Here is a 71114-nt window from a genome sequence, read left to right on the forward strand (position 1 = left end):
TATATGGTTTGGAGATTTAAATTACCTTGTGAGTAACCAGCATTCAGTTGAAAGGGGGAGATTAGTATTTTGTAATCTGTAAAGATTATGGTGCCACTGTAATTCTGTACCTGAAAAAGGTAGTAATCCAAACTTTATTATCTATCAATAATTCCATAAATTCAGCTAGATTAAGAAAACACAAAGGTGCATGATGAATTGGTTATGAACAGAACAGTGAATATTAAAATGCATTATTTCTAAACACAATTTAATAATTATTACAATTGAACACAATCTAATGTACAAAATACAACCCATACATGAAAGTTAGTTTACAACGGTTTCATAAATTTATATTGTCTTACTGAAGTGTCTACAATGACTTAATATCATTTTATCCACCTTGTTAATTGCACTTATTTTACTGAATTAAATGTAAAGAAGGTATTAGACATGGTCCCCAAAGAATAAAATATTTTAAGGTATTCTGAAGGTAAGGTTTTCCATCAATAGTTTACAACCATATCTACAAACATAGCCCAAGAAAGCCACCGCCGTTTTTATGCAAGGATTAAAAAAAATCATTGTGGCTCTCCACTGCCAAGCTTAGTGTTTGATGAACTAACAAATCAGAAATTAAAACACAGATTGAATCGCTCACTCATACTAACCTCTATCATACTATACATTATCTACTCAGGAAATTCCACTGCTGGGTTGCTACATGGAAAAAAAAATCTATTTCCTGTAACATAAACGTTGATAATGTAAAGGTGGATATATGAGGGTGTGAAAATAGTGGTCTACAGAAAATGTTGTTAAAACAAAACATGTAACAATAATCAGGATGTAAAGTAGGCCAGGTGTATCAGAGGTGGAAGGAAGACTTCCAGGTTATGTACAGGTGATCCTACTCCAGCAAGGCACATGTGTGTGAGACCACAGTTTGATGCACTGAGTGCAGACCCTGAGAATGTAGTTTCTCTTTGTGAAAAAGTGGTGTACGGGGGCTGGCTGCTTTCCCCAGTTCTGAGCAGTGTCATGTCATGCTAAAGTCTTGAGTGAGAAGCTGTTGGAGGAGTGATTCGACCAGCTGTAGGAGGAGGAAAAAATGAAAATATTTGTTTATTAAAATGTATACAGTCAATCTAATATCAAATGTAGCAGTCTGGGCTCTTTGGTCCTTTGCTGTTTATTCACACTAACAGTTATTTTCAAATCTGGCATTATTGAGCACTGCCATACCTTGCACTGCCTTCAAGTTTGGTAGTATCCTGTATATCACCAATATTAGTAGTCATTAGTAACCATAATGCCATTTAGTGAGTTGATGTTTCAACGGTGATTACATTTGGCTACAGGCACAATGAAGCTAAAAACAACTGGTTCAAAGACAAAATGTGAGATAAAATTTGACAGACAAGTTTTGAGCAGACATAAATATTTTACCTAGTGTATCACCTATCCTGTTTATGACTGCCTTGTTGACTCTGAATTCCATTTTCTCAGCTCTAAAATCAAAGAAAAATACAAATGTATACAAAAATGCACATAACATACATATGTACACCATATACAGTACATGTGTTAGAGATCCAACTCAACCTTTTCACTTTTCAGTGTTTCTTACCTTCTTGATTTTGTAACAGCGTCTAACCTCAACAATGCGGTCAATACATTTTTCTGTGTGTCTGATGAGAGAACGTCATATGACTCCAGCGCTCCTGTGCGGACAAAGAAAACAAGAGAAATTGTACTTCACATTAAGGTGAAATTGGAAAATATTATTACTTATATTATTTATTTTCTGTTGACTGCTTGTTGCTGATGCCACACTACAGGATCTTTATCAACAGATAAACCTAGGTAATTAGCGCTGTAAATATGTGACCAAGACCTGAGAGCATGAGCTTGAGGGCGTGGCTGCGGACCGCAGGGACAAACTCCTTCTCTGTGAAGACCGGTGAACTCTCATCACACAGGTATCTGAAAACAACCTGGTCAAAGAGGAGAAGAATGTCAGTATGTGACACCTACACCATTGATTAAAAAGGCAAGAGCTGCCTGGCACTAACGGGAAACAGGTGAACTACGTAAACAATTGAAATTGAGCTCTCCAGACCCCAGGCTGGGATTTCCTAGACAATTCCCAGTCATCCAGAATGATTACATATGCTGTCTGCAGTCTCACCTGGTATGCTTCAACATAAGGCTCCAATATTGCTCTGAGGAAGGCCATAGTGGAGTGTCCTCCCTCCATCACTGTGATGTCTTGGTCCATGATTTGGACGGCTCCACACTTCTTCAGCAAGGAGCAAGCCTCCTCAAAGTCCTGGGAAGGGAGTTTGAATAATTACAGATGCCTTCAGTGAAAACTGTATTTTGTTTTATACACAGTTCTGACCTGTTACAACCATTCCTCCTGAACCCACCTCTCCTCCCCTGCCTGGGATGAAGATGAATTCATTAGAAAATACTTCCTGAAGGAATCTGAAGCAAGTGAAGATGTCCTCTGGATGGGAAAAAATGTGTAAAAAATATGTGAGGGTGGATATGTAAAAAACTTGTGTGAAAATCCAGGGCACTGCTGAACAGATGCCAATGTCTGCCTCCTCACCTCTCCTGGACGAGGCTGCCGTGCGCATGGCCACTGCCAGCACAGCGGGCCGCACAAACACGTGCAGGGCCTGGTTCCTGTAGGAGGCGCACATGAGCACCGTCACGGCCTTCCGGAACACTCCCTCCTCTGGACTGCCTGTGCCCTGAGGCTCCTCCTCCACCAGCAAAACACGCCCCGCCTCGCAGCGTGCCACAGAGCGGTGGAGAGACAGGCTAGATGACATCACCTCACTGCACGGCATATGGCCTGAGAGAGAAGGGATGAGACTGACTCGTGCCCCCATTCAGAAATATTACAACATAGCATATCTATCTACCAAGTTTGTATAACGTAGCAGGACGCGTTATTAACTTAATACTGCTTCCACTGGTTGTGTTTTTCTTCACTGTGTCACACCTTTAAAGCACACTACAATAATACTTTTATTTTTGTTCACAATGCGGTACATGCAAATCACATGCTTTGTCAGTTTAGTCATTTCCTTTAATCCCTACAGCAGTAATCCTAACACAAATCCGATTGCAGCGACCAAAACTCCGCACTCTGTCTCTCAGCTGTGCCTTTCCACTTCTGAACAGACACTTACAATACAATTCAGTATAAAAATTGCTTAATTTGCCCTAGCATGTATGAAATCAAGGCTGACTTGAAATACACTAGCAAGGGGTCTGATTGGTCCAAGACAGTTAATTGGTTTTTCATAAGCACAACATACACTGCTAGGAGAGAGCACCTCCTGCTGTTTACTATTGTGTTAGCAAAGCGTACCAGGCCAGTCTAGGTGGGCCCCGAAGCCCAGTGCCAGCTCCTTCAACCACTGGGTCTGCCGGGCAAGGGAGTCCCAGTCCATGCCCTCCAGGTTCTGCATCAGGATGGTGGCCATTAGGCTCCATGGACTCAAAACCATATTCTCCTCCTGCAAGTGCACTATCGTGTGAGCCGTGGTGTTCACAAATGCCTGGCAGTCCTCACTGGGCCTCACGGGAAGGTCCCTGTGAATGAGTCACAATAGGATGTGTTAAATCAACAGTGTTTCGTTTCTAGCCTTGATTAAAAATAAGTAACGGGGAAGTTTTTTTTCAAGTAAATATGACAGGCTGTCAAGAGCTGTTATGACCAAATGGTGGGAATGATGGAACAACTCATTATCTGCCTACATTCAGCCTGGCTGTAAAGCAGTAACTTCGGATACTAGTGAGTATGAAACAAAATCTATTAGCTTCACTTCCAAACATGGGCTTTGGGCATCTAGCAATTATCACAGAATACAGAAATACACCAAAACCACCAAGACCACACATATTCGATGCAATTACCTGGGGACCAAATTGTACTGTCTGCGATCAATCTTCCCCTTGGCCAGTTCTCGCACTGAGACAGGATGGCCGAAGCAAACATGCATGGTGCCATAATCCTCATTGAGAACTTTTCTGGCTTTCAAAAGCCCCTGGGAGAAAAAGACACTACACAGCTGTTGAATTGTATACTCATTAATTATTAAAGATTAGTAAAACTGTTAAGAAAGATGATTTGAAATATAGCATTAAAGCTGTAAGTATACACTGCAGTCAGCTTCATGTCTTCCACATGTCTAGTATTGATAAAATATCAGAACCTGGATTTCTGTAAAGCGTTTGCTTATCAGCCGGCAGGAGATGTACCATGGTCGACTCTTTAGGCTTGGGAACACCCAGAAGCTCATGGGCCAGCAGGGACTCTTCCAGCACGCGGTCATAGCTAATGCTGATGGGCACCAGGCTGATGTCATACACCTCGCCCTTGAAGAAAGGCTCTATTACCATGTGCATCATCCCTGCAAACACAAGCAAAACTGTGAGTGTCTTCTCTGCATAAAACCAGCTTTTCTATGGACAACTGTTATCTGGTCCAGATTTTTAGCTGATGAGGTGTATAGTTATCAGAAATGTACAATGGTTTGGTGAAGTTTGATTGTAGGGGCATGAGGGGACATAGTAAAAAAATTCTGAAAAGCCATGCAGAGATATACCTAACTAGACGGGAAATGCAAACTGAGGTCTGTGCTGCCAAAGTTAATGGACTGCTATCCAATTTACTAGGGGTGAAATAATTCATAATTCTGCAGCATTTTTAGTACAATCCATGACAACAAGGTCTTGCTTGTATAGTGTAAAATAAGCTGTATCAAATTTTTACTGAAATCAAAATGCAGCACATTCCTATAACCAAATATTACCATCCCTTATTGTCTCACAGGCCTGGGTTCACACCAAATGCAGCATTTTCAAGACATTTCCAAAACATTTACAGTTCTCATATAACAACATTAAAGCATTATTGCCAACCAGAGACTCACCTAACTTGGGAGTCAAAGACTTCAGGCTTCGGCTTCGTAACCCCTCTACGTAGAACTCAATCGGAGCGTATCCCGTCTGCAGGTCAAAACAGACATGACCGCTAGGTCAAGATCTCTCAAAACACAGACTGCCTTTAGAGGATGTGTGCTTGTTCTCGGTTGTACGTCGAGGACATGTACCCGTACGATTGTTCGGACGTACTCTGAGAGCACTGCCCAGTACAGCTTGTCTGCCCCGATAGCGCGGCGTATGAAGAAAGCCCCTGACCTGCGAAAGATCTCCCCAACCAGTTTCATCCCCATCAGAGCTGGAGGACAGACCGAGACACAGGCAGACACATGTAAAGGCTGCCCCATTGTTCCAGCACTTACAGTATGAATATGTAAGTGACCCAGGGAGATCACTCTGAAAACTAAAACATTTTCAACAGAAAGTGTACTGAGTTTCTTGGAATCAAGCAGATATGTTGAGAAATGAACACACAGACGTTTGCAGTGGTAGCAGTAGTCAGTGTTAAGGTCTACAACCCAAATATCACATACTTTACATTTAAATGACAAAGCTATACTTTCTGTTGGACTGTCACTCCATAGAACCACCAGGGCAGGGAATGTTGTAATAGATACTTGCGGATTCCAGCAGCAATGACAGGAATAGAGATGTCATAGGTGAAGAGGATGTAGGAGAGCACCAGGAAGTCCACATAGCTCCTGTGATTGGGCATCAACACCACCGGATACTCCTGAATGGCTTGCTGAAGCTGGGTGATGAGGAGACATCCATTGAGAATGTATGTATTTTAAAAAACAGTTCAGTTCATTTGTTAATATACCTGATTCATCACTATGCCAATTGTTGGTTCATATAGTTAAACATAGTTTTCAGGGAAGAAATACCCACTGACAATATATAGCACCACACTTATTAGGTTTTTAAATGCACAATATTATTCTTAAATTATGACTCTATGTTATAATAAAAATAAGAACAGCATTATATTGTAGGTAATACAAAGGGTTATCCGTTGTGTTTTTCCATCCCTTTTGAACTTCCAGAGAGGAAATCAATCAAATTCTACTAAGGTCCTTTTAAACAGAGATATTATTGATTACCACACAGTGCCATTATGTTGAATTACTAACTACTCACATCAATGAAGACGCAAGCATGCTAAGAGATCTTTTTATGCAGATGTATAGACTATGGTCACATTCATATGCTGTTGCACTTTACACAGATAAAGGTGAATACATTTATTACATTTTGCAATAATTTCAGGAGAACTACATTGTGTAACCAAACTCAAATGGTACCCTGATTTGTTGTGGCTGATCACTACATGGCCTCCAGTCAAACCAGTTCAATAATTTTGAAATTTGGTAATCAACTGACTGCATGAACCCGCGGCTGTCATGTTGTTTGTTATGTCACCGTCTAAATATCACATTCTAATTTACAGAACATAACCGGCAACCAGATGCTTGAGAGCTTTTTAAAACGAACAGGATGTGTCTGACAACAGAAGCTGAAAAAGAAAATAACATCCAGATTATCAGCCTTAAAGCAAGGTAGTTGCAGATGTAATGTTAACACGCTTGGTTGAGCGGTGTAAAGCAGACAGGATCAATTAGCCGATGGATCTCTGACCCTCACCCTCTGCAGGCCCTCGTCATTAACGTGGATCCTGCGAAACAGCCTCTTGAAGACTTTGCTCAAGGTGAAGCCCAGGAATCGGATGAAGCCCAGCTGCAGGTTCTGAGACATTTCCTCCAGTATCCCAGCAGCCTCCTCTCTGATCACCTCTGAAGGCTCACCGTTCTCCGCAGACATCTGCACACACACAGAAACACAAGACCTATGGGTTTTATTGATACAGGCCTTTATATGTACCTGTTCAAACATACTAACACATGGAGTAAGTTAGGACGCACACACAAGCAAACAGATACATGGATATACATATATACTGTAAATGTTAAATGTTTGTTTTGTGTTGATAAGGATCCCTGTTTTCCATTTGTAGCTTTATCCATAACTGTGCTCACTGATTCGTCTCCATAGCAACTGGTTAATTATTATCATTATAGTCATTTAGCATACGCACTTACCCAGAATTGATTACAATTTCTACGTTATCCATTTTTTTTACAGCTGGATGTCGACTGAGGCGATTCTGGGTCGAGCACCTTGGCCAAGGGTACAGCAGCAGTGATTGAATCAGCAGCCTTTCAGCTACAATCCCTGCTCCTTAGCACTATGCTACACTACCGCCCCCTGGATAATTGTCATTGTTTGCTGATTAATTCTGCATGTGAATCCAGCCATGGGTTAACAAGCTGCAACTATGCAAATTAGCAATTATCTGTGGTTAAATACGGGCATGTGGCTGGAGAACGGGAGCTGAAACTGAGTAGTGTATGTTGTGGCTGTGCCTCTGAATGTGTTGGTTCTGTGTCTGTGTCTATATAAATGCCAAAGTGTAAAGGTCAGAGAGTACACAGTTATGTTACGTTCCTCACCTGTTGAATGACATAGCGCAGGTATTGTGACTCCAGTACAGTCCTGTTTAGGGCACTGGAAGAGCGGGGCTGCATGCCCTTGTACGGCTGTGGGTTAAAGCTCCTCAGGGCATGGCTCAGGTCACTGGACCGCCTCCTCTCCTCTAGGATATCTCGAAAGTGCTCCCACCCGTTCAATTCCATAAACTGAACCTGGAGCAAGTGACACCACATGTCAATCACTTACATCACTTTCCTCCTTTATGCTGCACAACAACAGCCACTTGCAACCACATTTATAAACAGACCAAGGCAAATTTCTATATGGAGGAACTTCAGATTTCCTACTGGCACAAAAATTATAATTTTCTTAAAGAACAGTCTTCAGTAATTACTGTATATGCCAAACCTGTATGCAAGCCAGGTAAGCAGATAGTCATGTTTTCCTGATGAGTTACTACAGACCAGTTTGACTGCTAATTGTGAATGTTGTGCTGTATCTTTAGCAAAATAGTTTCAGCTAGCTAGCTAATAGCTTTCTTTAATGTGACAGACGACAGATCCAGGCAAAAAGTTTTAAAAGTTTCATGCAATTAACATACTAACCACCGGGGATTAGAATGATCGGATCTTGAACACTGCCATGTGGACTTAAACTGGACAGAATTTGCACAGTATTTGCAGCAATAAATTCCAACGCAAACAACCGAACAGACAATTCGAATTCAATTACTCCATCCCCCTACACCATAGACTACATAATCCACCTTCTGTGAATCTAATATCAAGACCACATCAATAAACATGCAGGACCACAACAACAAAGCGGGGCTATGTTGGCCTGTGTGTAAACAGCATACTATCTAACTGGTTTCGTAAATCCGACCAATTTCAACAAGAAATTGTCAAGTAAAGCTTCCTGTTAAGATTCAATGCCCCAACCCTAATTCACAGACCAAGTTGTACACGTGCATTCTGTGCACATGCATACAGTCGTGTATACAACCGGCCTTTTAGTTACTGACATGCGTTCACTGCAAACTAAACAACTATTAATTACTTTCCTGCAACAGTAATACACTACTGTAACCGTGTAAAAATGACCTTAACACCATGCCTGTGAGTTGACTGCTTAGGTTCTAGTTTAGGATCTGAAAAAGTCTCAATACGCAAATTATTAAGTAATGTAAAATCATGAAAGCAACCAAATTCAAAGACACAAGTTTTAAGAACCTAGCACACTACTCTGTAAAGCATTAATTTTCATCATCCTTTGACCGTTGTGGTTGTTCCACATTTGTGTAGCTATGAGGCTACAGGCGATACATATCGTGAGATTTATTATTACTTGTGATGGTGAGTGCGCAAGCATTGGTAAAACTTTAACGAACACAAACTGTTTTTTTTAGCACGTTTTACGTGAGTATCCAGTTTGCAGACAATTTCTGCAGCGCCGGAGACCGAAGAGCTGTCTATGACCTACAGTATCAGCCGACAGTGATAGATGGGCCTTGGATCACGAACCCTGATCGCTGCGTGGCACAAAGTAATGTTGATAACGTAGAGGAGTCTGCAGAACTAAAAAAAACACGGCCGTAGTGTTTACGAACAACGATTAAATTGTCACTCAGTTTCCAATGTGTAGGCTAAACTCTTTTCAGAAGCGGAGCGGCATTGGAACGGAGCTATAATCACACTGCAATTTATTAATGCAAACACAATTGATACGAAAACTGAAATCGAGAAAATCCCTTGATTAGTGAAACTAACAAAGTGAAAGAGGAAGCACGACAACGCTAGTTCACTCTGCTACATGGACCCAAGCGATATGCGTTATATATACCAACTAGGACATACTAGAGGATTTAAAAAGTGCATAGCTACCGAGTTCTCCATCGCTCTGGGGCAGCACGGTATCTGCGGCAAGTGCCTCTCCGTTCACATACTTTTCGCAGACAAGTACAGCTCTCTTTCCAGGATGAAAATCGGCAGTGCAGCGTCGCAAGCCAATCAAAGGACGAGATTTCGGGAACTCCTCCCGAATATGTCACGCTAGAGTGCTCGATTACATTGAGCTGGTGCTCTGTGACCCTAATAGATTAAAACTTTTTTTTCCCTTCCGTAGGCATTTTCATCATTGTTGCATGAGAGCGTGTTTTCGCCGTCATTTTCGATGGGCTCCACGGGGCAATTAAGACATCATCAACATCGTACACAAGGCCCTATTGTACTGTACTGTTCCTGTAACTACCTACACATAATCTCATGGTATTGCAAAGAAACATATCATGATGTTGTATTATCACCATACTTTGCAACGCATATCTAAATGGTCTTGTCTCAAGTTTGTGTCGTTACTGAATACTAGCCCCCATCTCGTGACCAGGTGCCCCTATCAACAAGTTGCCGGTCTGTATTTTCCGTTTCAGCACCTAGACAGCGATGTCCTCAAGTGCCTGTGGCTATGCTTGCTGGGGAAAGTATGAGGGAGGAAGATTAAAAAAACAACAACAACTGTGTTGCATCAAGTACAGGTGCATCTGTTATATATGATTACCTATGACATATGTAATGTAGGGGACCTGCCGTACGTGACCTTGGTTATCAGTCTCCTTGATTCGACAAATAGAAATTTGTGGGGAAAAAACTTGTACTCACCATTTTCAACTCCAGCCTTTATTCAAACATGTTGATATTGTTCAATCAATTTCAGGATATATGGTTCACCTGACTGAATTAAAAACTCATTTTAGCTTATCCACTATGGCCAGCATATTGGCATATCAGGTCTGAAAGATTTCATGAAGAATAATACAAGACTATAACAGAATATAATGATGGGAGAATTCTCCTGAAGCCACTGATTTTTCATAGCCGTTTATTGAAATGATTGTTAATATACAGATAAAAATGACATTGACCTCATAACATTAAACTGTAGTCTATTCTGAGAAACAAAATTAAATAAATCCAGACAATACCAGCCATGAATAAGGCCATGTAAAGAGCACTGAAATACAGATCTTTCACAGAAAGAATATTAAAGTTGTACAGGGCTGCCTCAATAAAGAAACAACTAGTGGAGGCATATGAGTTTGAAATAATGACCATTCCTATGGTTTCTGTGCAATAGGGAAGCATTGTCCTACAGGGTGCAGACATGTGAGAAACACATTGATTCTATAATATGTTCTTGAGACTCTTGGTTTTCAGGATAAAACAGTGCACTTACAAACACCCCATCAATCCCTTAGCCAAGGCATATTCTTATCCCAGAGAGCTGCCAATTTTTATGGCTTCTTTTTTGTTCCTATCATTAAATATTTAGCTGGTTCAATTAATTGGTCAAAATGGCCATGCAATGAAGGTATTCAGTTACTGAGCATTTGGTAGACCTCAGGGTGGAAATCAATCTAAACACAAAGCAGTTTGCTATCCTGTTCAGTTGCACTGTATTCCACCCTGTGACTGCAAATGATTGTTCCAAGCAAGTGTTCCTCATTGGTTCCTTTCAAAACTATCATCATTAAAACAATAATAAAAAGGTGGAACAAAAAAGTAACACTTGCTTACAAACGGTTAGCGGTAGATGTTTTTGAGATAAAGTGATGAATTTTTCAGTATAATACGCTATATAAATGCTATACAGTAAGTTACTGTATATGTGCATTCACTGTGAGAAAACTGTCAATTGTAGGTCAGTAAATTCAATCTCCCTTGCATGGTTTACACTCAGTTTTCTAGGTGTCGATCAATTTATGATTGGAAGGTAACCACAGAAATCAGCAGACAGGGCCCTCCAGTTATAGGAGTGAATAGCAGTGATTTTAGGGATGAAACATAATTTGTCTTCTTAGCTACGCAGTTCTGTATACATTACAGCAACACTGTAATACTGCAATACAGTACTGTTCATGTAGGTTACACTATAGCACAAAGAAAATACAAATGTGCTCCCACTAAACTGTTGTAATGTCTCCTGCCAGTTTCGAGAGTATATCATGAATGTTAGCACCTAAATAGGGGATGGGGTGAGGGGACTGACCTCTGCATTTCTCCAGGAACATGGTAAAGCAGTAACGATTGATCCTGTAATGATACCATTACAGGTACACATAAAATACTAAACACATTTAGAGTGATTTCCATATTAATTCAGATATTTCCCTTCATAAAACAAAATTTCAACAATATTTGAATAAATGTGCTGTACATATTCACCCCACACAAAATACTCTCTTGCCCACATTATACAACATAAATACAGATAAAATAATACACAACTTTCTGGGGTGACAGTGTACCCTGTTACAGGGGCAAGTAACTTTTTCTATGCATGCCATTTGATCAATGTGTTAAATCTTACAAAAGTAAAAAGAGGAAAACATTTTGACCATTAAAACTAACATTGGTAGTTTTGTTTACAATAATGTAATGCATTGATCATTTCTTTGAAGATTAACTTATGAATAGAATGTGTCTCTACACAACAGTCATCGTGACACCATGTTTTGTGATTATGGTCAGTGCAAAACTGTTGCTAGCTGTGAAGACGTGAACCAGCTTGTCTTATGCATACATACCACTGCAGTGCCACAGCATTTGGTTTCCCTCTTTTTTTTAGAACGAACTTCAAAAAAATAAAAATTAAAAATGTCATGTCTTCTGTTTACCCTGTACCAAAAGCAGGTATGTTCTCTATACATAAAAGCTATAAACATTTTTAAACACATATAGCATCAATTTGCCTAAATTAGAACACGCAATCGACTTACACCACATACAAAACATTTAACAGTATGCACTTACGGATCAGGGGAGAGGAAACACCCATGTTACACACGTGACCTCTTTTAAATAAAAAAATAACACTCACAAATTGGTATGCATTCCAGCTACTCACACAGGGAAAGCTAAAAGATGTTGGCTGCTAACAGTTTTGCTGATTGCTGTGACCACATGACACATGAACACTGCCCTAAGCAGTGCGGGTTAGCAGACCTGCAGATGAGGAAGACTATGTTATCTGCGAATCTATTCAGTGCCAACAGCCAACCATCACGTTTCAGCCGGGTAAGTCACTAAGGGTGAGTGAAAGACATGGAGCTAAACACAAGCATCTGCTGTTAGCATGGACGGTCAAGACATTCCGACCCATTCCAAATCAACAGCTATTACGCTGTCACCCGTCGCCAGGCTGTCCTCCGTGGGCGGACCATAGCACCCTTTTTTATGATTGGATAGCGGTTAACTTGGATCCATACGCTGGACTGCATTTATAGTCAACACTGCAGCTAACGAACAACCCTCAACACTTTTTAGCAAGCTGACGTGTCCTTCTCAAACATAAGCTGATCCACGTATGTATGAAAGCGAGTAATTTTTGAAATCACACCTCCTGCAGATGCAGACTTATTCATGACAACTTCTAAACCACGTACGGAATCTGTATTACAACTGCGTTTTTGCTGTTTAGCGATCTATTCAGCCTGAAATTAGTGTTGTGGGATTTACCTATTTCTGTCTACTGTTGACATGAGCAGGGTAGGCCTTTATGCTGAACAGTGAGAAGTGCAAGGTTACAATTAAAGTGCAACTCAGCCTCTATCTCTCTCAGTACAGAGTGTTTGGCACAAACTCATTGAAATGCATTTCTCTCACCAGCAGCTTCTCAGTGCGATCAACTCACCAACATTGCATTACAAAAGGCAATTGATCTGACAAATCTTAGGATGTAGAGATTGCACGGATTTCTGCTGTTTTTCTCAGCAACATGAGCAAAACATAAAAGACCAGGATGTTAGATTGTTTCTTTCTCAAGAGTAAAAAATACTACTCAGATAATCTGACTATGAGCCCGTGCAAAGTTCTTACAGGTTAACTGGGATTTATTTTATTTTTACAAAAAGTGCTCATTTGCTTTTGTGCGTAGAGGTATGGGTATGCGCGATGCAGTGCAAAGCTGCTCTCTGCCTGTCTGCACGTCTGCGCAGCTGCGTCCGTTGCCGTGGCGCTCATCCGGACTCCAGAGGCTCGTCCTGCTGCTCCACCTCTGGCAGCTGCTCCCTCCAGTAGGTGAACTGGCTGTAGGTGTCGGAGCAGGGGAAGTCGGACGAGTCCCCGCGCAGCAGCAGCGGGAAGACGTGGTCGACCACCTCCCCGAGCCGAGTGTACCTGCAAGGGTTGGGGGGGGGGGGGGGGGGGGGGGAAGAGCAACGTCAGTCTTTGGAAAGACCAGCAGCCCAGATTCAGCGCATGATCTCTTTAACATTCTGTAATTAATAATAAAGTAAAATAAAATTCTGTGTGCTTTTGTTCATCATGTTTTCTGACTGACTGACTGCTGAAGTCCCAGCCCTTGTCCCAGAAACAAAAAGGTCAAACTCGCCTGAATGCTCTGATAAAAGCTAAGGGTAAAGTGCATTGCATCTAGACCTCATATAGGGCAAAGAGATAAGGGAGAGCGTCAGGGTCATGCTAACAAAACACAACACAGCCGGATCACTGGAGAGCCACTGCCTCATGCGTTCTTCAGCGCAGCGTCAGAGACACAGCAGCAGGGCCTTTGCACTTACGATGATATGTTGGTCTTGGCGTGTTCTTGAACCAGTTCTCCTTTCGGGTTGACTGTAAAGATTCTGTTTAAAGGGACACCGACTTCCTTATATGAATATACATCCTAAGAGAAGAAGAAAACGTCTGAAAATTAACACATATTCAGATCATTTTGTGGGGCATAGCCTCAAAGTATACATATATTCTAGCATAGCCATGCTGTTCACTCAGGTGCAGTACTCACTGTTGGCCTGTTCCCAAAGGCAGCGTAGAAAGGCTCAGTGTTCGGGTAGAAGAGGTTTTTGATGTCTGTCAGACATTCCACTTTGAACTTCTCTGGCTTTTTCTCAATAACTTCCCTAAAATGAACACAAGAAACAGGTCAGAAACAACAGAGCTTGCTCAGTATTGGGGAAATAAGATTGTTCTCTGTCCTGTCAAGGCAAAATATTATGGTTTGAAACACTAATAATTAAACATGCCATGCCGCTGTGTTCCCCAAAACAATAAAAATATGGCAAGAATTCAATAGCCATGAAATCTGTTATGCTCAGCCATGCTAAGGTTATAATGCTATTGCTATAGCATAGATAGCATTATAGCATGCTATCTATTGCTACAATTAGTTCAAATGAATATGTCTTGGTGTAACATGACTACAACTCTCCAAAAACATCAGTGCAATCATATATTTTCATACTTGCAGAAATGTACGAACCATGTGCCACTTCCTAAGGAAAACTGTGTGCATAGAGAAGACCCAGAAGTGTGGCAGGCACCTAGACGTCTCACCTGTGCAGGGCAGAGAAGAGGCTACTGGGGCTGAGCAGAACCGGGCCCTGGGGCAGCATGGTGCCTCTCTCATTGACCCAGTGCAGGTACCCGCGGGTCATGTCCGCCATCCCGATGGCCCGGGCCGAGCAGTACAGGAACTTGTACCCATTTCTATCAGAAAGTTCACAGTAAACAGACCATGCTAAACACATAGCCTCAAGCTCACACAAAGACAGTGAGAGTGCTATGTGCTATCTACATACATCAAAGCTTCTACTGTGTCTGTGAGATCCTACACAGAAATACATCAAGTGCAAATACTAAGCCAATGGGTCTTAATAGCAGACCAGGAGCTGTATTCAGTTATGAGATCATAAAACACAAAATAAAACACGTGATGCAAAGCACTGCTGAGTTTCATAATGCCTTATCTAATGGTTGTGTAACCGGTTCTCGAAGGTTGCGCTTACTGGCTGACTTTGTGATAGAGGCGGGCGATGCCCTGATGGGTCCAGTCTTTGCCCAGCGTTGGCAGAATGTGGCCCAGAGTGTCAGATCTGTAGGATTGACAGCATTGAGACGGCATTCAGAAAACAGGCTGATTTGAATAACAAATATAAAATATCTACAATATTTTCATGAGGGCTGTGCTATATCACTGTCAAATACTTCAGACTGATCTGCGTAAACGTTAAATTGCATGAAAGTGTACATGATGCCATTGTGTCTGTGGTAAGTCAGCAAAAAGAACAGATCATGACACAGTGCAAAGTAGCTACCTCAAAGTCATCATGCTGGGAGCAGGTTATAATGAAGGATAAAGTTGTGGTTTGTTAAGTTTTTATTGTTTTGAATTCTGCTATGAGATACTTGGAAATGTTTCTTTGCATTAGGATATTATGAATAATAGTGAACATGTTATAGCCATGAAATATGATCATTTTTGCACCTGATAACTTTTGTTTTACATGTATGCTTTACTTTATTCCCACCCACTGTAGAGTATCCATTAATTACAGTATATGCTGGTTTAGGGTATTACAGGGAGTAGAACTTCAATTTAAGGTAAATTACATTAATGTACTCTAATTGCTGAAATATAATATTTATTTAACCATTTTGTATGTTTGTACTTTGTTCTAAATATTACTTGTACTTTTGCTGCAATGATCAGCCTGAGGGTTGATTTCAATAATGTGGCAGTTTCTGCAGTGTGTAGTGGGAGGGCAAGGTTCAGTTCCCAGCTCAGGAAATCAAGCTCCTTGTCTCCCCAGACACACACCATACTAGTAACATTGTACTTAACCACAGACAGGCGTCTAAGCAGACTAGGCAAGTAGACAAACGAGTATGTATTACTACTCTTACTGTTAATACTACTACCAATGCTACTGTGAGTACTAAATATTGCATCAGTGTTTTGTGAATACGGGCTCTGGTGTGTATGAATCAAGGTTGATGACCTGGTGCCCCTTTCCCCCCACCTGGTGCCCCTTTCCCCCCACCCCTGGCCAGCGCCACCCTCCAGACCTAGTGATGGTGCCGTCGATGTCGGAGATGACGATCTTGTCGTCCCAGCTCCACAGGTAGATGGTGCCCTCGCAGCGGCAGGTGCCCTGGTACTGAGTGGTGACGCTGAAGACCACGTCGTTGGGGCCGTCCTTCAACTGCAGGCTCGCCTGGGGCACAGAGAGGGCGCGTCATTCGCCCTAAATTCTGACACCCTGACATTTTAAGATTCACCGCTCAAAGCTCCAAGGGGACTACTTAGAATGGGACTAAATAAAGAATCATATCTTATTACAGAAACAGGAAATTTCCCCACTGGGCCACAATATGGAACCAAGGATATCAATACAGAACAACTCTGTAACCAAATAAAGGCCAGCTCTTATAATACAAACAATAGCCCTCTGACAAGTAAGAGCATAATATTACGCTGACAAATGGTGGTGGGTTGTGATGGTTTGTTGGAACAGCTCTACACTCAGTCCCATAGTCTCTCACCCCCCAAACAACACTTGATCGGTTCACACCTCTGGGCCTCTGCTTAATTAAGAGACTATAGCCCTTACCAGCTGCTCAGAACTGAGTCGGAGTGTCTTCTTGTAGGACACGCCCCCAGAGGTGAGCAGGGGATCTGGTTGGGTGGGGCCAGGGCTCAGTTTGGCTGTCCTGTGGTCCTCGTCGCTGGAAGATGATTCGTCCTTCCGTCTGAGATGAGAGGCAAGAGTGAGACATGCCTGACATCACTCCCCATCACAATCAGACTCAGCATCTGATATGCTGACATGCGTAAGCACAATCTCAGACCCACAGAAAACATGACACACTGAAATGTACAATGTGTACACTGCTCTTTCAGATACTTTCGTTTTACATACACCCTTCTCACAAATGTGAGGTATCCTTAAAAAATCCATGCAAATGCCTTGCTCTGCTGTGTAGTTTAACGAGGTGAGTTTCTGGTCCCTGATGCTTGGTGATACCTGTTGACAGAGGCCATCTTCCCGGTCTGATCTCCCTCACCACTGACTCCCTGCTCTGAGGCCGACTCCTGTCAACACAGAACCGGCTTTAACCATCCGTGCAACCAACGCACAACAGCATGCACCAGGCTCACTTAGTGCTGAAAGCGTGACCAATTGTCTTTAATTAAGAGGTAACGGGGTCAATGTCATTTTAAAGCAGCACATTCCAGCAGATTCCAACAGGACCATGAAGTCGACTCAAAATTGCATCTAGTGGCTATTTGTCAAAGCAGTTCTGACGTCTGATGTGTTTTTTTAATGAATTTCCAACTACTTTATTGCACTGTTTCGTAAGTGCCTGTGCATTTTGAGCACCTGTTATTTTTCCCGCTACCATGTATATTCTGAGACGTGTTCTCTGATACTGCACAGCAGGCCTCTGCCCTGTGCCTTTGGTCATGTTGCTAGGGGAACGTACCGACTTGGTGCTGCTGTTCCTCCCGCGCCAGGAGAACCACCAGCGGCCTCCTTTCTTGGGCATCTTCTCCTTCATGATGTTCTCCACCGTGGCCTGGAGCAAACGCACAAGCTCAAAACACTCAACAACTCAAAAACCCAAATGAAAAGGCAGGACCAAACCATAGCCCGAGGGCCAAAGGCAAGGACGAGGACAAGGCATGCTGGGAAGGGACAGAAAACAGGAAGTGGCTGAAATTAAGGATGGCGACGTACGGGCCTGTACCCAAAGACACTGCACATACAACAGAGGAAGAACTCCAGCGCAGAGTGGACATAACTGAGGCAGGAATACTTGGGAGATGGGAAAAGAACCAAGATGGAAATGGAGGAGGGTGAAACAAAATCAGGGGAGAAAGCAGAAGGGGAAGAAATAGGTTTACTAGACTTTTATGGAGCTTCTCATATCGCAAGAGAAATACTGTGGGATTGAACAGAGCTAAAAAGGGGTTTTGATCTCAGTAAGACATGAACACACATACAAGACAATTACGAGGCCTGATTCCACACCAAAGAGATGTGTATTCTAGATAACTCCATAGAAGTCACATAAATTAAACATTTACATTTACATAGTCCATTAACTAGGCTAAATTTGAAGAACAGTTTATCGAAGGCTTTGTTTTCCCCATAGCTATAACAAAAAAGATTTTTGGTTTTAGGTCATCTCTTCATACATTATTTCTATGGTTCCTTTCCCATCAGTTAACCATGGTTTGTCCCTGACTACAATAACCTCTTGACAGTCTTACAAACGTCATTTATTCAACAACAGTGTATGAAGCAACAGACAATGTAAAAAACATCAAACAGACACAGACACAGTCAAATATGGACACATACTGAGGACAAACACATACCAGACCATTTAAAAATGACGTCAACACTAAAATCACCACAGTCACCACAGTAAGAGATACACTGATAGAGATAAAAATTAAACCCAGGGGAAGTGTCTGAGTGGTGGGCCAAGTACACTCCAAACAGATGCTCTTCACAAAGTCACACTTTGCACTTGATGTGTTCTGCAAAAAGCTTAGAGGGGCCTTTGGGTGCAGTGACATTTTGAGCCAGCAGGTGGTATAATATCACATTACATTATGCAGGGTGAATTGAATAGGGCTGCATTTTTACAATATCCATCTAATAAAGCTGGATACTGACTGAAGAAACATCAAACAGGTGGTGTTCTCAGCTACACAGTAACATTGTCTCTCCAGGGATTCACACCTGTGGCGGTTACAGGTCAGGTTCCCTAAATGCCGTGCTACGCTGCAACCCTAATCCCACACCACACCAATCATGTGCCTCGTCCTGACTGCTCAGACTCACTAATCTTGGGTAGTTAGATTAGAACAGTGGCTTGACCCTGACAGGAAGGCTTGCTGCCCCCTGACCTCAATGCAACCTCTTAGTTTGTGTGCCTCTGTACCTTTGGGAGGGGCTTCTGGAAGGCCTGCATGGCTAACATTAGCGGGGCAGCGGTGCTCCAGTTGTAGTACCTGCAGGATTGGGAGAAAACATCACCTGAGTTCAAACAGGGATGATAAACTCAGTTCAGTGGGCACTGTAGCGTGATACACACACTGGTAAGCAAAACACACTTTCCACACTGCTAACACACAAGACTGTTTCTATATTTTGTCACTTAGAAGATGTGGAGACAAAACAGTAGCAATATAATACATTTCAATAAACATAACACATTTCCGATAAACACATGCAATGACACCCTTTTTAAAAAACTAAATAATTATATGTTTAAAAACATAATTATGAATAAAAATACAAAAATACATATTTCTGGGCCAGACTAATTGGCAGAGTATTGAGACCACGTTTGTTGCCTACATACAGACAGAGCAGTATAACTGTAACATCAAAGACCTTTGACTGAGGCTATTGCTTTTACTTACTTGTTTCCAATCTTCACCACCAGGTTTGGGTCATCGATGATGGATGGGTTTTCAGAAAACTGCTGATAGGAAATTGCTTTCTCTTGAAATTGCTCTAAAAGGAGCAAAAATCCAAAAAGGAAGCCATAAGCATCCATTTTCTTCCACAAGTAAACTGATGAAAAACCCAGGCTGTGGCAATGATGGCTGACCTTTTGTGATCTCCCTGTTGTCAGTGAGTCCTCCACACAGAGAGATGGCGATAGAGGGCAGGTCACCAATCTGGTCTGAATAGCTGTCAACCCCACTGTCGACACCGGAGCTGCTGACTGACTGGGGGGACAGGCTGGCGCTCCGTGCCCCGTTCTCTGCACCAGCCCTGACCGCACCACCCCCATCGCTGCGAGAAAGAACCATGGAATCTCAATAAATCTCTCTTTGTGTCTAAGTGCAAACCAAGTCTAAGTGCTAAGTCTCAAAGCTCAGGGGAGCCATGCATGTGTCTACTGGACTCCATGCATTTGTCCATGTTGGACACACTGTGTTGGTGCCCTAAGCTTGGATTTGCTGTTGAGCTGGTGGTTTACCTTTTGGGAAAGTACAGTGCTGCCACTTCAGGTTCCATCTCCGTGATGTCATCCAGGTAAACGCCGTCTGCTCCAAGATGGCGGCTCCTCTTGTCTAAGGAAGAACAGAAAGAAGTAATTCACTGGTCAACAAGTAGGAAATTCAATTCTATATACCTCTAATACCTTATTTTCTTAATGGATTCAGTAACATGTGCATGCTGTCCTGATTAACTTTGAATGCAGCTGATAAAGCATGTCTTTTCCCTGTGGCAGACAGTCTCCATGAGTTACCTTTCTTCTTGGAGGGTGAATCTGTCTTGCTGAGTTGGCGGGACACAGGGCCAGGCCCCGCCTCATCCAGCTCTGACATCATACGCGCCGCTGCCACCCCCATCCCCTCTGACTCCGCCCTCTGTGTGGCAGAAGCAGCAGCCTCACCCTCCACAGGCTCGGGTATGAACAGGCTGAGGGCCGGGGGGTGCTCCTCCTGCCGCTCTGGGGCGCAGTCCCCTGGAATCACCCGGAAGTGTGTGCTGTCTGACACCGGGATGGACACAGGGGCCACCAGCGGAGTCTCTGACTTTGAGGTCAGGAACGACGGCTGCCATGAAGCAGGCAAAGAATGAGGGGAAACAGTCTTTAATTAGCAAATACATTGCCTGTGCATGCAATTCCCACGCAGCCACCCCTTTTAACTAATCAGCCACTGATGCACGCTTGACGAGCAACTATGAAACATCTACAATATCTTACACATTGTATTTACATTTTCTCACTTAGCGCTCTAAACCAGAGCGACTCCCAAAGTCAAGCACAGAGGGCATCCAACAAAAGCACGAAACATTACACAAACAAGGACACCACCATCCACACAGAAACAAGAGCCAGTGTCAACACAATATACCCGACAGGAGTCTACCTTTCCAACGGAATACCAACATAGACCCTGCAACTTCCAAGGTTACACTCATGTGGGTTGCACATTTCCTCTGTGTTTTGAGAAACAGGTATGAATTGTTCACCAGTAGAACACAGGCCTGCATCCTGATGTAGCAGGCTGCTGATTGCCCCCAGTACCTTGGCAGCCTGCGGCAGCTCTCCCCATGCCCACAGCATCTGCGGATTGTCCTGCTTGTCCTTGTCCGAGCCTTTGGTCACCAGCTCCGAGTCACTCTTGGGGGTGGAGGGCCGGGATGTGCCAGGACTGTGAGGATTGGGAGGGGAGGGGGTGCAGAAATGTGATGCCAGGTTACATATTTTCCCTGTGCGTCTGACACTGGAAGGACAGTATCTGCGATGTAGGATGCTCCATGTATTTGAAACCTGTGTCTCAGCCATGTTCACATGCACTTAGGTGAAGCTTCCAAATGAAGGTGCTTTAAGTATTTGTGTTTCAGAATTAAGTCATAAAAACATGCACTTCAAATAAATGTGGTAACCATGCTGTTCATCCAGGTCAGTGACTGCGGGTGAGCTCTGTCATTATGACAGGTGCTTTACACACCAAAGGAGAGGAGAGATGGTGTCACACAGTTGGGGTTATGTGGCAAACCAAAAGAGTTAGTGTTACATGTTAACTTCTAGGGCACTATAGTTTATTTTTGTTAGTAAAAGCGTGTACAATCTCTGAGTGAGATAATGAAATGGAAGCTGTTTGTCATCATGAAGTTTTAATGACTAAGTTTTTGAAATTGTAGTCAGGTACCTATCCAGTTGTGTACTATAACACGTGCACCGTTCCTCAGAGGGCAATGAGTGTCCTGAGTGACCAGATACACTTAAATGGTGAGATATACTTTCAATCCTTTACATTCAAAGCTCTGTCCCTGTGTTTTTGAACCCTGTGAGTATCAACAAAAACAGAAGCTTGTGACTTATTCATTCTGATTCTAATCACGACCAAATACATTCCTGCTCACAAAAATTAATTCGCAGCTAGTCCAGAACCAAGCAATTAAGAGCAGCCATTGCTATATCTACTTAGCATTCTATGGAACTCTTTTGTAGTAACAGGAAGGAGTGTGGAGTGTTGGGTCTCAGTAGTGAATAAATATCTCTGGTTATACCTTTCACCTTGGGTACAATCTCTATGCAGGCGAGAAGAGTAAAAAGACAAAAAAAGAGTGTATCAGATTCAGTAGAAGGTCAGAGCTCCCACAGAATGTTCTGATTCTATGGTTCGTCTGCCCTTCACAGCAGAACAAAAACGGTGAGAAACCAGGCCCTCAAATTAAGGTCAGCATGGGGTTGAAGTATGCTCAGTCCCCAAGAATTATGCTTGGTTGTTGTTCTGTTTTGCATTCCTTCAAGAACAATGTGTGCCCTCTGACTAACCACCACCATGTCACGCTGCTGGTTCGATGGGAGTTAGTACTGGAAGGGTGACTGTGTGAGAAAGGTTGGGGGGGGGGGCATGGATTTGGGGCAACGGGAGAAGGCGTCAGTCCTATACCTTGGCGGGAGCTGGAAGAGAGAGGATTGCTGGGGGCATGAGACTGACAGGCCCCCAATGGCTGGAGCGGACAGAGTGCAGGCCTGGGCTGTGTGCTCAGCCATCTTGCTGTGGTTTTATGGTGCAGCGAGAGAGAAGAGTTACAGGTCAATTTCCAGCACCAATCCCTGTAGTTTGATGATTTTTTAATGTAATATGTATGTGTATATGACTTTATGTAACATGATGTTGCCTAGTCAGGTTGCACAAGTTAATTTGCCGTAGGGCTTAAATAGCGTTATGCTCACACTCACTGGTCTGGGAGTGTTGTTGGCCTGGTCTGACACAGTGGCTCATTCAATTTGAATGGGTACACCTATGTTCTATTGTGCTGGAAGTTGCTCTGGATAAGACTATTTGCTAAATGAATGTAATGCAATGTAATGTAATTGGGATAGCTTGTTGTGAAGTGATAATACTGCACATATGGGCAATAATAGGGATAGTAAGTACGTAAGTGTCAAAAATTCATTTCAGGTACACGGTGATAAAAAGTTGTTGGATTTTGCTGAGCTTCTGGCACCCATGAAAATACACTGAGACAAGCTCTTTGAAAAGCTTCTGGTGCTTTACCTGTATGTTATTTTTTAATGTACAGATCCGACTGAAGCTCAACAATAATTTACCTATTACACAAATTTCCTTCTTTCTTTCTGCATAAAGGAAAATGCTTTAATTAAACCCATAGATAGTGTCTGGCCGGACACACCACTACATGGATGGCGTTTGAAAAAAGGTCCAGTGCTTTCACCCAAAACCTTGTCTTGAGTGTCTGTTTTTTTGGGTGTCGGTCAAGCACTGGATCAGCATAAGTGTTGCTTTGTGGCATTCTACAACAATCTGCATTCTGCGTCTGATACGGCATGTGGTAACTGCTGTGTGTAAGCTGCTTGCTTTCTACAGACAGAGTCAAAGTGTGGGATGACACAGAGAACTTGGCTATGCTTATAGTGGTTCCAGTATAGATTTGATTTTCCGCTTGGAACTTGAAAAATTGCTTCCTGAGGCACTTGGCAATGCATTGTGGGAAATATGCACGGCACAGTAGGTGCGGTGTGCACAGTTGTGGACAATCGTACTTTTCATCCTAGCTTTTAACCTCAGAATCTGGATATAGAACAGTTTGTCAGTAGAAATTAAAAAAATGTCCACTAAAGAGTCCAATCAAAAGAATCAAGGGATAATCCTGCTTTGGACTATTAGTCTCTGTCACAGTCTGTTGTATAGAGTACAAAAACTGGTATAATGTAATACCAGCCATGCTCCCCCAAAACCATGACACATCTAAAGGAACATCATCTATCCTGAAACCACTATTGTATGCTGCAGGTATCCATCAGAAGAACCATATACTAAAAGCATTCTGTCACTGAATATTGGGTTTGCATCATTTTACAACAATCAATTTACATAATGATTAATCCTACATTCAAGCAAATTGCTTTCCAAGTTATCTGGAGGGTTGATCATTTAAATGCTGAAACTGAAATTAAGGGCAAAAAATTCTTGAAGGTGTGCACATGGTTCTTCTGTGTAAGCATGTTATTGGACTACAACAACATCTGTCATTTTCATAGACTACCCTCATGAAAAAGGCATATGTGTTAAAATATGGCAAACTGTATGTAAAATACACAAATGTTTATCAGCTTAACACATGTAGTGTTTACATATAGTGTTATATGTACATGACAATACAAGTATTGTATGTATGGTGTGGCTCAAATTGTAGGAGCATTCAATATTGTATATTTTTAACATAAATTGTGACACAATAGCACAGATGTTAGAAATATGTTCTTTATAAACACCTTCATATACTTCGCTTTGACAAACCACCTGTCTTACTAATGAGGTACTGTAGTACTCGTGCAACAGCCTCTCAACCATGAATAATTGTTTACTGAAACTGACCACCCAAAACACCTAAACCCCTGCTCCGTTTTTCTAAAAAAGAGTGATGTGTTTCTTTTAGTTTCTTGGTGTGTGTGGTGCCTTTTTGACAAGGGTAGATGCGTTACGCGGGCGTCCGTTTTGCGTCCGATCCCACCCGAGGCCTACCTCTGCAGTGGGGTCCAGTCCCCGTCGGAGCAGGCGTACACCATGCTCTGTTTGAAGCCGCTGCCTCCGGCCGGGCCCCCCACAGGCACGTCGTCTCTGTACAGGTCCCGCGCCGAGGCCCTGAGCGACAGAGAGGGGCATGAGAAAGGAGCCCCAACATTGGAGCGGCTCGGGTCAGGCAACACGCTGGGCACCTCTGAGGGCCCCTGCTCCCTGTTGCCGCGGAGCTCAGCGCACTGTGGGATTGTGAGCGGTTGGCTCCTGGACCTCTGCCAGCATGAGTGACTGCTTAGAAAAACAACGCTGGCATTCATGAGCCCCGAGAGAGGGGGGCAGCTTTTCATTACAGTCTTTTCCAGTGGAAAAAAAGAGAGGAAAATAATGTGTTATCCTCATCTTGCCTTTGACTTTTCCAGAGCAACTGCAAGTGTAACTTAGTTACCTCAAGTGCATGTCACTGATTAAAAGAACCACATTGTTACAAGAATATCACACAAACATTGGTAGAGGGGATTGACTTCAACAGTGACAAATTTGACAGATCGGAATGAAATCAACAAAAATATTTTACGGAACATCAAGTAAACAAAAATACAGTCATGGCACAGGGAGTTTAAGTGTGTGACTGGTGCATGCCGGGAATTCTTCAAAACAACTGGTCCTCTGTGTGGTTGGCAATGTTTCCCTGATTTCATGGAAACCATTCCAGTGGCCGCTTCCTAACAAGGTGCTTCTTTTCTCTAACAGTCCCACTAATCTTGTCTTTTGTCTCTGTTCTGATTTAGCCTTGCTTGCTCAATGGCTGCGCAAGCACATAAGCGCTGGCCAGATCACGTGATCGAAGAATCAGCGAGCTGCGGCCTCGGGCCCTGACAAACAAACAGCTCTCCAGCGTTGCGCAAAAAACAGCAAGAATGCAAAAAAAAAAAAAGCGGTGGGAGCGGGGAGAAAACCTCGCCAACCTGAGGGTCGAGCCAAGCTGCATCCCTCCATCATTTCCTAATTCTGAGAAAACCGCGGCTGTGTCACTGCGGCACCACCCCCCTCCCTGACCTCCCCAAAGTGCACACTGGCCTCAGAAGCTGCAGCCTGCAGACAACGCTTGAACAGCTCTCCCCAGCAGAAATCCCTCTGCTGCTGGATGGGCCGGGCCTTGCCTGGCTCCCACCCAACCGGGGCAGGGGGGATCGGAGCAGGGATCTCTGGAAGAACATCCCACATCCCACCCCCTCATCACAATAGGGTTGTTTTTGTCCTCAGAAAGGATGGACTCAGATAAAGCAACACTCCCATCTAAAACAGGATTCGGGGTTTCATCTAATAGCACATTTCAGTTGCAACAATCATCTTCATTGCTCAACCCCACTGCAGCATTAAAAAAGGGGCTTCAGTACAAAGTTGCCAGATCCACCACAAATACAGTGTGTCACTTTACATTTTTCATGCCTTGGTAAATGCTGCAGCTGTAGAACACTCATTATCGGAGCAATGGTACCATGGGGTGCGGAGTGACCGTTTCACAGAAGACTAATATGTCTGTGAGAACTGTCCAGTCACATTATCTTTACTATAAGCAATGCTGCGGTCAGATATGACGTTACCAATAATCTAACATGGCCCTTCAGAAAGTGCAAACTAATAAGGCACAAACATGCAGTCAGCCGAGTCCCGTGGCCAGCGATGTGAGACGCGTGTGTTAGTAAACAGCCTCCTCCCTCTCTCCGCAGCTGTCTCTCCGAGTGAGGCAAAGCCCGGGTGAGTCAGAGCCGCACGTGCGCGGCCGCGCTCTCCCTCCGAAACGCAAACGCACGCCGTCTCCAGGGCTCAGCCCACAGGGAAAGCTGCAGATTCTCCTGCATGGGCCTGTTCGCATAACGATTCAACTCTGTGCTGACTAGATGACAAACTGATGCTGACCGGTCCACCATCAGCACCGTGGCATCCAAAGACACTGCGTCAAAATCCCTGCTGAGCTTCTCTCTGCAACTCCCTGACCACAGGAGGTTGTGGATCCATGAAAGGATGTGTTTGTGGCAGTGCTAAGACAGGGCATTGAGAAGTATGTGTTTGTGGCGGCACTGGGCTAGGGTGTTAACCTCCTGACCAGAGGAGTCACTGGTTCAAATCTCACTGCTGTTGGGCCACCACTGCTGTTCCCTGAGGCCACACTCTGACCCGTTCTGACCTGAGACAAAAACACAGCTCTATACAAGGGAGAATGCACAAGATGGGGAAGCAATAACAATCCCCAAAGTGCTGAAGCAATTAATTTACCTGAAGATATACTGGAGATGCTAAAGCTGATTCGCCTCCACCCCTGCGTGTCGTGGCATGGTCACTGGACCCACCTGCTGCCGTCCGCCTCCTTTTCCTCGTCGGAGCTCATGTCGATGGGGAACATGTCGTCGTCCTGCGAGTAGTCCCCGTTCTCCTCCCGCTTCACGCTGTCCATCTTGCACTTCCTCCGCCGCTTCCTCCTCTTCTTCACCGCCCCGTTCTCCCCCGTGGACTGCAGGGGCCCCAGGGTCTGGATGGAGGGCCCGGTCCCGGGGTCAGAGTGGCGGGGCAACCCCTTGCCCAGCTGGGACCCCATCAGGGCTGCACCCTCTGATAAGATGGGGGAGGTGGCCAGGTATGAGGGTACCACCTCCTGTGCAAAGGACAGACGGTAAGAAAAATCATTATAAATATCATGTCCTGTTGAATGCAAAATATGGCAATATATGCTACTCATCTGCATAAAAGATCAGTTGTGCATTTTAAAAACAAAACAACACTGCTGCTATGAATCTTGCACGTGAATCATACTTTCACAAGTAATCATACAACAGATGCTTAACAAGAAGACACTGCAAGAGACTGGGTGACTTTTAAATCCATAAACCTCCAGGCCCCCTGGATTCTTTGGTGCCTTCCAATCCAAACCAAGATCACTGTAGGTCTGCATTTCATTTAAAATGTTTGGATCTACAGCAGATTTGGGTTTTGTTTGTAAGCGGCTAACAGCTGTTCCCATTGCGGGTACAGCGGTAGAAATAAAAGCACATGTTCTGCAGTAAATGAAAGTTGATCTTATGATAATTAATACTGCACAAAAGCTGGATAAAGGCACTCTCACACACACACACACACAAACACACGCACAGTGCTTTTCGGGGCTGCGAGCACACACCCCCAGCGCTAGGCATACCCCGCCAGGTCACGTTATGCCCACAGCTCATCATGACCCTAATGCCATCCAACAGCACGCCGTGTATTTTAAATCCCTAACCCCGTGCACGCGCCCTCATGCCTCCACCTCTGCCCCACATCTCGTACGCAGAGGCGTGTGCAGCTGTCCCGGGCCCTGCCGCTCCCCTCAGCCTCGGACACCGCTATGCCACACGGCTACGCTACTATTAATCCTGACACATTTCATCATCGGCGTGCCCCCATCATCGGGCAGCGGCACTCAAATCTGTCAGCCCACTGAGACAGTGAGCAGGCAGCCGCAAACCTCTGCAGAGCCGTCTCTATACGACCATGCACCACGCCAAAGAGGAAAGGCTTAAGTGTTATATGGCATTATAAGGCACTACAGTCTCTCTCTGCCCTTTATCCCCTTCTATATTTAGCATCGCACACAGAAATGCTGAAAATGGCTATGCTGTCCACAAACACAGCTGTCCCGCAATAAGACAGGGAATGTTTCGAGCTCCTGTGATACACAGTTGCCTGAGGGTCCCTTTTTTTTTTAACTTGAGTAAGAGAAAGGAAATTCCACTCCATTAATAGAAGCGGCCTGCTTAAAATGGAAGTGGAACAGAGTTAATCCGAGTCCAGATTACCACGGCTCCGTTTGTGTCCTTGGCCTGGAAAGTCGCCAAAAGCCCATCATTTCTGCCCCCCTCCCCTGCCCCTGGACGCGCTCTGCGCCCGTTTTGAATAAAAGACAAGAATTTAAGTGACAAAAACGGTTCCCAGGGCTTTCAGCTGGAGCCATGAATAATGAGTGAATGGTAGAAGAGGCAGTTTGCCGTGCTGTGGAAATGAACAAGAGAGAAAACAGACCAAGGCCACATGAGGTGTGGCTGCCCTTTATAAACGAAGCAGTGCTAAGCAATGTAAATCAACGTCCTACATCCAGGCAAGCTGTAAAAGAGCAGCTAAACATTCCCTTCCCTTCACATAAACATGCAAAGCAAGAATGTCGTTTTAGCATAGTACTGTATGATCCTATTTTCACTTATTATAAGTCTAAACCTTTCACTTCTACACAGATCCTAAAAGCTGGTCAAGATGTATGTTTTTTTCCCAGGACCGCAAGTTACCCCTCAGATCGCAGAGAGAAAAAAATGCAGGAGATTCTTCCTGTGCGGGAGGGAAACAAAAGTGATTTCACAGAACCCCTTTCCAAGAAGAGGCCAGCTGTAAAAAACAAGCCTGGGTTCACTGACCACGTCTTTCTTTTTTAAAAAACCTCGACTGCACAATCCAGTCGTAAAGCAAGACAGCAGCACTAAGTTGGCTGAAAGTTAGAGCTTCGCAGAAATGGTTTTGAAAACAAGAGCGATAGTTTTCTGAAACGAGATGACCTCATTTTTCCCTATAGAGGAGCACGATGGAAACACTCTTCAGGCAACAGCCCCCCACGGCTGGAGTAGACATTAACGGATAATATGATCAAATAAATGCTTTCCAGAGCATGGGCTGACAGCTTCGGAAACCTTTAAAGAAATACGCAGTGTATATGAGAGAGCTGTAGAAGACATTAGTATAGTATATAGTGCTGTTATTTTTGAACGTAATTTTAGATGTGCAATGTTATCTTAAACGCATAACAATTTGACAGTTGACTAAAACAGGATTTTTACAGTATCCAGAGACCAGACAATAATTGCACAAACATGGAGGTGTTATTAGACCTGCCTTGTGTCTGGTCCGTTTTATGTGCATTGGAACAACAGTTATTTCAGAGATCCTCTGCATAAGAATGAAACTGCTCTCTCACCAAACCGTGAACTCACCAGAAACAGGGAACATGTCAGAGTGTTTCACTTCAAAAGCAGAGGGTGGAGGAAGTAAAAACTAGGCCGAGTGAAAAATGAGAAGTGAAATTAAAAGCACTGAATACGTGTATGAGTGGAGCCTCACAAGCAAGCGCAAGTGCAAGGGAACATGCTTTTCCTCTTTGCAACATTTCCTCATGTGAGTGAAATCAGGCTTGTTTAACTGTTAACTGAATATTGCAAAATAATAACCTTATAATATATCATGCATACATGTTATATTGTAATACATAACACATAAACACATAAAGCAGTATATGGAAAGCAACATTTACAAGGACAGAAATATGCTGGACAATGAATACTATAGCTATTAACATCAGATCGGACAGAAAATATAATACCAAATGACCAAACAATGCGTTTCTCATTCATGTTCTGGACAGCTGAAAGGTGATCTGATTTTAATGGCTGGAGGGAAGCCTGCTACAGCCCGGTCCCGTGAGAGAACTGAGAATAGAGCGATTTGGAGGGTGACACGCAGGCAGTGCGTGCCACGTTCCAGCCGCGGCCCCTGTGGGCCCGAGCGCTCTCCCTGTACGGCTGGGAACCTGACACTGCGCTGGGAGGGGGGGGCATCGGGGGGTGGGGGGGGGGGGGGGGGGGAATCACGCGCGCCTGGCAGAGTCTGCTTTTCAGCTTGTTTACTCGGCCCGGTCTCTGCTCAGGAATGCTCGTCCTTAAAAGAGCAGCGTCACTCACTCCCCCCCTCTGCCCCCCCCAACACTGATGCCACTCCTCCCTAAGGCTAACCTAATGCCTGCCAACGGGGCTGAGAAGGAGGCAAGTGCAGCGCAGCCAGCACCGGCCATATTCACCTCCAAGATCTCAGATACATTATTATAGGCATATGCAGCATGTAGGGTAGCAGGGTAACCATACATTACATCAATTTCTATTGGATTAGTAGTTTTATTGGTTTTATTGCATCGTCTTTTCTTAACATTGAATAAACAGGCTGAACTGCAAATGACTGGGCCAACTCCTGCCTTGTCAACTATTCACACTTCCAGTGAACCAACTACAGTGTCTTATTATCAAGCACTGTCGAAAGGACCTATGAACATCACAAGCTCCTTTTCTGCTATCCTTCCCCTTCATTTCTCCTTCCACCCTCTTCCATGTGGTGCAGAGTCTGGCCTTCTTCCCTCTGTATATGCGTCACAGCGTCCAGGCTGGCTCGAAACAGACCCCCCCCCCCCCATGCGGGTCTGGTGGGGGCCGCTTTGAGTAAACACGGATCGTGTTTCGGAAAAACGCACGCCGTCAGGAGATTCCTCTTGCTCACGCCCGGCCCGCGTGGGGTAACGTACCTGATCGTTCTCCGTCTCCTTCACGAAGAAGGCCTCGCCGTTCTCCCCCAGCTTCATGTGCAAACTCACGGGCTCCCCGTTGATCTCTATGTCCACCTGTTCAGGGTAGGGACAGAATTAAAGGCCATCAGTGCAGACAGGACTTCCTGACCGCTGCCCAATGTCACTCGCACACGACCGCTTCATTTTAACGAATGGTACGGCAACTAGTTGTAAATTTATTTAAAGCTCATCTTTCAATTTCCTTTCATCAAAGACTAAAGGACTTTACTTTGATAGGGTTTTTTATTTAACCATATACTGTCTCATTACCTGCTCCTATCCCAAACCCCAGCAGTACCCCCACTCCAGCTCTTTGTACCAACCCCCCCACCTCCCGCTCCAGCACTCACCACTTTCTCGCGGGACCTCAGCACCCCCATCTTCCCGAAGCGCACGTGGAAGGGGGAGCACTGCAGCGTCCCGTCCGGCTGCCGCACCACGATGACGTCGATGCACCCCGACAGGGTGGCGGGGTTCAGGCCTCGGTACAGCTCCTTGACCTGCACGAACACCTGCCCCGCCAGCTGCCCCACGTAGTTCATGGTCTGAGTCTGTGGGGGGGGGGGGGGGGGGGAGGGGGAGAAAAGAGGGGTGTCTAAGAGACGGTCTCCACTGCACCGGGATCACAGCCCCACTGCCCATATGGTCTACTCCTGGATGGGACGCTAGACTGCTTGACCTGAGCTGCTCCAGACCCACTGGGTATCATCAGTTCCAGATGTAAGTTGCACAAGCACTAGAGCCACTTACTCCCTCCTGTCCCAATGAGCATTTATTCTTGCATAAATTCTGCTATGAAAACATCAATATGAAGCAAGAGTAATACCAGACAGTAATACTACAGTAACTACAGTAACAGTAATAACTATAATAAGATGATTCAAAGGGGTATATAGAGATGATTATCCTTGATACTGTAAATGATGATTGTGCATTGATAGTGTGCATAAAGGATGTTAGATTCATTAGGTATATAATTGTACACTAATGGGGAAAATGAGTGATGAAAGTTTATTATTGTTTTTTCTCCATGAAACCTTAAGATGGCTTCATCATGGGTGGAGAGATTGGAGAGAGGTTTTCATTGATTTGTTTATTTTATATCTTTACATTTAAATAAAAATAGGTGAAAACCCTGTGACAGTGACATGATCCATAATATAAAATAAGGGACGTGATTTCAGCAGTCAAAAAAACATTTTCCCAGCAACCTCTCGGTTACACGCATGGAATGGGGCCTCTGTGACCGTGAAACAGTATATATATTTGCCGTGCCCTCAATCTGTCACTCACTCAGTTTGACCTGCAACCTGCAAAGTTCATTTTAGGGATGTGATCTACATGGCCAAGTAAACCCTTTCTGCATGCTTAACACCACATGCAAGCCATCCAGAAACCCTAGACCCCCCGCTATCCCCCCGCAAACCGCGCCACCAGCTCTGCTCCTGACAGAGATAACCAGTCACACTCACTGAAGAATGCCACAACAACAAACTATGCCAATCAAACCACCCAAGTGATTGATTCAACCACTTGCTGTCAGTCAGGATTTGCTCAGACGTTAACACAAGGGCCCCAAAGACCTGACAGATGTGGTCACCGACACCCCACATAGATATCTGATATAGCATTAATTTAGGGGTCTGAAGCACCGTTGGGGATCAGGTTGCGGTCATATGGGTAGGGGGTTCTGGTCCTACTTCACGTGATCGGCACCTGAACCAGGAGAAGGCTCATGAGATGCCCAGCCGTGTTGGTTACAAATTACACTCATTACTTGGATGTTTTTCATTTATGCATACCAGATCCGCATATTAATACATGGGGAAGCTATCTACTGGGCTATTATGAAGAGCGCAGAGAGTGAGGCACGAACACAGGTGGCAAAAGCCAGCAGGAAAAGGATTAAATCTGCACCGTCTGAGAGGGTCAGCTTTCCCGGTAATTGAATCACTTCGCGACCCATTCGTCCTAGTTTGGCTCAATGAAAACAACACCCATACAGGCTCCATCGGCTGCTCAAAGTCACCTCCACGTTAATTAGAGCTCGGGCTGAATGAACGCCCGGCCGCACGAGAAACCACAGGTGTTCCCCTATGACTGAGCCAGGAAAGGAAATGTTGCTGTGCATGGTCAGTATACTCAGAGATGTGCAACGCAGTGACTCAGAATGACCAAGAAACAAAAGTGCTGGTGGCGTGAAAAGCGTCCCAAGATAAAATCACTGACTAGTGGGGGAAATTCAGCTCTGTACATCAGTGAGGCTGATCAAACGCGTGTCAAGCGCATTTCCTTCTTGTTGGTCAAGGAAATCAGAGCAACGTGGTATGCCGTCATCTTCACATCAGCACTTTCCATAAGACCAAAATCACCTTCATCTACAGCTCGGTGACCTTTATCCCCATTACACAGCCCTGCTCTGTTAAAAGGGTGTCAACAGTTGAAATCCTAGCTGGCCAGTTTGTCCTCTGCAAACTTCCTTCCAAGGAGATTACTGCATCAAGCTGTCGGCCCTGCCAAGCCCACGGCCATGGCTGGCTACCAACATTAATGCCTTTCAGCTCCAGTAGGGGCGGAGAAAACCAGCAGACAGGACGGGGAAGGATTTAGGGTAACAAGAGGGACACGTGACTCCTCCCTCATTCCTCTTAGTACTTGTTTATCAGGGGTGAGAGGAGCCTGATATCCTCCAGGAAACAAGCCTCACCCTGGCATTAAACACTGAAACGAAAGCAAATGAGCTCCTATTGCTGTGATACTACATTTGTAAGTGCCCAGACCAGGTAATATAGAGCTTAACAACAGAAATGTAAAACTCACATTTCATCACTAAACTCAAATTTAAAAAGAGAATCACCAGGGGTCACCACATCATTCGGATGAATTTATATTAGTCAAGATATTTTTTGTTGGGCTTGTCAGTATCAACATAATTTGGGGTATTATACTTACTTGTCAATCAAATAATAAAGATCTTTAAAAATGTAGAAATAAATAGGCTAAGACATTTCAGAGTGCAAAAATTCAGTGTGGCAAAACAAGCAAACCAGATTAATGATAATTTATTTAGCAAATCTTATTATCTCTACCAATTAATGCTTTGTCATCCAGTCAGATAAAAGCAAATTCATTTATCATTTGGACTAAAACAACATGATATATTGTGGAAAGCCACTGATCAATGAACCAATGAAATGTAGAAAGAAATCTGAATATACCAATTTCAGTGGTAAGTGTAAATACGTTGTGTTATGTGTGTATACACACCCTTTATGTGTGTTTTTAACCTCAAGCCTGGCACACACAAAATACTTCCCCACACATTCTGTCACTGGGATAAGCAGAGACTGCTTCATGTTTCTGTATGACTTCTAGGCCTAGACGGCAACCCTCAACTACGCCCACAACCACCTTGACACTTAAAATCTCCACAGCAATAAGGCCTCTCGAAATGACAATAGCACTGTAAACCTGTCTGACATGGCAACAAGCGTAGACTACAATGAAATTCAGTTTTGTCCTCTTGTTTGAGATAATGGTCATGAAAACAATAGGGCAATAACTAGAGTATCAGCTGAAGCACGATTATGTAAGATCAGTGGGTACAAATTTGTCACAGTCAATAAGCTGGATTGTAGGAGAGCTATTAAGTATTGACAGTGATCAAAAAGAATTGATTCTTTCTTTTCCCAGTGTGCTTAGTTTGCTGATCCCTGTTGACACGCTTCAAACAAACATGTGTTTTAATGTGCCCTCCAATCACATTTTTTAACTGGCATGGAACCAGTTACATCATATCTTGTCACATGCTTCTCAAGACTTGATATGACAGCCCTGTTATATAATATGCCATCTCCAGCAGTAGAGCAAAATACAAGCCAAACAGATTCAAAATTCAACAAGGAAATGACTCTGACAAACCAAAACGAATCCACCACTGCGTTCCCCAAGGAAATCTCCATGATAAAAATAGATCAATAGACAATGAATAGACAGTGAAGTCAAAACCGCACAATAAAATGCCATTTCTACACAATGATGAAAGCCAGAATATTAACTAGGGACATAATTAACAGTGATTCTATCCAGCAGACACACTGTTCCAAAGAAAAGAAAGTATACATATTTTGATGCAACATTTTTGGGCATCAGTTTGTTTGACTGATCATTCTGTCACAACTGACTGTTGTGACATGCTGGAGCGAGTGTTGCTTAAGCTTTACATCACCTGCACCAAAGAAATGACCGGGCACAGTTGATGATGCAACTCAACATAAAGGCTTAAGAAATCAAGAAAGAAAAACAAAGGAAATGAACATATTGCCTTTTTCAAGTGAAAAACACTCTTGTGTCATCTTCATGTTGAATGCTGTCAAAGAGAGCCCGCTGCCAGTCACCCTAGTGTTGACAGCAGGTGATTTCTGACCAAGGGCCTTACAGCCAAACAAAGTTTGCCAATCACGAGATAAACTTGTCTGGGAGACCACGAGTCAAAACACTTGGCTAAGGTCACGACGTCATCACGCTCTACCTTTGTGATTGTTTTCGTTCCTGCCACTTCCACCGCAAAAGACTAATGCCTGACTCACCGGTCTGATTAACGTGTGCTTGGCAAGGCTGGCAATCCTACTGTTATCGTCCTGCTCAGTCACGCTTAATTCTCAATGGGTACTCCAAGCACCACCGTAGAAAGAATGACGAATCTTATTAAGGTGTCATGCAACCCACCGATGACAATCATCTGGGGTTTTAAGACAAAAAATAACGTTACCTGAAAACTTTACAAGATGTAATGATGCACTACATTAACGTAAGATTACATCAGCTAGACGGGCTGGGGGATTTCAATGTAAGACTTAAAATTGTCTTCTGCCTCTCTGTCACTGTGAGAGAAGACAGAAGCACCATGGAGGTCCATCTCGAAATAGACAGCAAAGCAATTACTGCAGTCAGAAAAGAGCACATACTTCTGATTATCAGGCTGATGTAGCCTACTGGAAAATGTTTTGTATACAAGATAATTACAAAACATGTGTTACTAACGTTCATTACAGTTCTAATGCCCAATGCTCTGTTTTCGTAAAAAAAGTATATACACTAACTAGCCTACATATCTGTTTATGCAATTGTTTCTTGTGATCATCACTGTTACTGTTTACCGAAAGGAAAGCGAATAGCTGTTCTATGGCGGAGTGATAACAAGGATGCTTGATGTTTCCATAATATCAAACCCCGAAGCACTGTATAGAAACACTTGACAGTGCAGCTAGTAGACAGCTAGTTATGTAGCCAACCTATTTACTTCCCTTTCCGTTACTAAAAATATTTATATTTCACCAGACCAATACGACATTAGTAAATAATATACCATATTTTGCTGAATTCAGTTTACGTTTATGATGGGTTGCAGTTAGCTACGGTATCTTCCCGTTTTCATGGGCAATGCACAGTCTTACATTTGGCTATAGACAGCAACTGAAACTGTCATACATGCATACCATTATATTAAACATGCATCCTACCTTTTATGCACCCCGCAACCGTCCATACACAAAATAGACGACAAGACAGCGTGGTTTTCATTCAATTCGGAGACATGTTAGCAATGTAAACAGCCAGCTAGCGTTTTCCCAATTAGAGGCTGTACATTACAGACCGCCTGTCATTTGACTTTGCCTGATATTTCAGGCACCGTTGAAGTGCCTTTTTACTGACACTCGTACCTCCGCCTCCCCAGCACTGTAGATGACATACAACACGGTAAACCCCGCCCCGCCCGTCCAATCAGAGCACAGATGCTAATATTCCTTTCGATGGCTGCAATGTAACACTTCCCATATGAAACACTTTAAATGCACGCAAATAAGGAACATCCTATGCAATGTGAAGATAAGACTATTACACATAGGCTACAGGGAATTCACGTTTGTGCTGTTGGCCAGTGTTGACTTTGCTTAGGCGTGAGAGGAGGGGGTGGGAGGTGGGCATGCCGGGGGACGTTCCAGAAGGCGTCTCCGGGGCTGTGTAACATGATCATGGGAAAGAGATTACGATCGAGTGAGTTCGAAGAGAGCCGTGGTAGAGTGGGTGCCGTGAGGTGACCGCGTCGTCCAATCAACGCGCTCCGCCGCTGACGTTCGATGTCTGCAGAGGAAATTCTGTAACCTGGTTACTCTTTAAAATGACGTGTCAGTGTAACAGAGGAAGTGCACATATTTAAAATCTGAACGGGAAACCGCTGCCAATCATTATGACTAAATGAAGACAGACATTTGGGAAACATACAAAAAAATCTAGCCAAGAATTTTCTGTGTCTGCTACAATCACTCATGGTACAGTAATATTAAACTTGAGTTTGCACTTGCTAGTTTAATGTAACCTTCCTAGATTTTTTATTTTCTCTTCTTTTACTGAAAATCATAATGGAATAATGCAAATAATTAGAGTCGACATCCTAGTAAAGATGTAAGCATATACATATACCTACACAGACATACACACATATACTTTACTATATGATTTAACATTTTCCCAGAGGACTTTCTGAGAGTGAAACAGAAGGACAGTACTAACAAACAGAACCCTCTCAGAGCACAAGACATCCCAGCGTTTTATAAAAGTAACAAGGCATCCACTCTCATTCATGCAGAATAAGCCAGGTCAGCCGACTGGCTACAGCTGCAGATGGAAGAGAGAACATATAGGCCCGAGCCTCTCACTGAAGCTGCATTATCGAAATACCTGCTCTGACAATGCAGATAATTACCAGATGGATTAAGGTGAGATTAAATAAAACAGTGACACTGGAGATGAGCGGAACGGTGGAACTTTCACTTTTGATTTCATAGGTTACATGCGTTGTAAATATATAGCCAATTTTATTTACTTTTGTTAGGATTTTATTGATGATTATTAAACACATTTGAATGTTTCGCATCATTCGGAGGAGAAATATATCAAGGCGTATTTGTAATGCTACATTTATGATATATGTTCCATTCTGCACCATTTTAGGGCACTGAAAATGTTGTTAATGTTTAAAAGGGGTTGTGCAGGGTAAAAGCAGGTAAAGTGGTAAAATGAATGTGAAACATTAACCACAACATGCTACTCTGTTCTACGTCTCCTCTTTTTCAGTCAAGAGGACTGCAATACTATTAACTCGTAGCGAGTCTCGTAAATCTGTCACGTGTCAAACCTCGTGCAGTCTTGCTGTCCCTTCATAGCAGAGAGGCCCTAAATTACCCAGTCCTCCCCAAAAAGTCTTTTTCTGTAAACAGAAGTGGCAAGTTTATTTTCTGTACATTTCCTGTGTTTATAGGCATTCTGGTTTGATAAATACTTCAGCTCCATGTTGATTTTTTTGATAACTAGCTCATGACAAATAAATATCTTATGATTTAAAAATGGACATGTCACTTGGCCTCTGAACGTGTCTCCAGTTTTGGTGACTACATTCTTAAAATAGCACCACTGTTTTCATGTGCAGATACACCTCTCCTCGATGAGTGTACCTCTCACAAAATGGACATGAATAATACTATAAAGACCACTCAGAACATGTGAGAATGGTAGCTATCCAGGAGCTTGCATTGCTTGCTACTCCACTCTGTGCCTTGGGTTTATCTATGCTCTCAGAATGCTGAGAACTGATAATGGCTCTACTGTTTCCTAGTGAAGCCTTCACGGGTATCTATTTATAGTACAACAAATAAGCAATCCATATCGGCACTATAATTAGAACAAAGCCGATAAAGAGCAGACATAGTCACAGAACGCTGGGCTTACGGGGACATCTCAGACACAAACAGCGCAAAATCACGCACTGACATTACTGTGAGAACAATCAGATCGATTCCTGCGCTCGTGAGGCAAACTGGGACAGCTGCCAAGAATACAAACAGTAAATATTGTGTATCTTAATGATGGTGGAAGCAGCACTGGGAGCACTGGAGCGATGCTTCTGGATCATCACTCTGGCCTGTCACGTGCAGTGGGGGCAGCAGTGCATGTTACAGGGTGATACTGTTGTAAGAGCATCGCTCCCCAGCTCATAACTACATTAGGGGACTCTGTCATCCCCTCTCGTCATTGGGGTTGTAAATATAGCTGGCTTCATTGCCCTTCCTGTCAATAGTGCAATTCTTAAAGTGTCTGGATTGATAATGAATACCCAGCCTCTGTCTGTGTTAAACTTTGAATGCATAAATGCAACGCACCTGTTACATACAGTACATTTGCATTTAGACCCCAGCGATGCTGAGTGTTGCTGATGACAGGTTTAGCATTAAGATTGCACCGGGCCCCTGAGCGGCTCACAACTGGCTTCATTCCAGCAGGAAGAGCGGATTTCATTGGCTGAGATTCCCTCGTTCCACGCTCACACCCTGTGACTCGTCAGGTGCCTATGAATCGCTCAGATGCCACTGCAATTAGAGGCATCTATCCTTCGTTTGGCGTTTGCTGTTCTGACGCACTGTGGGACTCGAGGTGTGAAAGATAGTCAATGTTGGCATACATGTGTAATGGGTAATTTCATTCGCTATGCCTCAGCACTCCTGAGCAAGTGCAAAGGGTGTCAAGGTGAGAAGAGCCTAATGTATGATCGCCAATTTTAAAGTTAAGGGTCAAAAAACATCAAAGTCATTAAGCTTGCACTAGCAACCATTAATCAGGGAGATCAGTTTGTGTTGTGTCTCCTTGTTCAGAGAGTTTCTCTTGCGATCTCAACTGCAAAGTAGATAAGGCATTCTGGTGGTTATTTATATTGCTAGTGGTGTTATATAAGTCCTATTAATAGACAATTTGATGGTGTGGACAAATATGTAATCAGAGAGTTGAGTATCTTGTTTCTACAGAAAGTCTCTGATGAATTATAGAATACTTTTATTCCTGCATCATGCTGTGTTTGTGACAACTCTTTTTATTTCATCAGCAGATGTAAACACAAGAAAGGATAGGGCCCTTTGAAACAAGAAGCAGCTTGAGCTGCTGTTTCTATGACGACAGGACAGAGAAACCTGATGAACATGAACAAAATCTATCACATGAGAATTGTGCATGACTGTTTATAGTTTTCTCTGATAAAATATCATATCCTCCACAGCTACTGAAGCATAGGGTATTCCATATTATGGGTCAAATTTGGTCATCTGGTTATATTCAGTGCACAACAAGACTGCTGTTATCTGTTCCATTTGGAACATCACTGTTTTTGCTCTGTTTGCATTTAGCAGAGACCACACAGCATATATGTATCCCATGAAGCAGCCTTCACCTATTCCCAAAACCATTTGTGTAATATTTACATGTTTAATTGTTATCTGTATTTGCCTGAGGATCCTCTGTCTTTCATTTCCATCCTCCTGAAACAACTGATCTGTATCCAATCAATTTTATTGCTAACAGCTTCTTGTCAGCATCTTGAGTCGGCTAATTGGTTAATTGGCTCCACTGCCTAATTATAGGAATTAAATGCAGATGTATGTGGTTGAAAGCAGGCACTTTCGAGAAGGTTGGTTGTGTATACCCAAGGCTGGTTCTTTCCTTTGTTTGTTAATTAAAATAAATGAATATTTTTTTTTGCCTTTTTACTTTGTTTTTTGTGCAAAGTGCCAGCCAAACTCTCCATATTTTCATTTCAAAGCCGTCCTTCCTTTTCTATTCCTGCTTGCATTCTGTCTGCCCTTGTGGCCAGTCTTTGACACGGGAATAGTATGGGGTGTGTTTGACCTTGCATGCAGACATAGTCGTACAGCTTCCCTGCAGTGTTGGTGTCATGACACTGATAAAGCCCCTGTGTGCACAGAGCAAAAGCAATCTAAGGGGGCACATACACACATACATACATTTGTGAAAATATATTCTGTACATTCTGGTTTTCATTTTTTACAATTTGTTAGCCTATGATACTTTATTTTCCAAAGGCTTTATCTGTAAGGACTGCACTGTTGTTCTAGGAGGTCTTGCTTTATGGCCACTGTGCCATCTCCCTCTCTCTGAAACACTCTTCAAGTGAAGGACTGGGTCCGACTGGTTTATATAGATACTGTGGCGTGATTTGGAGACCCTTGCCACAATCTTCCCGAAAAATCATCCTAGCATCCTAAACAAGCTGTGCCAGGGGACGGGGGGGGAGGCTGAGCGGGGTAGCGGCTCTCAGCCAGAGAGCCAAAAATCAACTTGGCAGTGATCTCTGCGTGGCACAAGAAGTGGTGCAGATTGTGATGTCAACACATTTGATTAGCGTTTTTGGGGGTGTGGGGCACCTCGAGAGAGGGAGATGCTTGGACCCACACTGATATTAGTGACAGCAGAACACATGTGCCCTCAGTGTTCACAACCAGGCAAGGGAAAACATGAATTAAACTCTTTTGCCCTCTTGAACTCCATACCTAACTAAAACAATTAATAGAAAACACTATTGTGTAGGCTTTTGTGCTATTTTATGATAGACAGATGATTATGCTGTAAAATCTTTCATTATTATTATTGTTATTATTATTATTATTATTATTATTATTATTGTTATTATTATTATTAATAATAATAATTTATTCTGATTCTACCTCTACTTTTTTGCAACAACACATACCCCAATTCTCTTGAAGACATTGTTCAAATTCCAAGAACATTGTTGTAACTCCCACCTTATGCAGGTCAACAAACAGATCAAATGTCAAGTTACCTTGCTCCTTGCTTACTAAGTGCTCCAGGTCAAGAAAGGGGGGTGTTACCTGGGATGGAATGTCTCGGCCAATCAAAGCAAGGAGGGACAAGGAAGCTTGGGGTCATGTGATGGAAAACTTTGACCAGTGGTGGACAGAGAATTTACAAAGCGGCTGGCCTGCACGACCTTACAGGACAAGCCTACCATGGTAACAAACTGACATGTGACTGCTGGCTCTGCATGAACCACCTTGGTTAACACCAGTGCACAAGGAGGTCAAGGCCCAAGAAAAGATTACTGAGGAAGAATCGCCAACACAGGTTATGTTACGCAACGGGATTAAAATAGTCTTATCCTCCTGTATATCCATAATTATGCTTCATGACAGGCTAATGGATCATATCAATGTGCTACATTGATTGAACCTGTGACTGAGAGCTTCTGTTCAGCCTGACTTTAAATGAATTCACAATGAAAAGTAACATGCATTGACAAAATGCCAAACATTGCTGTGTATACTACCAGTGAGATTGCATCATTTTGTTACTCATATGAGTAGATGATGTTTTCCATTGGTTTACTCAATGGCCTGATAGTCACAAGATTGTTTGGGCAAATAGCAAAACAGATGATGACAGTATATCAAATTAGGGTGCATTAATGGAATATCTTGTGTTCCCCACTTGAAAATAAAATAGTTATGGTTCTTTTCCATTGACACAGTTATAACATTAATACCGATGCAGCCAGAAGGCCTTTACAGCATATACTTTGTTTGAAAAGTTTTGGTTTGGGTTGAGTCTATTTACAGTATGCTACAAATCCCTCTCACCCTTATAAAATGAAAGTGATACGTTCATGTAAGCAGTCTATGGTTCAAACATACAGAATGAACAGGAGACTATGGCGGAACAGAGTGAACTTGCTCTATACAGTATCAGTCTAACCCCTGCATATGGTATATAGGTCACAACCTATAATGACCTAGGGTTCAAGTCCTATTATTTGGGAATTATGGGATTATGATGGGTGTTTTAACACTCCCTGTTAGAGACCCAGTGGTCGTGGCCTGACATGATACTGCAGCCACCCAATGCAAGGCTCATCTCCTTTAGGCAGATAGAAACAGACACACACAATATTAGTGGAAAGCATTGTATCACACTTAGGTGATGACTGGCGTACCATGCCGCTCACCAGAGCACACTCTCCTGTGCAGAAATGATACTCAGCTGGATGTTCGCCCTTTGTTTGTTAGAGGCCAGAGCATTGCTGTGATCATTCTCCTTTAAATGTATGTGCTGCAGCTGGTATTTTTAGCCACTAAAGTTCAGGGACTCCTTACGCCCTGGGAGTCTCGAAGAGGCCCCTCCCACCTGGAACCCTCCCTGGTTGCACCCCTCCTGGTCCCACTCAGTCCTGCCACCTCCTCGGATCGTTTTACAGGGATTATGAAACGCCCCCCTCCCCACACCACCACTGCCTCCCTGCTCAGCTGCCCGCCTCCGGCCGGCTTTAGGAGGGCACCTCTATGCACAGGACACAAGCAGCTATTCACCTGCTTTCTGTGCTACTTGACAACACAACATGGTTACAGGACAATGTTGGTGTTTTGTGTTTTGCAAGCGTGAACACACAGCTCAGAAACATGGGTCTTTTAGCAGAAGGGGAGAAGACCTCTATTGGCTCTGTCCTTGAAGAAAAAACACACTGCGTGAAGATAAACTAGGATTGTCTTCATGAGTTAGCACAGAGCAATCTAAAGGGACATTCTGGTTTCCTTATCTTTCTTTCAACAACTTCAAGCCTTTGGTACACCCATATCTGTAGGAAATTGTTTGGCGTTATCTGTTTACATTCACTCAGAAAAGAGTAACAGTCTCCTTAAGCGTAACCCCTTTCCACAAATCCGATAATGGCTGTCCTCCTGAACCCCAGACCCCACGTAGATATGCCTGAGTCCCCATCTCACCCCAACTCATCTCTCCCCACCAGCCCAGCAGACGAGCAGGAACCCAGCCACATTACCCAGGACCAAGTGGAATCACCGGGGCTCCCACCATCATGAAATTCCTCCACGCGCTCGACTGATATCATGATTCCATTGTTGATTTTCGATCAAGACGCTCTCTCGCTCCTTTGCGATTCCAGCTCCTGGTTAAGACGTTAGTTCCCCACTGATCCTCCGCAAAATGGTTAGCTTGCGACTCTGCGGCCGTCTAGGCAGCTCTATGTACTGAGCGTGTAGATTTTTGGTACTAATTTTACCAGGGCTGTTCTGGGAACAGCGTTCCAAGCAGAAACTCGAGAGGGTCATAGCCAGGCTCCTCCAGCCGAGCTGCTGACTCCTCAAGCATCTGTGTGAGTGAAATCACACCCCAGGCCTCCACCTGCAGGACACACACACACATGCACACATACTCAGATGCAAACACACACTCTCTCTTACACACACAGTCATACTTACACACCCCATTATACATCAACGCACACAAACGCACACACTCATACTTACATAAACACATATAAACACATACTCAAGTGTTTGTCTAATCAAATAGTTGAATTCAAATTTCATACCCAGAGTATTTTTTTATTTGATTACCCCCTGATGCATTGGAAGACTAGAACTGGGTTAGCTTTGAAGTTGAAGGAACATATTGAGAGTTGAAATGGAGAGGGGCATAAGTGACATTTTGGGCCAAAATGAGTACTATATATCATATGAAAGCTCTCAATGAGACCTGTCTAAGACCCAAAGTCAAACTGGGTTCAGCTGTATGCTAACAGGGCTGAACTGCAGAGAAGAATAGGGATTTACCTTCACTCTGCACAAATGGAAGCATAACCCAGCCACATGGGGACTCTTTACAACTCTTTACATGTAAAAAAATGAGTACAGTTAAGGTAAGTAATCTGGTGTGAAATTAAAAAGGAGCTACTGAACACTGGATAAATTGCACAAATGTAAGATTATGCTCTACTTCACTGTTTGAAAGAACAGTTGTCTTACAGTGTCTGTTATTAAATCTGGTGTCCAAATGAGATACACAAATTATACACTAAAACTGGAATGTGCAAGTTTTTGTCAGTTAGAATGAAATAACTTACTATTACGTCCGTTTTATTTGTTATTTGTTTGAATTTTTTGTTACATACGTCTCCCATTTTAATGAAATGAGAGTGACTTGGTGCCAGTGACTTTTTGTGACAAATTTCTGATTTTTTTATTGTTATTGAAAACTTACACTTTATATGGTTGCTCAGTCACTCAGTCGCTCAGTCTAATTAAAAAAACACATGCTTTTAATGTAAAATTTGAAACACAACAATTGCATTAAGTCAAAACTTTATTTTTGCTCTCCTGTAAAATTTTGAAAATATCAGTTACATCTCTCTCTTTCTAACTCCTCGATATACCCGCAGCAAGGTCCATCTCAGTTTTCTAGACTGAAAAACATCTCAGCCCTGACCAATGACCTTAAGGTCTTGAAAATCACCCTTACTTCCCACTGATCCTGAGCCAGTGGCCAGCCAGCTAATGCCTCACCTTACCAGCTGAGGGCTGAGCAGAAGTCAGCAGGGATCGGGTGAGCACTTTGGAATGCAGCCAATGTCTACAACAGTCATTCCCAGGAAAGCCGACCAAGTGGTGACCTTTTCCCTATCGTCACCCTTCAGGTTTTCGGAGAAGCAAGGCTAGTAGGCCCATTTAAGCACCACAGAGGCCGCCGTAAACGGCTAAGTGCTGGACAGCCCTCCATATTTGCTCATTCACTTCGTGCTGTCTCAGCACATGCAAGTAAAGTGCTTAGTGAGAAGGAATTTTAAAAAATCCTTTAAACTATGTTAGTCGTGTAAAATCTGTCCGACGTTTCCCTGTTAATACTGAAAAGACGTCTAGCTCTGTGCTATGAAAAAGATAAGTGCTTTGAGTGACATTTCTCATTCCATGTCTATATCAACAGGGAGCATTTCGGAGGCTTTCATGAAAAAAGAAACTCAGCATTTAGGAAAAACAAATTAAAAAAAGAGGGACAAACACATCTTTACTTTCTTGCGGTCCTCCACTTACATATGTAGGAGCAGGTTATTTTTTGTTAAGTTACATGCTTTCAATCTCATGAGAAAAATACATGCACTTAAGGTGTTAGGGAAAGTGCTTAGATGCAGATGTGTTTGTTGAAGTTTTTCACCATATACTATGTGAACAGGTCCATCACTATTGCTAACAAAATATAGGCTGGACAGTAAATGCTACATTGTAAGATTCATTGTAGCCTTTGATCCTGAGGACATCAAAGGCTGCAACAGGGAGTTATTTTTTTACATACGGATGTGTGATAAGGAAAATGAAGAAAATGTTCCTTGATCCTCGGTATCTCAGTCCTGCACCCAAGCACTGATCTGAAATCGCTTCCCTCTTTTTTACATACTGATTGATGTTAGACTAAAGTCTGGGTAAGCTGTTGCTGGATTGGCTGTTGGGGGAGGCAGAAATTAATGAGTGGCTGTGAAGTTATGAGTGGTCAGAGTGGCAGGTGGCTAACTGAATAACATACACACGCACCATCCGCCGCAACTCTCTGTAGATGGCTGAGTCACTGGCGGAAAGCCAAGACCACTGCTGACCTTTGGTCTGCAAACAGCCCGCACCTGTTTGGGGAGGTGCACGACTGACACCATTTCACACCTGTCATTTCTGTCCTAGTTCTGGCAATCAGGGCTCAAGCACATGATGGAATTCCCCAGAATCAAAGAGCAAGAAATATTTCACTGAAATGATGAATTGCTGGTAAACTGTATCATTTCTGAATGATTTCCTAAACATACATACTGATTTAACTAATATATATCAAAGAGAGCCCTAGCTTATGTGGTTAGGACTCCTTTAGACGCCTCCCAAATCCTGTAAGATGACACTGAAACAACCTTATACTCCTTCTCCACCACTGCCTCTCTATTCCAGAGTCTTCCACGTGTCTGTCCAGCTGTCTGTCATAGTGTCGTTTCACTATCCTACCCATTCTTACTACTGTCAGTATTACTTGACGCTATATTCTGGAACAGTTAATTTAGTTTGGCTGCTGCACAATTCGTTTCTACAGCATAACTCAGTCCCCCGGTGGGCAACAATGATATTGCGAACTTGTAAATGCCCACTGGTTTTGTTTACAACAACGTACTATTCTCAGTAAATCTGGGTTTGTCTAAATCAGAATATTGCCAAGGTGCAACATTTAAGTTCAGGTCAATGAGACTGAACTTGTGTAGATCTGAAGCACTCCTGACGAAGGAGCACCATTCCTGATGCAGACTGTATACAGCTGTGAAGAAGGAGCACTAGCGCCCTCTATTGATGTGAAAGCCACAATTCTGGCTGAAGAACACAAAACAACTGTTTCCATCACCTGCCAGGCATACCTACTCAATATCATCAGCTGAGACTGAATGGTTCAGTGGATATACTCCATTATTATTTATAACTCCTATATACAATTATAGTTCTGTGATCACATGCACACAATCACATCTGGTATGCACGCTCTTACTTGGAGTGATACGCTGGCAGGGAAGCTGACGCAATAGCACAACCCTTCCCAACTTTCCTTTGTATGACCCCATTGCAACTCTAAATGCACTTCGTCATGCATAACTCAAAGGATCTAATTTGTATGAATGTCACTAGCATTACACACGTCAATAGCATTACACATTAAGTGAGCAGTTTAAAAGTGGTACCCTTAACTCAATCATGCCTTCACCACAAAAGGATATGAGCTGTGCTCAGATAATAACAGAAGGGAACATATAAAACAAAAAAGGCAGCACTCTGTTAGTTACTTTTAACATATTTTATATATGCATATACAGTTTAGTTTAAAAAACAATACTGGGATTGCAACAGAAAACCTCTCTCCTGTACCTAAACAGGGGAAATATAAAAATAATAAACAAAAACATAACCAGACAGTACATCTCACACAATGATGTCTCAGCTTTGTACATGACACAAAAAATATCGTCTGCCATTTACAACTCAGTTATTTTACTATATACACATATCACAAAGCGGTGCAAAAATATTTTTGCTTTGCCATTGCTTTCTACAGTCCGATGATGTACATAAAATACATCCATAACACTCACTTTTAAATAAAAAATGACTCTTGGCAGAGTTATGATATATATACACAACTATCAGATACAGTACTGCACAAGTGCATGTAACCTAATGTGCAGCAATGAATAGCTAAACTTTGAAAGCACAGCCTACGCACCAGTTGGCAGCTGGTATTTGTGGTTAAAATGTAAAATTGAATCTGATTAATATGCCTGCAGTATTTTGTGCATTATAATCAAGCAAAACTCAATACAGCTAAAAGACTCTACTTGAACTGTTCAGTACATGGTTTTTATTAGCACTGAAAAGAAGAGTGAATTTATTTGCCAGTGTAAATAATTAAATATGCTGCGTTAATATATTATGTGGTTAATACACAATGCAAGGTGAAGGTGGCTCTCCTTTTGTCAACAAGGACAGTTTTGCCACTGGCACAATAATGTGTGTTATAGTTATGCTGAAAAGTTTCTGATTCCGCTTCTGCTTAAATGTTCAGGCTACACCTTCCTTACAGTTTCTGCTGATTCACCCATGTAAGCTTGAAATCCTCTTTGAGTTCATTCCCCTGCGGGAACAAATATCCCCATCCCCATTCACCATTCACACAATGGCTTTGGTATGTATACATATAGCACTTTTAAACAGACCTTTAAAAAAGTCAGTACAAAAGACCCTCCTTCATGAAGAGAAAAGATTGGAAGGGTCTGATGCCGTTATTGTTGCGGCGGAGCGGAGTTTGGCCGCGCCCGCTCACACGTGTTTGCCCGTGAGGAAGAAGAGGGGCCGGTCCTCCTTGGCATTGGCGGTCTGGAACTCGTCGCGGAGGCGGAGCCTCCACTCGTCCTCCAGCTCCAGCCGCACCACCGTCTGGCGCAGCGAGCTTCGGTCCGGGCAGATCACGCACAGCGTAGCACCTGCATATGGGTCAGACCGCACAGCACCTTCACCAACCTGTCCGTCATAGAGCGTGGCCACACCCACAAAATACACGTAGCTATATGGGTGTATGTGTGTGTAAGCTCAATTTGTCAAGAAACAAGACATGTTTAAAATTCAAAATAAGGGTTACTTGTTTAAAAACATCAGTTCTCTGCCTTGTTATAAAGTATCAAGTTGTCATAAGATAAGATTTTCTTGAACACAGTTGAATTTCTATGCTGTAGGAGACACTGCAAGTGACAGGACACATGCAGACAACTGATACATGATATAAGATTAATGTATAATTGGTGTAGTGTGCTCTCTGATTTGAAATGATAATGATATATTCTTTTATAATCTGGATGTGGTGTTGGACCACATACTGATGTATCATGAGGTGCAGGCGGGACGGAAGCTGCTTACCTTTGAGGAAGTGGAACTTCTTGAGGAAGCCGGCGGTGACGAAGGAGTCGCAGAAGTAGAGCAGGAGGCCACTGAAGAGCAGCTCGGCCGTGCTGATGTTGATGGAGTGAGGCCTGGAGCTGACGTAGCACACCACCACCTGCGCCACACACACACACACACACACACGCACCATTACCATAGAATATGTGACATCTTGTGAAGAAATAACATGCAATAATCAAAAAAGGTACTTCACTCATATATAAAATGTTGTAAAATATATTAACCAGTATACACACAATTGTATGTTAAACACTGTCAATAACAGATACAATTAGTTTTTTTGACATATATTTCAAATCTATTTATTATATTTATTTTTATGCTACATAACACACTGAGATGCCATTTCTTCTTAAGTGAGACTGTCTCTAATGTACCTGTGCCTAACAAGCTATAAGCAGGGGGGAGAAGTGCCCTGTTCTGAACAAGGAAATACCGAGTTGCACATCACTGACTGTCTTCTACTTGGACGATACTGCTAATCTAAGGAGCTAGCATTCTCTCAGCGGTGATTCTGTCCTTTTGGACAGCGGCAGTTCTGCACAGAGCTCCTCCGGGGGCGGCGCCGTACCTCCGGGCCCAGGTTGAGGTAGCAGTCGACGGACAGCACCGGGTGGCTGAAGTTGCGGGAGCCCAGGGGGAACAGGTGCTGGCTGCTGTGCTGCAGGTACTTCTCCAGCAGCAGCTGCGCCGGCGCGGCCAGGAAGGGGTGCTTGCTGTCTGGGGCGCAGACGTACTGGGACGGCGGGACTGTGGTGGGCACGTCCGTCGCCTGGAGCCATGGGAGACGCTACGGTCAGCACACCGATCGCTACCACAGCTCCTGACCGCTTCTTCCACTCATACCGTGAAATGGACCATTTACTATTACAGATCATTTAAAATGATGTGTGCCATGCTTAAGTAATGTCATTTAGCAGCACATACATTAGTACCCATGTAACATAGTTGCAAAGGTATGTTAAAAGTACTTTTTACCTATACTCAGACAACAGCAGCAAGGTCTAAATCCTTAAACTAGTAACTGCATGGATATAATAAAACATACATTAAAAAGAACTGTACTTATGGTTTTAATAATCCTGAAATCCAAAGAGAACACCCTCTTCCCCCCCCCGCTGTAATTAATAAGCTCTAGTGCCCATGGGATGAGGGGACCTTGTGAAATGTTAACGTGATCAGCACTGTGAAAATGAGTGCGTCCTGCTTAAGCTGGCTCTGGCTTTGAAGGGCATGCGTTTGAAGGGGCTGTGGGAGGCGCCGGCGGGGGGAACGCAGGGGGGCTCCTGACCTTGGTCTTGATGATGAAGGTGCGGTGTCCCCCGATGGCGATCTGCTTCTTCATCACGCTGAAGTTGTTGAAGCGGCAGATGAGCAGCCCGGAGCTGTGGACCCGCAGGTTGAAGTCCACATCGTCACATGTGAACCTGACCCAGGACCAGCAAGGAATACAATAGAAATTACTAAACTTCATTTTTGTAGTAATAATAATAGACAGAATTCATCACATATGTTTTTTTTATCATATGCTTTAGCAAGTACTTTTACCCCGGGTTACTGACAGTACAACACATGCATTAATAAAAAGTTATGTATCGTATCATATCAAATGCAACACAACATGTAGTATATACAATAATAAACAATGGAAGACAAATATCTCAGAATTCATCAAAAAATATTATGAATTATGAAAACACATGGTTATGTGTTTATAAAGACAGAGGGTAGATGACTGAAAGTGTAAATGCCTGGGTAAATTCAATCAAATAAACACTTTAAAAAACATCATTTGTGGCCCGTCGTTACTGGCACAATATGGCCACATTTGTCTTTCCCCACCGACTAACAGGCAATGAAGCTTTGAGACGTACAATCATAGAGCCCTTAGCTCACCTGTTCTGGTTGTACTGGACGTTCTGGGTGAGGTCCACATTGAGCAGGAGGAAGTCATGCAGGTGTCCTCGGGAGAAGGGCTCCCAGTTCTGGCCCCGCCGGCCACCCCGGCTCGACCACTTCCTGAGCCCGCACAGGCCGTACTGCGTCACGTCCGGGGACGACTCCATGTGCTGAAGCACCTGCTTCAGAGACACGTTCCTCTCCACCGTCGCAGTGCCACCACTGGTCAGGAGGACCACGGCAGAAGGACCAGAAGTCAGGAGGACAGTTAGTACTTTCAAATTTTTTAACAGGCGGAACTCTAACCATACTTCCACTCAGGCTAGGCAATATTTTCAGAACATACATTTAAGTAATATCAGCATGTATGTATATATAAACTTATATTCTCATTAATCCATATGTAGTTAACTTCAGGCAAATGCAATATCTGAGGGAAATAGTAACTTCAGATTTCTTGCCCTTTTTTGCTTATCATTTTTTGTTCTGACTTAATTGTTAAAATAAAGCTCACTGAGAATTCAGTAACAAATATGAGTCAAAGCCTGAATAGACTTTCTATTTGATTTTGTTCATCCAATTCACTTTTTAAATTAAAACTAACATAAGATGTTGCTATATAAAGACTAAAAACCATTAGCTATTCCTAAATATGGCTTCAAGCTTGCACTCAAACTGCTTCAAATAGGAGAAGTACCCATCCAACAGGACAATATGTGAAATATGAATTGAATTGATGAATTGGACATGCAGCTATGATGTGTTTTTGGACATGCAAATCTAATTAAAACCTAGTGCGTTAAAACAAAAGAAACCAGATAAATATTTGTTCACAAAAAATCCTGGTGCATGTTGCAGGTGTGCAGCACAGTATTAATATGCTAAGTACACCACACTAAATCCCACCAGGATAAAACAGCTGCCTTATTATACTGATTAAAAAAAAAAAAAAAAAAAAAAAAAAAACTTCACTATCCACAGTACAATATGTGATGTATGGGCTTTCACTTTTCATAGTATGCTGTACAATCAATATAGTTAGCTGTATTAGAGCTGTAAAATTATAAACCACGTTGATTGTTCAATTTTACCACTGTCTGCCTGGTCAAGAGGCACATTAAAAATGGCTCTGGAGTGCGGAGGGGGAGAGCGTCACCTCTGGGTGTCCACGTCCACCGAGTTCCACATGACACAGGAGTCCTCGGCCAGGATGATGAAGGGCCACACGTCCTGCGGCTGGCTGCCCTGCTCCACCCGCCGGCTGCGCTCCAGCTCCAGGTTGTGGTAGGACAGCTCTTTGATCAGGAAGTGGGCCGCACCTGTAAAGGTGGGGGGGTCACACAGAAAGGTCAGAGGTCACGGCAGGGTGCGGGAGGGCTCAAAGCTGAGTGCTGCTGCTGAATGCTGACACCTTCAAAAAAAAATTAATTGGCTGGGCAGAAACTGGAGGAAGATAATTCTGTGGGAGGTGAACATTCTCCAGAATGGCATCCCCGTCAAAAAGAATAATTTGGGATGTACGTCTTGACATTTTAACATCAGCAAATAAATCCCTGGAAAATACAGCTACTTTTTCACGGCCCTGATTCAGGACCATTTTTGTACATTACTCTATCATCACTGCACAAAGTAGCCCCTACCACACAAAAGCACCACAGAATGTGTACAGAAAAATACAGCTGCGTACCTATGCCGGCTCCATTGAAGATAGTGGGCAGCACCAGCATGATGTGGTTGGGCCAGTACTTCTTGTAGACGGCCATCTCGTACTCCTTGATAACCAATATGTGGAGGTGTGCGGCGCCGTCCATGGCGTGGTAGAGGTTGAACAGGCCGTGTTCGTGACGCCCTGTCGTCGGGGTGAAGATGGGGCTCTTGATGCAGTCAGGGTTCTGTGGGATGGTGGGATGGGGGGGAGTAGAAGGGACTGTTAAATCCTACGCAGACTGGAGATCAAGCCATTTGTACTGTGGCAAAGCTTCGTAAGGGTCGTACCCCCTCGGAGCACAGGGGCAGCCGCATGCTCTCCAGCTGACCCCCGGGATGGCTGAAGGAGAAGTACTGCTCCTTGGACTTGGGGATGATGAAGTAGAGCTGGATCTCGCGGCCCAGCAGCAGGTGGGTGAAGGTGAAGGCGTGGAGCGTGGACTCGTACAGCTGGGGAGGGAGACACAGCACAGCACCTATATTTAGCTGGAGCTCACAAAACACAGCACTGAAATTCAGCTGGAGCTCACCAAACGCGGCACCTAAATTCAACTGGAACTCACCAAACAAGGCACCTAAATTTAACTGGAGCTCACAAAGCAGGGCACCTAAATTCAACTGGAGCTCACCAAACAGGGCACCTAAATTCAACTGGAGCTCACCAAACACGGTACCTAAATTCAACTGGAGCTCACCAAACACGACACTTAAGTTCAACTGGAGCTCACCAAACACAGCATTGAAATTCAGCTGGAGCTCACCAAACACAGGACTGAAATTCAGCTGGAGCTCACCAAACACAGGACTGAAATTCAGCTGGAGCTCACCAAACACAGGACTGAAATTCAGCTGGAGCTCACCAAACACAGGACTGAAATTCAGCTGGAGCTCACCAAACACAACACTGAAATTCAGCTGTCACTCATCATTACACTATACTACATTGGCATATGCTCTTAATCAGTGCGGCTTAAATGATAAAATTTTTCATGTTATCATTTGTGCATTTATGTGCATGTGTGTTGTGCGTGCGTGCATGCGTGCGTGTATCTCACCTGGTATCTAGGGTTGAAGCCCATGTACTGGTGGCACTGCTCGCAGTGGTGGTAGGTGTTGTATGCTGCGTATTTGGAGAGCTTTATCCTGGTGGTGCGTCGCCGCAGGTAAACATCGTCCCGCTGCCTGGAGCTTCCTGCACACAGGGACAGCGGATAAGAGATGTGCAGTGGGGGTCTCTCTGGGGTCTAATCACACCTGTGTGCCACTCAGCTCAGGCCTGCTAAAAACAGGCTCATTCATAATTCACCATTCATAATTAAACCCAGCAATGCAAAGGGCATCAGGGCCCATGAAAATGCTTACTTCCTGCTGAAATCGAGTCTGCATTTTACACACACGTAATGCTTTTTGGTTAACACATTTATCCATGCTGGTCTTCATTCATCACTTTTCACAAAATGTTTTCGCATTGAGACAGACCTTAATTGCCTTATTCCTATATTATCAAAGACTTGTTTTGAACAAGTTTGAAGTTTTGAACACAGTTGAACTCAGGTGATCTCAATTGCTAACCTTCCTGCCTCTGAGTGAGCTCTGGTGAATATACAGGGCTGATGTCCTCGTGTTTGGGGTCATGGACCATGTAGTCAAACGGCATGGTTCTGAACACCTCTGTGTTTGGCCACAGTGCGTCCATCTGGTGATACTGCACCGAGTCCATCTGCATGCCTGTTGAAATGAACAAGCAAACACACAAACACATCGTACTCAAAGCAAGATGACTCATTCCGATTAACCGAAAGACCTGGTAGATAATATACATTTGCTATAAATGTGTATAAAATGGAAAACAACAGACTAAACAAATGAGATTCAGTGCACCAGTAACTTACTTAAGTTTATCTCCTCTTCATCGTAGACATCAACCTCCATCAGGCGAATTAGCATCCGTGATAGAATCCCTAGGAACTGTAGGTAAGCCCCTGTCTTCCCGACCTGCAGGTGAAAAAACACTGTTAGAAATGCATGCATTATGTGGTATTATGGAGTTGTGTTTAAGCCCGGAGATGTTTTTGGGGGTGTACCTGTGGGGGCCCACTGAGCAGCAGCCGGCGGGGGTGGAAGTTGTTGGCGCGGCCCGCCGCGCGGTTGGCGCTGTCCATGTGGCGTGGCCCGGGCACAGTCCACTGGCGGTAGTAGAGCGACTGCTCGGTGCAGGTCATGATCTTGCTGAGCAGCGGGCGGAAGGAGCTGGCCCACTCCACGTCGGCGTGCGGCAGGAAGGAGGCCGACTTGGGCAGCCCGCCGCCGTCATCTGAGGCCAGGACGTCGTACACCGCCTTGGGCAGGAAGACCACGGGCGGCCGGTTAACACCGCGGGCCCAGGGGCAGGGCTGCTGGCCTGCGTGGGACGCCGCCGACGTCCGGGTGGAGGAGGAGCCGGGTGAGGTGGACTTGGACAGCCGGCGGTGGCTCTGGGGGGGGTCAGAGGGGTCCTCTCCGTCCCTGCCGGATGCTCTACGGTCCTGGGGCGGGCAGCACCTGTCCGGGTCTGGGACGCTAGTGTCCGGTTGGGGGGCGTGGGCAGGGGGTGCAGGGGGACTAGTCTGGTCACAGCTCACTGCTGGGTGCACAGGAGAGAGTGTAGTAGAAATATGTGTAGTATTTATTTTTGTATTTTAATATTTTTCAGGGGTTTCAAAAAAAAGTGTTTGAAAAAAGTTTTCCCAGACTGGCTCATGGGTTTTTTGTTTTTTTGAGTCCCTCTAGAATGTCCCTGAACAGCACTTTGAAACAACCTTGGTTGTAAAATGTGTTATACTAAATGCATTTTGTTCTTGTTATTTCTGTATTTATGTATTTATGTTTATCAAGGTCATCCAGGAGTTCAGCCCATGCTAATAACGCTAACATAGGTCTAATGGAGTTTGTCAGTTCTCTTGTCTTACCTGAGGTTTTGGAGGACAGAGAGGAAGCAGCTGACTCATGGGAGAAAGACCTCTGTCGCTGTGTGGGGCTCCTCTTCACTGGACCAGGTGCTGTAAGGAAACACAAAATGTGATTTGACGAGATTGTTTTCACTTTAATTCATGATTTGCGAAGATCATTTTCACTTGCTGACAGTGAGTTAGGAATTAGGGCAGCAGTGTTGCATAGTGGTTAAGGAGCAGGACCCATAACCAAAAAAGTTCATCGTTGGTTCGATTCCCTGCTGGGGCACTGCTGCTGTACCCTTGGGCAAGGTGCTTAACCTACAATTGCCTCAGTTTCTCTACAGTTGCCCTCAGCTCCCAGTCTGAAAGTGAAGTATGGGGTTTCCCTGTCCTGTGAGCAGGGGCAGGTACTCACTGTCCACCACCACCTCCTCCTCCTCGTTGTCAGTTCCGCTGAGCTTCTCAGGGTCGCTCTCAGACAGGTCGCTGACCGCCGCCCGGTTCCCCCCTGGCTCCACCCTCACCAGGTACGCTGCCAGCCCCAGCTCTTGCTCCAGGGCGGTCCGCAGGTAGTGGGAGGAGCCAATCAGGCGCAGGTCACAGTACTTCAGAGACCTGGCAGGAGGGGCAATAAAATTTCTGAGTAAATCACTGGAGAAGGCAGGTTTTATCAAACACTAAATGGAATATTGCAAGACTGGATCAAGGTATCTGCTTCCTGACAGAGCTCATATTTGTGAAGTGAGACTTTAAAGTGAATGTGAAGTAATATTTTGTACTGTGAAACTTCATTTAAAATATTTCAAATGCACATTTCAAAATGTCAAATGCACATGTCTGTTTCCTGTGACTGGGCACAACTCTGGTTACATAAAGAGAACTGCATTACTCAGTGCACTGACTGCAGGAGTTTTTGGATCAGAACTAGGCTGACCTGGGCAGCGACTCCCCTCGCGGGTCCATGCCAGTGAATATCAGGATACAGGGCAGAGCCTCCAGTTCCAGGTAGGTTCGAGGAGTCCAGTCTGAGTCCTGGATCTTTAGCCACATCTGGAGGAGAAGAACAATAGGATCAATGCTCTAAACTGGGAGGACACCCAGTCACAAAATTAAAGCTAAATTAAAAGCATTCAAAGAAAACATATAATGTATTTTCCTAATGCAAAGGCATGCCCATATATTTCACACCCCTAATGAAGTGATTGAATAATAATACATGGAATTAATATTACAAAATCTATCATGTTGTTTAGAAAAAAATATGACCATAGTTATCCTTACACAACCTCTTTCAGGCTAATTCTGGAATAAATTATCTTTACATAATTTGAGCTACCGCACCAAATGGGTGTGTTATAGTGGTAAATGACTGCAGATAACAGTTAATTTTGTCTTAACTACAAATGAACAGGAACCAAAAATACATATATTTATATATAGTTACAACAAATTCACTTTTGAGATCATAAATTCAACAAACAAACAAAGAGAAAATCAGAGATGAACTCTCAGGCACCTTGAGCTGGCGGAGGAAGGGCTCGCTGACGGACAGGGCGGAGCTGGGGTCGCCCAGGACGATCTCGAACAGGTCCTGCAGGCCCACGCTCTCGCGCGCCTGCCGCAGCCGCTGGTAGGCCACCGAGGCCAGGGGGAGGGAGGGCACCCGCAGCAGCACCATGTGGCCGTGCCGGCCGGGGCAGCGGCGGGCCGAGCGCACCAGGCCCCGCACGATCTCCAGCGTCTCGGCCGACGTGTGCTTCTGCAGCTGGGCGCGGCCCGACACCACCATCAGCGCCAGCGTGTAGTGCCGGATCAGGACGTGCGTCCGGATCACGGCGCTGTGCAGCTTGGGAAACCTGGGGGGAGGGGCAGCGAGACAGGAGGGGGCGTCAAAGTTCGGACGTTCTGAATGAGCGAATGTAGGCGTTCACATAACACCACTGTAATGCCCTGAGGGTAACTCCATGTATCTGTTAAAGCATTTACCTACTGCACAAATGTCATACAGGTAAGAGTTGGTGTTGGTGTTGGATTGCTGGTTAAAATATGGGTCTTTGAAGAAATGAAACCCAGAAAACTGTTTTTTGGGCGTCCAAAGAATTTTCATTGCACATTACAAGGGCCCTTCGCCTTCTGTTAATTTTCCAATATGTACAGATTTTCACAATAAAAATGTCAACGTTCAAGCTCAGGTCTGATATGTATGTTAAATGATAATGATAAGGTAAACTAGTGAAAACATTCAGAGGACTGCCCTTGATGTGTTGTGTCTGACGGATGTATTGTGTGGGCCACAGGCATGAAGTGGCAGTCACCTTTCCCCCAGAGCGGAGGCCATGTTCTCGAAGGAGCTGTCGTATCGGAGGAGGGCCTGTCCACCCGAGCGCGTCGAATCCAAAAACTCGGACACCCCAAAGTACTTGGTCTTCTCATGGTACAGATCCAAGTCCTGACCATGAGAGGACAGACAGTCACAAAAACTGTTACACAAAGTCACACAAAGACAATCAAAGCCACAGAATCCCTATCAAACAGACAGTGAGATGACATTGACGGCTGGCAGCTCACGTTGTTGAAGGCGGAGGGCCAGTGGACCTCGTTGTAGGGGCTGATTCGGGTGTACTGCGTCTGCAGGGTGAAGGGGAACGAGGTGACGTGGAGGGTCAGGATGTTGGGGGCATCCCAAACTTCAGGGCAGTTCAGCAGGGAGTCCACCAGCCCCGAGCAGGAGTCGTCCCCACAGAACGTTCCGCTGGACCTTGCAGAGAGCCAATGGTGACATCATTCAGAATGCCCAAACATAGTAGACACGACAGACTGAGGTAATATTTTAAATATAAACTGGCAGAATATTTCTGTTACACTTTCACACCATTCTGTGTGATGCCTCTGAATACAATAAACTTTGACAGCTACAAATAGTTTTGAAAATGTACCGCATTTTTTAAAAACTAAAGACAGTGTAATATCAGCCTGATATTTGTATGGTAACAACATGAAGGTATTATCATGTCTTGAATAGGAAATAAACAGTAGCTGTTCTCCTTTTCCTATTCGTAGTAAATTTTAATTTCTTATCAAGGTAAATTCTTGGCAAAATAGCTTCCCAGCCTTCCCCCTGCTTACTTGTTAATGTCCCAGTGGGCGTGGTCATGGACCAGGATGAAGAGAGTGTAGGGGTTCCTCTTTGCGTTCTGGATGAAGCTGTTGATTTTGGCTGGGGCTTCTGGGTCCAGCTTCACCACATACTGCTCTGCTTCCTTCTGAGACAGGCATTCCTCATCCAGGCAGAGCTCCCGCAAGATACCTGCAGCACAGCACCAGCAGAGATCAGTGCATGAGCTCAGCCCACACACCAGGGGGTGCTATAGCACTGATTCACCTGAAAGCTATGGCTGGCCTTATAATGTGGTTGGTCTGTAACACTGCATGAGCAACTGAATCCAAAACAGCGGCTGCAGGGAGCTAATGCTGTTCTTCTTAAGTGATGAAGATTCTTTGCTCTGTGGGTTTTTGCATTTTCACAGTTCACCTGTATACATGAAGTCACAGCGTAACCAAATGCATGTAATGAATGAATGGATGAATGCATGTAAATATCAGACATACAGTGGTACAATAACCGCTTGACCCCAACCATGTGAATCAGTGTGATTGGAAAAGGAGAGTGGAGAGACGGCAGGCCCACCTGAGTTCCACAGGTGCGTGACGATCTGCTGGAAGGTGACCTCGGAGGGCGGGACGAAGATGAGGAACTCCACCTTGTCGAAGGAGCCCAGGTCCAGGTTGTGGGTGCTGGAATCGGCGATGGCGCACACGTGGGACAGCAGCTTCCGGGCCACTGCCAGCTGGACGGGCCGCACCTCGTGCCACGCCACCTGAAACTCTGTGAGAGGACGACCCCACACCCGTCAGTCACAGCTGAGTGCGCTTCTGAACACCGTCTCATTTCAACTGTATGCTACTTAGAAACCTTGCACTTATTAACTGTGACATGTTCCTGTCCCGCAGAGCACTACAAGAGACAAAATGACAGATATGTGGCCAGACGGTTAACAAGGATCAGTCTCAAATCAGGTCTTGCTGCTATTCAGATCACTTTTGATGGATCTGGACAGAGAAAAAACTACTACTAAACTTTTTTATGGCTTCATATCTACACTTTATTTGATGTACGTCAGGAGGGTGAAAATTGTATCTGGTGTCCTAGCAATCCACAAGGTGAATTCTATCGTTGTTCCCTTTAGCTCAGAGTGTCTTTGGTGGAATAGAATGCCAGCAGGTGAATGAGTCTCACCTGTGCATGTGGCTTTGGAGGTGTCCTCTGTGGACTCTGGACTGCTGGACAGCGACAAATGAGCGTTCTTTTCCGGATCAGATTTCTCCAGCAAAGTGTCCACATCACCATCTGCCAAAGCAAAGTAGTTTTATTTCTCAAAAAGCCTTACACACCCACCTCTTTTCCTGCCTGTGGGTCTTCGCTAGTCTTACCTGGGCCCAGAGTGCGAAGGACAGCCTTCAGCTCTCCTTCCTTTCCTGCGGCCAGCTCATTAATGATCTCCTTCATGCTGTCACTGGGGGTGAGCATGCTCTCAGCCAAAGCCCGTGCCTGGCGCCACCCTGTGGTACAACAGTAGAACAACACAGCAGCAAACACTGGGTTACTGAGCTCAGTCAGGCGCTAAGATACTAATGAGTCTCATTTGCAACTTACAAACTGCTCACACGATGAAGGCCAAGAGAAAAAATTCCCTCAACAATGTCTGTGGGTTGCAACGATTTCATGTTGCACTGAACGTTACTGGGCAAATACTTTAAGTATCTAGCATACACACGCACACACACACACACACACACACACCCACCTGTCACCACCACGCAGGACTCTGTGGCCCGCCCCTTGGACGTGCAGATGATGACCACGTAGTTGGTGTGGGCCAGCTCTCTGTCCATCATCCGGCGGAACGCCTCAGTCAGCCCCTCGGCCAGCGAGCCGGGCGTGTCCAGCACCAGCACGCTGTCCCCGCAGGAGCTGGTGGCCAGCTTCGCCAGCCAGGGCAGCTGGGTGGCGCTGACGGGCTGGGCGGGTCCGGGAGGCTGGGTGGGCAGCGGGTGGGCCGGGGTCTGCTGGTACTGCCTGATCTCCATCAGGTGCGACTCGCGCCAGGAGCGCATGAAGATCTGCTCCAGGTCTTGAATCAGCGGGACCTGGTCAGGGGCTGGAGCGGAGCAGACGAAGCGACCAATCAAATGTCCGTCCTGAGGTCAGCTGACAGTGCAACCAATGTGAGGCAGCAGTGTATCATAGCGGTAAGGAGCAGGACTTATAACCAAAAGTTTGCCTGTTTGATTCCCCGCAGGGGCACTGCTGTTGTACTCACGGGCAAGGTACTTAACTGAAAAACAGCCAGCTGTATAAATGTAACAACATCAACATGTAAAAAAAACTGTAACCTATGTACAGTAAGTCACTCTGGATAAGAGCATCTGCTAAATGGCAGATATATAATGTAATGTAATGGAATGAAAAAAAGACAGCAAGTGGACAACTAATTTGCTGTCACTCACCCAGCTGCACCAGGTAGTAGACGGTCAGCAGGATCTGCATCTCGGTGGAGAGGGGCTGGATGGGTGTGGCTCCATGCTGCTCGTACACGCGGGGCAGGGACTGGCAGCTTCTGTAGCAGGACTGCAGCAGGGAGCTCACCATCACCTCACTCACATTCCCACACAGGGGCGGCAGGTCCCCATGGCCTGCAGGGAACCACGCACAAGAGTTATACCTGCAGTTTCATGGACTGTCCACTAGGGGGTGCAAAGCTGTATACTTATAGTTTCCACATAAGACCACAGAGCGTGTTGAATGCAAAGGCAAATTCTCAGTCTGAATGGAAAGAGAATCTCACACAGTTAAAGACTGAGTATAGTTTGTAAAGGTTCTGAGGGGTGCAATTAAATGTAAACAGAATACAGGGTTCCATCATGGTCCATTATGCTTCTAAATATTATTTTAGCTTAAGTTTTAATCTTTAACTCTGTATCTCCCCTATTTCCATAGTTTACAAAATTCATTCCGCATACCCAAAGAGACTGCACAATTTGTATTTTGAATACACATTGTTTGAGTTATGGGAGAACCAAAAGTAATTAAAGAAATTTCACAAAAGTATGACAGACACAGCCCATGCGTCTATTAGTACCTTTGAAAATGACAGGCTGTAGTTTACAGGTGTGCAACAGGTGATCCGGCACTGTGACAGACGCCCCCTGGGGCAGCACGGAGGACCCCTGCGAGATAAATGTTGGGGGCCCATAATCTGCTGGACAAGCAAAAACACATACACTGATTCCCATAGGCAACAAACACACAAATCCATCACATTCAAAAATATACAACAGAAATGCAAAAGCAGTACACACACAAACCTCAAACCTTGCCTAAATCTAGATTAAATCCTTCTTCTGGTTTGAAATGTGCTCCATTATCATTTCTCATCTGAGTTATAATGAATTTAAACAATAAACAGTTTAAACAGTTTGAAGATAAATAGACTTTTCATTTGATGAGCTTCAGATACCAACAGGCTTGCTATTAATTTTTCCCCACAAGCGTCAACTGCATTTTCATTAAAAATTTTAATTTGAAAAGGTCCTAAACTTGCCCACTTCAGTATGTGAATCTGGAACTTCCAAACATGGATTTGTTTTCCTATCTGTTTTAACTGTCTTGTTAGCTAATGTGCTCATACCTGCTTTTGTGTCATTGACTGTGGCGGAGGAGGTGGTCTTATTAGAGGACTCTGTGGCCGCTGCAGAGTCCGACGACCAGCTCTTGTGTCTCTTCTTGGGGGGTCCTGAGTTTACTATGGTGCCTACAGAGTAATGCATTTTACTTCAATACGCCATTTCAAATAATATGGCATCTTATGCATGCAAATATATATACACATACGTACACATACCCATATCTACATATGCTGGTCTTGAACAAACCTAACATGGGAAATGCACTAAAAACACTTGGTAATGCATTAACTACAATATCCTAAAGTAATCTGTATACATTACAAAACCCTGTTCTTATGCAACAGGAGGTAAGGGGAAAAAAAGTTAAAGTGCAGATGACAATTAGAAGCTAAAGCGTTTCAGGAAGGAAGTCTCTAATTCTGCAGTGACACAGAGGGGGCCCTTACAGCTGCGCTTTATTGATGCAGCGGTCTGGGGAGGGAAAGAAAGCCGACGGGAAACCTTTACCCAGCGCTGGATAATGAAAGACGAAAGGCTTTTTTAAAAGAGGGGACAGTAAAAAAACCCAGACAATACTGAGGGCTCTTCCTGAAGCAGTTAAGCAGTTAAAGTGGGACTCGTCTCTTGTAGTGAAGTGTGAAGTCACTCGGGTGGGGGGTGGGAATGGCACCGTGGCGACAGGGCCGTTAAATTAGCTTGGTTTTAATCAACCCCCCAGGGGGTGGGCCGTGGTTATCCTGAGGGTTGAAAAGCAAGGGCAGGCCGAAGTGGGACAGGGGTACCTATGACAGACGTTCTTCCTGGGACATGGGCTGTCTGACTGGATTGGTGCGAGGGAGGATGGGTCACAGAGTAGTCTTTGCCATTGGCCAGGGAGGCTCCTGGTGTATAAGACGGAGCCAATGGTTCTGGGGAGACACCAGCTGCTGGAAACACAGACACACAGTCAGAAAACTTGTCACGCACAAAGAGGTGAATGAAGGGCTTGAGTGTGCTACAGGACCACATTAAGGTTCACCCACTGAGATATGCAACGCGACCACACATTTGAAGTTGAGCTGCAAGCTCATGTTTGTTTTCTCACTGCAGCAATCATGTCATTTGAAAAAAGCGGTCTGTCATACAGCCTGAAGGCTGAGCTGACCTGCACTGTTTCATTCTGCATTACAGGAATGAATGCATGCAGAAGATACATTGGCCGAGATTATACCCAAAGTCGCTAATGCTAAAAATGACATACAAGAACAACTGTGCGAACTAGCTAACCTTGCGAAAAGGCCACCATCAGGTCTAGGTTTGGTCAGGGCCGTGGCTTGAACCTCGGTCCAAAGCAGCATACGCGTACCTGTGTGGTGACCTGTGTGGTGACCTGTGGCTGACGTGGTCTCTGGAGGCAGGGGAGGATCCGAGGTCATGTGACCCACAGAGGTGTTAGAAGCAGTGTGTCTTGCTCTGCTGTCTGTAAACCACAAACACCTTTTGATGAAATCTATTCTCTCTAATTTTCACTCTTTTTTGTTCTTTTATCTCCTTGGTTGTGGTGTTGATGGCCGGAGATTGATGACCACAATCACTGCATTGATTGGTTTACCTCTGAAATATAATAGTACACATATTAACAAGAGGAAGTACAAGGAGAGGAATATAGTTTAGATGAAGACTATAATATAATGAACATCGAAATATGAAACCTTAACATAGTTTGGTTGAGTTTAGAAGCCACAGTCATGTACGCTAGCCAATAGAAGATGAGCATGAGGAGCATGTACTGAGACCAGCATTGCATGCAAGGTACTGTATTTAGTAGCTTACTAATGTAATGTATTGATAGGGCTCTGTAATTTATTAGCCGTGTGAAAACAGATAGTTATAACTGACATTATCCAGCAAACCAGCAGTAATAGCTAATCCAATTAAAATGAAAAATGAAAAATTCAAATGAAAAATGGACAGTACACATCAATAGTTTTACCATCTTCAGCATTGGCTCTTAATAATCCACTGTGTTTCTACTCCAGATAACTGTATATTTAGTTTGCAGTGCATGTTATACTGTAAAAAATTATCTATGGCTTGCATATTCATGGCTGTTAATACAACTAACTAGGTGATGATGAGTTTTGTTGAGTGTGAGCACCCCAGATGTATAATTGCCCCAGATACACACTGCCTACATCAATGCAAGCAGAAGAACAAAGCTTGTTAAGTCACACAGTTTTTGATCTCCAATACCTTCCCCTGCCTGTCAAAATCACTTCCTGATAAGGAGCACTCAATCTTAAGGAATGCCTAGGCCCGTGTAACTTCAAACAATTTTAGGAGGAGTAAGTTCACTATTAGTGACCACCAGTGGCTTCAGGCTACACTTGAGCAATCTCAGGTTTGTTTCTATGGCCTCTGTCTCGACCTCTGGCCCAGACCAGGTGTGAACGGAGGCCTTCCCTAGAGGCTGAATACAGGCCAACCCACAGTTGACCTGTAATCATCACAGTTCCAGCTCTTGCGGCAAGTCCCACCAGTCATTACCAAAAGACGTTCTTCAAAATTTTGTTATGGGAGTAAATTTAGTGCCTTATACTTTCATATTTCTGATTGACATGATTACTACACTTACAGTCACAAGCAAGCATATTTATCTACTAGCTAGAGAATTCTGATTGGCTGGACATCTGACATTTACGAGCACTTGAACCTACAGGTTTCTATTTAAATAAAAAACAACAACCTTACAATGCCACTCTTGCTTTAGCTTTCAAACAGTCTAAAATTAGCACATGCAACTTGACAGCACACTGCACTGCTAATTATGAAATATACTTTTTATTTCTCCCACAGAAACAGTGAGTCATTTTGAAGGGTATGCTATTTTCATAAAATACTGGCAGATGAAAAAAAATAGGTTGACGAAGTCCTGCACTTGGAAAACATTTAAATCACTCTGGACTATCATCATGTGAGAGCGTAGAGCATAAAAATGAACAGAAACATTTTCATTCTCACATTTAGCATTTTATCTAGTGTTCACCTTGTTTTTAATCTACACTGCTTTGTATTACCAATTCTTTTTCTTTATGAGCTTACTTTATAATTATTACTCAATTGTGTCTGTTCCTTTACTTATTTTCTTATCTGCATTTATGTGAAGCAGTTTGGGCTGCTTACTGTATAAGGTGCTATACAAATTATTCTGTACTCTATCCAAATGAAAGTACGGAAGTAAGTATATCCACAGAAACGTATGTGATAAATGAAACGGTGACAGCCCTTATAATAGGCAAGGCTTTGTTTGTACAGTGGGGGTGTCACTGGCCATTGCTGGTGACACCCCTTTTCCATCAAGGCAACTTGAGGGCTGGTTCGGAGCTGGTGCTTAATCTCGAACCGGTTTTTCGCGTTTCGACAGCCAAAGAACCAGTTCTCGGCCAGGAAAACACTTTGCTGGTCTACGACCAAGAACTGCTTATGTCAGGGGCTGGGGGCAGGATTATCATGACCAACAATACCAACTAAAACTTTGTGACTGCCATTTAAAAACAAAAAACAGAGCGAGTGTAGCATCTAGTCTGCCTAAAAAGAAAAAGAAGAAAAACCAGTTTTATTTCTCAAATGTTTCGCCTTGTTGTCAGCCAGCTATGTATTTCTTAGCTGTTTAGCGAGCTACTAATTTCTCACATCAATGGTACGTTCGTAACATTGATGGCTAGCTAGCTAGTTGTTGGTCAGCTAACATTACCCAAGCAAGCATAGCTACTAATTTCTCGCATCAATGTTACATTCGACATGCTTGCTTGGGTAATGTTAGCTGACCAACAAATAGCTAGCCAGCTACCATAACCTTGGTAACAGTAGCTAATGTTAGTATGTTACTTGCTAACATTGCCATTGACTCACCTACCAATGTCACTTAATATTTGGCTTCACAAAAGGCTAACATTTTATAAAGTGTAGTGGACAAGTTTGTTTTTTAAAGCACTGTTCTCATGTTTTTGTTGTTGTTGTTTGGCGCTAGTGGGAAAGAGGAGACGTATACAGACGTATACAGTGACGTAATGACGTGGCTCTGTGGTGGCTCACTAGCCCGTGGAAAAGCAAACCAGTTCTTAGAAGGTTCGCAAGTTGAAGCAATTAGGAACCGGCACTAGCACCAGCCCAGTACTAGCACCTAGTTTGCGTTGGTGGAAAGGGGGTAGATGAGAGCTCAGCTTTGGTACAGAGAGGCATCCATTACCTCCTCCCTTCCAGCAGATGGGCGGTCCCTTGACCAGCACCCCCTGCGCGTTCCTGTAGAGGTAGTACTGCAAGTGCTTCTGCTTCTTTGGCTGGGTGGTGAGCTTCAGGTTGATGTGGTTGCAGAACTCGGTGAAGTAGCGGAAGCCCTTCTCTCCACAGCCCACGCAGTTCCCTGAGAACCCTGGGAATAGAGTTGAAAGGCTCCTTAGCGACAGGTACAGGATCCTGTGATAACGGAGATCACCACAACCTGGAATTCCTGCGCTTGAAATACAATATAAACCTTCAACTACAGTGTGTTTTACTAAGTCATTTTTTTGTAACATTTCTTCAAGTTTATTGCTCCATTTCAGCGTAGGCTGGCATGTAAACACTCTTATAATGGTCATGCAATGAAATAATCTCTTTCACAGGGTACTCTTTCAAAGAATTGGTTTAATTATCGCAAATTTTGACATGATTTGTACCTATTTGAATAGTTTCCAATCCAGTATTTTACTAAGTAATTGGTGTATGAATGTAAAACTAGCAATAACGGATAAATGTTCCAATGAAATTCTTTAGTTATTCCCTGTGGAAATTCTCTTATGTGATTGTGATTATAAAGTAAAATTCCTACAGTACAATAAACGACAAGTGATTCCATCCAATTCTCTAGACCCCAATGTCTTCATTTTTGGCAACAAAAAGGCATAACACACGGAAATACTCGCACTTACATGACCAAAGTGAAATGACCAATACAAATGCAGCCGCTCCACTGAAACAACTGTTTCAGTGGACCGTGGCATCAAACAGAAGCGTGTAACCCTGCCTGTACGTTCTTCACACCAGTTAGCTTTCATCTCTATCTTTTGGCTCCGCAAATCCTGTAATTACACCCTCCCAGATCCTAATAAGACACAGAGCCATTCATAATGTCAATACTGTAAAGAGCCAAAAAAATTAAACCCTGCCCACCTAGAGCTGCACGCTGGCGCCTGTTCAGAAAACTCCCCGCGGACCCCGTTTCCACAGTCACCGGCTGACATCATGAACGGCAGCTCAGGCGGATAAATAAGCCATAGAACCCAACCCAGCGAATTAGATACCTCCGCATGACAGACGCGGGTCCAGAGAAGTCAGGTCAGGGCGTCCTGACCCAGCTTTATTCCGACACCTGCCAAGCGCGTTCTCGTGACAGCTGCCCCCCCCTCCACAGCCACTCCACCGCAACCTTTCAGAGATTACTTTCCCCCATCAGATCACACCCGCCTACTCCTCTGGAGTAAATGTCAGCTTTGAAAAATTTCCTGCAACACGTCGGGCTTTGTGAATGCTGCCGTCACGGCTGCGACCCTTCGTGGACCTGTGGTACATTCTCAGCTTTTTATGCCTCCTTTTTCCTTTTTTTTAATGGCAGCAAATCAACAGCTGCTAACGACAGATCCATCCGCCTGAAAATGGAGGAGGACCAAGCCTCTCTTCTTCAGCTTGGTTAGGTTGCTCTCTTACTTGTAGCAAAAGGGTTGAAGAACACAGGGAACTGTAAATTTTTTGGTCAATTCAAATGCAACATATCGATCTATGTCACCTTCTTCATAGAGCAAGGCAAGAATTCAACACGTTCGCATTGACAGTCATGACCAGGACTAGAGGAAAAATAGCTAGCCACCCTGTTATCTAAATTACATGTGAGGAAAGGAGGGATGCATTATGGGATTGCAGGGAGCGTGTCAAACACGTGCAGGTGGGCGGGACGGCTGCCCTCACCTAAAAGTGCGTTCCGTCCTCTCTCGTCCGGGAGGAAGGTGCGGTCCACGGCGCACACCAGGATGTGGTCAGGTAGGGCGGGGGACCTGGCACCCACCAGCAGGAACCCGGGTGGGACCTCCACCGTGCCACTGCCGATGGAGGCCAGACGCAGGTCCTTCCCTGCCTGGCAGAACCCTGAGAGAACAGCAGACACTCAGTGCTCTGTAGCTTTTGTCCAGAGAGAGACATTAATTAGCTGTCCTCACATGGTACTGCTTCCTGGAGATCAGTGGCGGCTTGTGAATTTGACATACAAGAACCAAAAATCACCTCTCTTTACAATCAGTCTGCATTTGAATTTATACGTTTCAAAATAAAGATAGAAATTAATTCACTGCATTGTGCTTATGGTCATAAAAGTGAACCCTGAAAGTAGGGCTGGGCGATATTATATTGCGATATATCGAACCGCTATTTTTAGCGCAATAACAGCTATCCCCGGCATGTGGCGTTACGTTTCTTCCCGTATTTTTTTCCCTTTAGTCATACCTGATGCGGGAGCACACCTCCAAAGTTCACTGAAATGCTTCCAGGGCAGAAAAATATCACTTGTATCTATATGTTGGTTAATCTACCTATTAGCTTTGAAAAACACATAGTATATGTTTTCACTCTTTATTGTTGTAGCCATGTGTTTCTATCTAACACATGAAAGCAACATAGTTCTGTTGCTGTGGTATGAACGTTGAATAGATACGAGTGGTGTTTTTTCCCCCGGAAAACTGGAGCACCTCCTCCTGCATCAGGTATGACTACAGGGAAAAAAATACAGGAAGAAAACTAATGCCACATACTGGGGATAGCTGTTATTGTGCTAACAATAGCTATTCGATATCGTGACAGCTATATCGCCCAGCCCCACCTGAAAGAGAAAATCTAGATGTCCCAGAGCCAGGGAGTTCAAGACATTTTTAGTTTAGAACAGAACTGTAACTGTCTCTCTTAAGATAATTTTTGGCAAACAGAAATGCAGCCCGAATTCTGCCTCCAGGGTTAAGGTTAGAGCATTTTTATCACACTCTTCAAAGGAGGATGAGATATCAGGAGCACGGTCTTACCATCCGCAGTGCAGCGGCCTTCTGGGGCTGGCTTCATGTGATATGGCAGAGGTGGGCTATTGGATTCCCCGCCCTCATCCTCTTCCTCCTCCCCTTTTTCAGGTCTTCCAGCTGCAGGGACCCATTACAATAAATTACATTACATTATGGTCATTTAGTAGACACTCTTATCCAGAATGACCTACTTGGGTTACAATTTTTACACGTTATCCATTTATACAGCTGGATAATTACTCAGGCAATTGCGGGTGAGAAACCACCTTGCCCAAGGTACCCAACAGCAGAATGTGCATCACTTGGTCTTACATTGACAGCATCTTCCGTATTCAACATCAAAGACCAAGCATGATCCACAATGCAAACTCAAAGCACAGTATACATTCACAATATAAATGCAAGTGTTCACAGTCTGACATTAGAAGACCAGGCTTTTTCTTGAAGCAGTGTAATACAGTTCTTCCACTGAAATGGATTATGGGAGACAGAATAGGAATACCAGGCTTTGTGATTCACTCTTTTACTCTATTTCCTAGGTTCAGAGTCTAAACATTTAGTCTCTCAAAACCTTAGAAACTTGAAACCGTTAGGTCTTTGACCTTTCAAAACAAATCCATTTATCTGACATCAACATCCAACACTGACACATAAAAGACAGTCTACATCCTGTTCATAGCACACTCCTCAGCAAAATACTTTCTGTATATGTCTGTTAAACATAATGTCAAAGCTTGTGACAAAGTAAAGCTATGCTTGCAATTTCTATGTTTATTACCTGTAAAAAATGCCAGCAAAATATGAACTGATCCGACTGGATTAACACAGACAAATCTGCTCTTTCCAAGAGTGAGATCCTCTCAGTCAGATGATTTTGTGATAGCATATGAGAGATGAGAGATTATCTAATGGCTCATTTGCATATGAGAACAGGTAAAAGCCCAGGCTGATGTTTACACAGGATGTCCTTTCAAGGACAGACACTAAATCTGTGTTGGGAATAGCTCATTAAGGAAACATCAAAACCACCACTGCTACAGAATAAGCAGGCAGGTATGGCTGGCAGAAACATTCACTGAAATCCTCCATACGTACATATAGTCACATATGTAGTAAAATGCAATGCGGTAACATAAAGCGGAATGAGGGTCTATTCCTCACATGAGAGCAATGTAGTCAGTAACCATCCACTGCAACTTACTCCCAGAAAGTGAATGAAATGGCAAAGGCTTCAACACTTTCAACACTTGTCACTCAAACAGAATATTAGGTATTTGTACCAGAAGTAACTCAGTGTCAGTGTAACCTGTGCTCCATGTACTATACGCGTAAAACTGCCTGTTAGTACGCACAACAATTCAAACTAAAGGCACATTAAAAATCAATTCAACTATATAAA

At 44.0% G+C, this 71114-nt stretch overlaps 3 protein-coding genes across 5 annotated transcripts in view; all 3 read right to left on the reverse strand.

Annotated features, from left to right (window-relative positions):
- Positions 1 to 444: 444 nt before the first annotated feature.
- si:ch73-21k16.5 (dihydroxyacetone phosphate acyltransferase) lies at positions 445 to 9393 on the reverse strand. Its single transcript, XM_036549458.1, has 16 exons — positions 9321 to 9393; positions 7458 to 7649; positions 6592 to 6768; positions 5569 to 5698; positions 5118 to 5245; positions 4938 to 5013; positions 4264 to 4415; positions 3919 to 4049; positions 3371 to 3594; positions 2600 to 2848; positions 2415 to 2494; positions 2174 to 2314; positions 1880 to 1979; positions 1613 to 1706; positions 1432 to 1493; positions 445 to 1075 (listed from the first exon to the last, which is right to left on the reverse strand). The coding sequence occupies exons 1-16, from the start codon at positions 9330 to 9332 to the stop codon at positions 1032 to 1034; spliced, it is 1992 nt and encodes a 663-aa protein (XP_036405351.1). The 5' UTR covers positions 9333 to 9393; the 3' UTR covers positions 445 to 1031.
- A 3905-nt stretch (positions 9394 to 13298) lies between these two features.
- On the reverse strand, positions 13299 to 44052 carry LOC118791919 (phosphatidate phosphatase LPIN1-like). 3 transcript variants are annotated; one of them, XM_036549455.1, is made up of 21 exons: positions 43869 to 44052; positions 31522 to 31722; positions 31130 to 31225; positions 27117 to 27418; positions 24769 to 24888; positions 22669 to 22776; positions 21294 to 21420; positions 20508 to 20817; positions 20235 to 20328; positions 19860 to 20047; positions 19669 to 19762; positions 19185 to 19254; positions 17715 to 17807; positions 17255 to 17322; positions 16841 to 16979; positions 16296 to 16444; positions 15236 to 15322; positions 14784 to 14936; positions 14236 to 14350; positions 14012 to 14115; positions 13299 to 13610 (listed from the first exon to the last, which is right to left on the reverse strand). In XM_036549455.1, exons 1-21 carry the CDS (start codon positions 43935 to 43937, stop codon positions 13451 to 13453), a joined length of 2847 nt encoding a protein of 948 aa, XP_036405348.1. In that variant the 5' UTR covers positions 43938 to 44052; the 3' UTR covers positions 13299 to 13450. The 3 variants fall into 3 exon arrangements, with proteins under 3 accessions (XP_036405348.1, XP_036405349.1, XP_036405350.1); XM_036549456.1 differs by lacking the exon at positions 43869 to 44052 and adding an exon at positions 36694 to 36851; XM_036549457.1 differs by lacking the exon at positions 22669 to 22776.
- Positions 44053 to 48714: 4662 nt separating this feature from the next.
- Positions 48715 to 71114, reverse strand: part of LOC118792464 (protein GREB1-like) — a 22788-nt gene continuing 388 nt past the window's right edge. Inside the window, exons 2-31 of the mRNA XM_036550319.1 lie at positions 69722 to 69814; positions 68622 to 68798; positions 66868 to 67050; positions 63985 to 64026; positions 63422 to 63565; positions 62642 to 62764; positions 62093 to 62212; positions 61461 to 61646; positions 60758 to 61111; positions 60384 to 60512; positions 60190 to 60300; positions 59581 to 59778; positions 59019 to 59199; positions 58461 to 58644; positions 58208 to 58341; positions 57409 to 57748; positions 56827 to 56942; positions 56308 to 56507; positions 55044 to 55579; positions 54852 to 54954; positions 54532 to 54687; positions 54015 to 54151; positions 53248 to 53409; positions 52940 to 53144; positions 52409 to 52571; positions 51250 to 51474; positions 50645 to 50780; positions 49925 to 50125; positions 49309 to 49447; positions 48715 to 48878 (exon numbers count right to left, since the gene is read on the reverse strand). Coding sequence (XP_036406212.1) covers positions 48715 to 48878; positions 49309 to 49447; positions 49925 to 50125; positions 50645 to 50780; positions 51250 to 51474; positions 52409 to 52571; positions 52940 to 53144; positions 53248 to 53409; positions 54015 to 54151; positions 54532 to 54687; positions 54852 to 54954; positions 55044 to 55579; positions 56308 to 56507; positions 56827 to 56942; positions 57409 to 57748; positions 58208 to 58341; positions 58461 to 58644; positions 59019 to 59199; positions 59581 to 59778; positions 60190 to 60300; positions 60384 to 60512; positions 60758 to 61111; positions 61461 to 61646; positions 62093 to 62212; positions 62642 to 62764; positions 63422 to 63565; positions 63985 to 64026; positions 66868 to 67050; positions 68622 to 68798; positions 69722 to 69814 — 5342 coding nt within the window. The remainder of the gene's footprint in view (positions 48879 to 49308; positions 49448 to 49924; positions 50126 to 50644; positions 50781 to 51249; positions 51475 to 52408; positions 52572 to 52939; positions 53145 to 53247; positions 53410 to 54014; positions 54152 to 54531; positions 54688 to 54851; positions 54955 to 55043; positions 55580 to 56307; positions 56508 to 56826; positions 56943 to 57408; positions 57749 to 58207; positions 58342 to 58460; positions 58645 to 59018; positions 59200 to 59580; positions 59779 to 60189; positions 60301 to 60383; positions 60513 to 60757; positions 61112 to 61460; positions 61647 to 62092; positions 62213 to 62641; positions 62765 to 63421; positions 63566 to 63984; positions 64027 to 66867; positions 67051 to 68621; positions 68799 to 69721; positions 69815 to 71114) is intronic.

Source organism: Megalops cyprinoides, chromosome 17, assembly GCF_013368585.1.
Source record: "Megalops cyprinoides isolate fMegCyp1 chromosome 17, fMegCyp1.pri, whole genome shotgun sequence".
In the NCBI taxonomy this organism is placed as follows: domain Eukaryota; kingdom Metazoa; phylum Chordata; class Actinopteri; order Elopiformes; family Megalopidae; genus Megalops; species Megalops cyprinoides.

What these genes read in the sequence shown, in the direction of transcription:
- si:ch73-21k16.5 (XM_036549458.1), bottom strand. An exon ending in GGCAGCCTCGTCCAGGAGAG is followed by an intron (nt 2,495 to 2,599) that starts GTGAGGAGGCAG and finishes TTTCCCATCCAG; the next exon opens with AGGACATCTTCACTTGCTTC. An exon ending in GCTGTTACAAAATCAAGAAG is followed by an intron (nt 1,494 to 1,612) that starts GTAAGAAACACT and finishes CTTTGATTTTAG; the next exon opens with AGCTGAGAAAATGGAATTCA.
- LOC118791919 (XM_036549455.1), bottom strand. Translation starts at nt 43,937, where the DNA reads ATGATATCAGTCGAGCGCGTGGAGGAATTTCATGATGGTGGGAGCCCC. An exon ending in GGAACAGCAGCACCAAGTCG is followed by an intron (nt 17,323 to 17,714) that starts GTACGTTCCCCT and finishes CTGTGTTGACAG; the next exon opens with GAGTCGGCCTCAGAGCAGGG. An exon ending in CTCTATCACAAAGTCAGCCA is followed by an intron (nt 14,937 to 15,235) that starts GTAAGCGCAACC and finishes ACTTTCTGATAG; the next exon opens with AAATGGGTACAAGTTCCTGT.